The sequence below is a fragment of the Patiria miniata genome, unplaced genomic scaffold, assembly GCF_015706575.1.
Source record: "Patiria miniata isolate m_02_andy unplaced genomic scaffold, ASM1570657v1 HiC_scaffold_13, whole genome shotgun sequence".
Lineage (NCBI taxonomy): Eukaryota > Metazoa > Echinodermata > Asteroidea > Valvatida > Asterinidae > Patiria > Patiria miniata.
This window is the reverse complement of record NW_024037051.1, coordinates 3,059,596-3,115,821: the sequence shown is the minus strand read 5'-3', so window position 1 is coordinate 3,115,821 and position 56,226 is coordinate 3,059,596. Positions and strand designations below refer to the sequence as shown.

Below are 56,226 nucleotides of genomic sequence, written 5' to 3'. Positions count from 1 at the left end.
TTACAACATGGCAACATCATTTGTTATTGTCACAATCAATTAAAAAAATTGGAAACAACCTAATTTAAAGAAGAGGAAAACCTGATTTGATGAACTCCATATATTTTTGCCACTTTTTAATTTTTTTTTTTTTTTAAATATTGTTTAACTACTATAAAGTGTAAATCTGATGAAGAAACTCTAACTTAGGAGTACGACAATTTGTACTAGTTTTTGCAAAACTTGAACATGTTGAAACTTGACAAAAGTAAAAAGTTAAAGGTGGATGTTTCATCTGTTATAGGAATTCGGACCCTAAACTCCACAGCCACCCCTTGGTTTCAGCAATGACCACTAACGATATTTAAATGCAACTTTAATTTTACATTGGACCTCCTTGTAAACCTGATTCGAAAAAAATTTGGAGCAAGAAAATATTGATTTATTTTTTTAAAATTTCAGTCATGGAATATAGATTTGTACATGTAGACCAAAAAATTGAGAGATGGTAGCCAGATATGGATTGGTTTCCCCCCCCCCCATCCCTCTTTGTGATTCTCCTTCCAACCCTGCATGTTTGTGCGTCCCCTACATGTTTGTTTCTTGTTCCTCTGTCATTTACCTCTGAAGAAGGCCTGGCTAAGGCTGAAATGTAATGCCACTTTATTTTTGTTTAATGTCAATAACGTTACATATACTATAGAAGATTGATGAACCATATTTGCCTGATCTATCTTCTGTTAATCTGCCCGCTGTCATCATCGTCATTAGCCTATTTGAGAATATGGCCGACACAATAGAAGGGCGCTGTCACAAACTGAATGTGGTGGGCGAGATGTACTTTTAGGATTCATGGCTCAGTGCGCACACCTCTCTGTGTTTTGTGCCGTGCCATCGTATCGCCCGCATCGGCTACTTTGCTGGGCGATTTACTTGAATATTTTAGTGATTAACAAGTACGACATATTGCCAATATATTAATAGTTTATTGAGATGGCCGTAAACAGCATATAGCGATTAATGGAACACAATTCTCCTCGACTCATGCAAATGCAATTGACATTTAGGAAGGAGACGAGGCAGGCAATTAGACTCTATTTTTGTGTGACCATGGCAGTAGCTCAATTTGTGTTTATCACAGATGAAAGATGGCGAGTCAAAAAGAAAGTGACCGTATGATAAAAACAAAATGGCACGCTCCATTTTGTGAAAAAAATATAATTGGGATAAAGAACATGTTATTGAGTAGTAACTGTGAACATTTCACGTAATTTGCATGCTCTATTCCCAGGTCGTGTCTATTTTAATAAAGAGATCACAAAATTCAGCTGTCCACCACTAATACCAATTTAACGGTCTACGAATTGATGAATATCCATTAATAAATATAATGAAAAACAAAACAAAAACGTTTTCCCGCCTCCACGAATAAAGGAAAAATTGAAAAGGAAAATAGAAAAAAAATCACAAATATTTCTAGGGAAAAAGAGTTGAATTGTTCCCCATATTCAAAATACAAAATCTGACGGTAAAAATAATGTTTCAGTCTTGATTCATAAGATTTAAATCTCAGTTGTATTTGGAATCAATGAGGATGGCTATTAAGCGCTTGTTTCAACAGATCATCCCACAATAAAAACGAGAAATAAGAAGAGGAGCAATGGTTATTGGACTATGCCTCACTCACTAGAAAGTGAAGAGAGACATGTCCATTAGCATCACACTGCAGTCACATTTGCCCTAAACTGATACTTTACTTAACCCTAAAAGGGCCGGGGGCGGAATCCGCCCCCCCCCTCACTTTTTGGCTGGTCTCGACTCGAAACCAGCCAAAATATCGAGACCAAAGGGGACCGAGACCGAAACCAAGACCGAGACCACAGCTCCCGAGACCGAGACCGAGACCGGCAAAAGGTGGTCTGACCGGTTTTGAGACCTACAACACTGCTTTTATCACTACTATCCTTGACATTGGATATGTTTTGATCATGTGGATTTGGAAGGAGGGGCAGGCGCAGATCCAGAGAGTGGGAAGGGGGGGGGGGGTTCAACCTCCCAGCTCTGACTCAAGTTTTTTTTCCATAGAAATACATTACAAATAATGTGACCCCCCCCCCCCCCCTGCTCTGACACCCCAAACAATTTTACTGGTAATAATGTCCGCCTGTGCACAATGCGGACAGAGCCAGCTGGGTTATTTGTACACTATTCTGTAATAAAGATGGTCGGATTTGAGTAGCGCACCCACTGGAAGAATGGTGAGCCCCCCCCCCCCCACCACCACCACCTATTGATTTTACGGAGGCAAAGTTTCCGGAGAATTAAAACCCCGTCTACATTTCAGCATGGATTAGCTGATGACCCCCCCCCCCCGCAGCAATTCCTGGATCCGCCCATGAGGGGGCAATGTGGGCCATGCCCTACGCCTCCCCCCCCCCCCCCACACCCTCCTAATTTCGAGAAGAAAAGTGATAAAGACATCCCTGTACCAGTTTGTTGAATACAAAAAATCGAGCCCCCCCGCCCCCCCCATTTCAACGCGTTTTTTTTTTTTTAATAATTCGCTATATGTTATTTTTGGGATATATGCAAATGATCCTACCCATGTCATCCCAGGCCCCTCTTCCACTATACGGATTAATGAAATGTTCATTTAAAAAAGTGATACCCCGGGCTTTTCAAAATTGGCAACGGCAGCTGGTGGCCGGTCCCCAAACCACGGGGATCTGGACCGGGGCCGTGTCCTATCAAGTCCGACGTATCATAGGTCCGACGACAGGCGTCGGACTTAGGCATACATTCCGCCTCATAGGTCCGACGCCTCATAAGTCCGACAATGGACAAACGCTGTTTCCGACTCATGAGGCGTCAGACATAATGAGGCGTCGGACTTATGCGGCGTCGGAGCAAATACATTTTATGCCTCATAAGTCCGACGCCTCATAAGTCCGAAATTTCGGACTTATGAGGCGTCGGACCTATGAGGCGTCGGACTTAAATATGAGCGGACCCCTCTGGGCCTGTCCTTGAATCGGTTATGTCTAAATGTTTGTCGACTGATGAAGCATTTGGTTTTTGACAATTAAATGCTGCTCACAGCTCACTTACTTCAAATTAGTTTTATTCACACAGCCAAGTATAATTTTAATTAACATTGAAATACATAAACTGTTGGTGTTTATACGGCGCTGTTGTGAACAAGTTTCGTTGAAAGAAACTACAGTTAATTTTACGTCTTCGGACGTGAAAATATGAAATACCGGTGATCATGCTGACCAAAGTTATTGGTTCTATATAATGTTGAATAGGCCTAAATTCATTGATTGAATGAAAAATTTCTTACAATTATAAGCACTTTGAAAGCATTGGTCGTGAGGTAGAGCTAGTAATAAAGCAATTTATACCTTTTCAAAGTGAGTCAGAATGTTATAACACACACAAAGCAAACGCCTCTTTATTTCATAACTTGGTAGCAAGTGCATGTGAATCTGCTGACGCACCTGGACCAATTCCAAGTGGACCGTGAAAGTTAATATTATATCTTAACAACTATATTAATGTTATATCTTAATATTACCTTCTACGTGTCAAAAACAACATGTTCTACTTTTGATCCTTAATAACTTGTTCACCAATAGAATTAAACCAACATTTCAGATCATGTAAACAAGACACGACAAATTTTATGAAGCGAATTTCATCGGCTTTGTGCAAGAGGGCGAGATTTAAACGCCATTTGAAAAAAATAGTCACTTTTTAGAATCTGCCACTTTTGACTTGGCGTCCTCCAATGTCGATACAGCGCTGGGGACGGTTGCAGAAGGCGCGTGCTGCCGCCGAAAGCTTCTAAAGAAATGCAGAATCATCCCTGATGTAATTAAACAACCCCTTGATCGTTTGGCGTAACACATAATATCGTCACCGACACCACGAAGTATCACTCATGTATATACCAGTAAAAACTAGCAATCGGAGAAAACGGCATCTGAAGTTGAACGCCTTCTAAAACAACACTTTGCGTCAAAACTGCACAGTATTTTAGTTGGGTTTCTCGTTGTGGACACTTGATGTATTGATGTCATTAAATTTGCTGTTTTTGACCAGTTTGTGTATTAAAACAACAAGAAATTAGAGAAAAAAGATGAGTGCTAGTTCGTGAAACCAAAAAAGCTGCGAAACTGTACATTTTCGTTTTCACGAAGTAGCACGCTTCATTGTATTACAACACTAGAAGAGTGTTACTTCGTTGAAACGGAGGTCAGCGCGCGCGCGCTCAAACAAGAAGAGTGTTACTTCGTGAAACGTTTTTGCTCGCATTTGAGAAGAGTGCGCACTATGCATTACAATGGTAAATGGAACTTGAGTGTTACTTCGTGAAAACGAAAATTGTCACTTTCGCGCAAAAGTTGCCATGGTAATTAGCGTAATTATTAAAGTAAAGCTCTTGAAGATTTGAAACTTCGTGCAATGGTAGGCCTCGATGAATAAAGTTTAAAAATGAAGAAAAAAAACCTGAAAACCGAAAAAAATATGGTTGTGCGCGTGGAGTGTTACTTCGTGGTGTCGGTGATGGAGGAGGTGTGCAATGACATCAGGGGTGATCCTACATTCCTTTCGAAGCTGTCGGAAGCAGCACGCGCCTTCCGCCAACTTCTCCAGCGCTGCAACTACATTCTGAAAGTTGGTATTTTTTCGTATGGCATTTATATCTTACCCTCTTGTGCTGATGAAACTCGCTCCTTTGTGTCACGCCTTGTTTACATGATGTGAAATGTTGGTTTTATTCCATTGGTAAACAACAGAGTTATTAATTATGATCAATAGTTTGACATGTTTTATCTGACACGTAGTGTTATACAATCAAACATGGGAACTGGGAAAATGCTAAAGATTCGAGAAAAACAAATCCCCGTTGTTCTTTCCCATTTTTGGATATTGCGTTTTTCGATGCTTCGTATATACCATTAACAAGTGCCGGTGTGCTTGTTATTATGAGGGTATAATATCCAGGTAATGCGATGCGTTTATCAAGATGCGGTTCTATATTTAAGAGAAGGGAAAGGGATATGTCCGTCCCCAAATCTTTTCCCCTTCTTAAAAATGGATAAATCAATATCATAACATTATTTGAGATTTTGTTGTATATATAATTAAGTAACAAGTCTTTTGCTTTCAAATTACTATAACGATTTTCACATCTGCGCGTGTTTTACCACTCCCCACCCCCCGAGAATCTAAATGTCAATTAAAGTTTCCGGTCATACAAAACAAAAACCCACATAAACTATAGAGCCATATGTCGTTTTTAGCCCGTCCCTATACCTTCGGGTAGTTTAACTGGAGTAAGCGAAATATCTTTGAAAAGATGAAACTATATACAGTCAGACATTGACAAAGTGCGGCTTCAATTTAAGTGATCTGATGAACCAAACGACTAATGCAATAAAGATACGCAAAGATAACTTTTTTGCATTAGTTTAACCAAAATAAAGGCAATTTCTGCAGAACACCACATGAAACTGTGCGCCGTGCATTAATTTGACAGTGGAGTGCAAAATAGTATAATCGCATGGATGGCTCAATATTGACAGTGCTCTCTCTATAATCAGTTTTGATGAATGATGAAAAGAGTGTTTTATTCAGACATTTCTTACGAAGAGGCAAACATTTCTAAGGAGCTTGCTGGATAAAACAGGTATTTCGATGTTACCATGCATGGCGGATAAATTTGCAAACGGATTACAATAGTCGGAAACTCATAAAGTGAAGACCCACTCCACCTCAGCCAAGCTCACCGTGTAGAGAGTGTCTGCATGAAGTTGCAGAATTCACCGCCTCCTCACGGTTTATACGTCGACTACAGAATAGCTCGCGTAGCCCCTTGCGGAATTGACGGTACTTGAAGGCGTAGATGACCGGATTGACGCAGCAATTAGCGGCCACCATCGCCACGGACAGCAGGTAGTACCACCCGTCGTAGTTGAGCTTCCAGCCGAGATTGAACATGAGAAAGATGGTCTGGTTTGGAGTCCAGCACACCAGGAAGGTGATGAAGACGATCCAGAGCATCTTGAATGTGTTACGTCTAGCTCGGAGTAGGGACTCCATCAAACCTGCTGGTTGGGCGTTGCCGTCCCCGTTGGATGCTCCAGCAGCTGAGCTGATGACGGACGGTGCCGGTCCCACCCTAGCCGCTCCTCTCTTGAGCTCCACGCTGATGCGAATGTACGCGAACAGCATCACTGCCACCGGCACGATGTACTGCAGGACGGTCGTCAGACTCCCGATGACTTTCGAGCGATTCGCAGCATTCGAGACGCACTTACCGTCTTGCACCTTGAAGATGGTGAGACTGTAAGACTTAATAACGGTCCCCAAGATCCAACAAACCGCAATGACCACGCCAACTTTCAGTTTTGGGCGCTTGGCGAAGGCCGCTTGATACCTGAACGGGTGAACGATGGCGAAGTACCGCTCCAGTGTCAACGACAGCAGGTTCAATGTCGAAATAACAAACAGAAGGAAAAGTGAAAAGTTAGAGTACCACACGTTGCACACTATCAACCCGAGAACGCCGTCTGGCATTTGGTCAGGTAGCGGGACCCCACTCTGCAGAAGAATCATCAGTGAACCAAGAAGATCCACCGCAGCTTGGTGGAAGATGAAGGCGTTGGTACGAGTCTGCATCGATGAGACTTTACCGATGACAAGACAGACGAGACCATTGCCCAAGATGCCGACAATACCCACGATGGTCTTGAAGATACGCAGCCACAGGATCTCTTCCATGCTGCCTTATTTTCTGCGCTCTCTTCTAAAATAAATCGTCCGTTTTCTTCGTCTGTCTTCTAGATGCAGCCCAGCATCCTCTTATATAACTGATGATCACGTGATCACCAAATCATAATGCTTTTGTTATTATAATGTGTTGCGCTTGCAATGTAAATTAACGATTGTATGACATTTGAACTTCGTCCTCTCTGCAGCTGGAGTCTGAACATACGTTTAATCCGAACGTCATCTGACACCAGCGAGCGCTGTTGAATATATTGGCTAGGTAAACGAACTCGCACGTAGACAGTAAGTGGCGCTGTTCTATCTTGGCCGTCTTTGATTTTAACGACAGTCACGTGTTTTTGTGGACAAAATTGATTTTGCTGACAAAAAAGGAACGGGGTTTCACACCCAAATCATCCGCCTGATGACTTCCCCCACCCATCCGCACTACAGCACCTGATCAAACTTTGCACGTCAGACGGAGTCAGTCAAGCAATAATTACTGGTTGTGTATTTGCATCCACGAAAGCTTTCCCAATAAAAACCTATTGACGCACAACTCAGGATTTTGACCGAAGTACGACACGATGAACAAGTAACTGGAAGTCACAAGCGAATCGATTGTTAATTATTTTCTGACAATATAACACGTTAAAATCTATTAATATATCATAACATTTTAAACTTTGTTTTATGTACAGTGAGCTTTGCACAATTATGTCTTTTTTTTCATGTGATACCAATGTACCAATTTATCTGAGATCACACATATACGTCTTAAAGTATTATAAGATGTTTACAAAATTAATGTGGGTTAAGTAAGACAGATCTAGGATTTCATCATAGGATTACTTTATAGAAATAAACATTAATTACAAACTCCAGTCTTTAAGTATTTTTTTTATTAAAATATTTAGACTGCGTGAATGAAATACAGATGACACAGTAGGACTGTAACATTAACTGAATTGCACCTAAATGTTTCTTGCATGTACAATTTTAATACTAAATTAATGGCACTGTCACTTAGATTATTGTTCAGTTTAGTTTTAAGTTAAACGTTTTATGAAACAATGCACTCGTCGTATGCATCACACATTGGCTTTGGTTTATCTGTGCCACCCCTCGCAGTCAACGATTGCTCAGCTTTGCTACACCCACAGGCCGAAGCTGCATTTGTAAAGTCCTTGACTTCACAAAGAGTTGCCCTGTCCTCTGTTGGTACGATGAGGATGTTGCACTGTGTGGCCTTTTCCTCGTACTTCATCCTACTTGGGCCACTGGCAGGGGGACCATTTTGTTTTTCACCTGACTCTAATGTTTCTATGTCATGTTTTTTGTCGCTTGGTATCCCGTCTGCAGCCACTTCATATGTTGTTTCTGCACCATCCGGGAGGCCTTCCCGTTCAGGTTTTACATCACAAGACATCACCAAACGTGGACTTCCATCTTCTTCCTCTTTATTGTCGCATCTCTCCTTGTCATTTTGGATTGGTTCTGCATTATTATCTTTTTGCAGCTTACTTCTCTCCACTGTCAAGCAACCTGGAGACTCCATCTGAGGCTCTATGCCCTGAATAGGCACCTGTTGATCAGGCGAGTGTACAGAATGTCTGTTGCCTGTTCCCTTGATATTTGACAAATGAAATGAATGCACATGTGGACACAATTTAATAAAATGTGCACACCAAAACAAAGAACCAAAAAAAATCGTTAATCTCCAGTCTTTTATATAAAACGTCCTTTTACACAAGCATGTATGTAAATGTACACACACATATAGCAGTACGCCTATTGCCACAAATAGCCAAGAAAGTGTATGTGGTCTGCAACCAAAACTGAAAATGACGCTAAGAGGATACAGGAGCCCCACTCCAAACCTATCAGGATCTATATTGGCTTAACCTATGCAGAACTGTGCGTCTCATCAATGGATATGTGATAAGAATAATCAGTCCATTAAGGTATACAACGATCATGTCTGATTTTTCTGTTTTTCAGTGTTTGCTCTTAAGTTTTCTTGACTTTCATTTGTCCAGGCCATAACTATAATCTTTACTGATGTTTACTACTGAATGCTCTTGAGCCCTTCCTGAAATGAACTAAAACGGAATTTAAATACCTAAAGCATGACGACCAAAGAAAATATAACATGTTAAACAGAATGAACCCTGACTCTGCCCTTTTTTATAATCGAGTGACTTGACTTTGACAGTAAAAAGAGAGAGATAAGCCCCTGCCATCACAATTATCATCAGGTGACCAAAGTTCATGCACCTTTGAAGTACACCCACTAGGAACGCCACGTGCTTGTACAGCACAAAGCGAGATGCTGCTCGGCATATTGTACATGTGATTTGTCCACCATAAAAGCAGGTTATTTGTAGTGAAAACGGCGTGTGAAGGACTGCTTCCTGCTCCACAAGTTCAGTCGGCCTATGTTCTCTAAAGGTATGATTTTATTGAAATATCTTACATATAAATTGCAAAGATGTATACAACAAAGACTGGTGTTAATGAACTTGTGAAGTACATGATAGACATCTATAGCAAACATATACGGGTAGATGATGGCATTCATTCTTGTATGGTTGAGAAAAACAATTTTGAGTACAGCCTTTTTTTCAGAGGTCCGTTAGCACAAGCACATACCCGCACTATTTACAAATTAATATAGTAACGGGTTAACTTGGTATTTCACTTGAAACCACAAGTACATATCTCGATAAGGTTCATGATGAGATATTTCATTATATTCTTTTAACGGTCAATAAAATAGGTGCAGTTCCTTTATTATTGACTATGCGATATGTTTGCCATGAGTCAGAAATGGGTGTCAGCCACAGAGCTGTATTAAATTATATAGCTCTATTGTGTCAGCTGAGTTCTGCAACACCGCAAGTAACTTAGTTTAAAACAAAATGACACAAATTACTCATGTCTCACCTCTGTGACTTGGCTACTGAATTTTTCCATTTCAAGCTTGGTGGATAGTTTGGATCCTACAACTTGCCATGTGAATTTGAAAAAAAAGACAAAATGTGACATAATAATCATTGACAACCGCTCTTCATTATTTAAGCAGTAGTCATTCACACACAAACAAAATTCAAATTCGACACAAATATTTAGACTATCAGCCCGGGGGTTTGGTCAGTATCAAATGAGGGGAATAATGCTCATTGTGATTTTTGGCAAGGTATGCACCCCTGTAGTTTGAAAATATGTGAAAGCATTGCAGCGGTGGCAGCTTTTTGGGTGCTTTCACTTTTAAAAAATAAAATGGCGGGCAAGACATGCGTGTTACCACATTATAATTTATCCGAGTCAAGCATATTGGCTGCCATTTTGAAGAAAAAAAATTCAAAGTGATAACACCCAAAAAACTGCCACCGCTCACACTGCAAAGCTATCACACATTTTCAACTCTAGATGTACATACCGTACCTTGCCAAAAATCGCTATGAGCATTGCTCCTTTCGATCATTTGATGCCGGTGGCCCAGTTTTTGGACCGAAGCTGATAGCCTAACTGGCCTTGAATTCAAACGAAGATTTGTGAACGTGAACATCTCCTAGTCAGGGGTGCGGATTCAAAAAAAATTAAAAAGGAAATTATGTGTTTGTGCTCTGTTTGCTTAATTTTTTCACTGATTTTTATTCATTTCGTACATGATCATTGACAACCATTCTTCATCATTCAAGCAGTACGTAGTCATTCACCAGAAAAAAAAATCAAAATGCCACACAAACATTAGACTTGAATTCAAACATAGATTTGTGAACATATACTAGGCAGGGATGCGTATGCCAGAAATTAAAAAGGATATTATCTGTTTGAATGTGCTCTGTTTATTTAATCATTTTCATTGATTTTCATTCATTTCGTACATAATCATTGACAACCATCGTTAATTTTTAAGCAGTAGCCAGTCACACAAAAAAACCCAAATGCCACACACACACATTGGACTTGAACTCAAACAAAGAATTGTGAACATATGACTTTGAGATATACCTGCACGTTATTGGTTCTGCCACTGAGAACATCAACATACGAGTAAGGATTCAAGAAATCATAAAGGAAATTATCTGTTTGTACTCTGTTAGGTATTTTTTCCATTCTGTTGATGTACATATTTTATTAATTGTGTTCATTGTTCATTTTTTTAGGGGGGGGGGGGGAGGGGAGATGAATAAGTCCTTCTGTAAATCCATACCTGTACACAAAAATGTGCTAAATTCAGGGTATTAAAGTACAAATTTAAGCAGATCCGACTTCTTCATGTACACACAGTGACTCATGCTGCCCAGTCTTTTAATTAAGTCGTCAAATAAATGTTAATAAAAAAGGTTTATGTGATGTTAATTAGTACCTGGTTGTGAAATTGAACCCTGTAGAAGTGGGCTCTGTTGACACAAGTCGTTGTCTAACTGCAAAACCTAGATGACAGAGCAATATTAATCAAGTTTTTGTTCCATTGAAAGAAAACAAGGTCTGAAAGCATGCCACAATTTTAACAAGAAGTGCCTTTTGTATTGAAATAGTTTCTTCTAATGATTAATAGGAATCTGATACAAGTGCACCAAAAAATGAATAAACGGGCGGCATTTAACTTAATCCAACGAAATCCAGAACATATAAATATTGAATTCAACCCCCTGACGATTTCAAAATTGAAAATACTTAAATATTAAAAATCCCTTCACCTATACTAAGTCAACATCATTTATTTTTGTGATTATTATCTCATCTCCAATCTCTTATACCATGCTTCCGTCATGAATTTGATCTGATTACATTGGTACAAAAGTGCGTGTGACTCACCTCCTTCAGAACTTGTTCACAAACTTTGCTCATTGCCTTTGCAGGAGCCTTTGTAATTGGTCTACGAAATAAAATGGAGTTTGGTTTGTATTTTTTTTTCAATTCAGCAGAACCACAGAACATTTGTTTCATACATTAAACAGTAAGAGATAGAAACGGAGTACAATTATAGGGTGCATACCCAATACCTATGTTCCCCAATTCCGATGTCCCCCAACCCTAACCCTAACCATCTGACCCTCACCCTAACCCTAACCCTCACCCTAAGGGTTTTGGGGAACATAGGTATTGGGGAACAAAGTATTGGGGAACATCAGGTAGGGTAGACCCCCAATTATAAAAAGATAACTGAAAATAACAGTGGTAATTAGATGTGAACTGACCATTGTAACAAATTTTCATGACTTGAAAACAGTGTCATAATTATACAACTCTTTTTCCCTGCATACTGAATGTCTAGAAAGGAAGCATTTTTTTAGCCAAGTTTGATTCAAGAAAATTCCTAAATTGGTGTGAAGCTTGCATTAACGGAATTAATGTCAACGGTCTAAAGCTGTTCAAATCCTGTAAAGTTGTGGAAAAAAGTAAAAAAAACCATGGAAGCCTGTTCACAGAAGCCACATTACGTCGCTATTGTTGAATAATTATTTGTGGCTATACAGTATGCACATGTATAAAAAAAAAAAAAGCTTTAAGAAATTGTCAGAATGTAAAAATGTTCATGCAATTCTAAGAAATGTTTGATTTTAATTATACTTACCTGTCTTTATTGTCAATCACTGGCTTTTCTCTAAAAGCCTGACCTGTGCAAAGTTCAAAATAAATGAAAAGGAATTTAATGGGATAAAATTCATCAACCTAAAATGCTTGCCCGAGTTTTTTCCCGGTAACAGTGGCCAACTACAAATCAGAACTTTGTAAAACGGTCTCATCACACCTACTTTTATACACATTTATAATATCTAACTTGGCAATTTTGGCAATTTTTTTGGGGTTAAGAACTTCTCTAGCAAGTGACAAGTTATTCAACGCAAATGAAAATTTATATGACAACGGCATTTCTTTGCGACCTTGACTTGTGTTTGAAGTCATTTTGAAGTATGATGTGACTTGTGACAGATTTAAGATTTGACTGAAGCTGAAATGAATGCATACACATTCACAGCCTGATTAATATTCATTAAAGTAAACTGACCCTGGTCATTCTTTTGACTTACCTGATACAAATGCTTTCCACTTGAATGAGTTTGCTTCTGTGCATACACTCCTGACGTCTTCCTTCTTCAAAGAATTCTGCTCTTCTGTGGCTTTTCCTCTGTTCATTGTGTTGGATAAGTCTACAGGACTGGCTGTGCTGGTAGATATTTCAGGACTTGCAGGATTTTCCTGGCTTGTTTTTCTCGAGCTCACTTTAGCTCGTTTGCAGAATGGCGACAAGAAATCTCCCTCCTCTCCACAAATTAAATCGACTTGCTGCACTGTCGACACCGAATCCTCCTGTTGCCTCTGTCCTTGATGAGATTCTTCGTAATGATCACAGACAGTTGTAAGGCTTGAGTCCGATACCCAGTCCTCACTATGACTGGTGTCTGAGATGGGGTGTTTCGTCATCTCATTGTCTCTTGGACCGATGGTATATTGTGTGAGATCAATGGGGCTAGAGTGAAGTCCTCCACTTTGAAATTGCAGTCCTGGTTGGGATGAATGAACTGGCATCTGGTCATGCTGGAGAAATGAAAAGTAGAATGTTTAAAATCATGACAAACCGCAAACAGTTGTTAATATAACCTCAACAAAAATGGCAACATTTTATTTATTTCAAAACAACGCCATGCGTGATGGCAATATAAAATGGTGACTCCCAAATTAAAACATTTAAATCATTAGCACATGTACTAAATTGTATAATACATTGTATTTAGTTGTATTTGGTTGAATCCATGCAACAGAATGTTTCATTAAAGGGAATGTACAACATTGGCTTTTGCTGCAATGTTCAGAAATAAATGGATTGGAGGATTAGTATGTTATATTAAATATTGTTAAACTGACTTGTTTCATGTTTTGGGCTTGTAGATGCTGGAAAAACCAAGAAAATCTATCATGTTCTTGTAGTCTGGTTCCCTGACCCCACTTAAGATGAAACGAAGCAATTAATACACTTTGGGGAATTGTAAGGTCAGAGAATCAGTCTAGCAGGCTTGTACCCCTTCACAGGTATGTGATCAATTGCAAAGAAAAGTCAGAATAACTAAATATGAAAAATTAAGAACAGTTTTTGAAAAAAGCCAGTTCTCTCCAACGCTGGTCGGCCGACCAGCGTTGGAAAAATACAGTTTTTCTTAAAAAATGTCAGCCCACCAGGAGCCATGATTTTAAAGGATTCTTTAGACTGTCAGTCCCTAACAATTAGTAAGGTATTTCGTGATATTTTGATCATTTCGTTTTTTGATGTTTGCAAATGTCGTATTTTCCCTTTAATGAGTGCCCTATCATAGATCATGTTATCAAAAAATGTTTCTAAAGTTTGTGTACAGCTATCAATCTCATAAAAAGGTTCAACAGGTTCAATTTAGCATCATTATTTATATTTAATCTTGAACTTCATCCGATAATAATCGAAGGTCATCCAACTTATTATATGCAGTGGTGTGGTGGGGTTGGCACACTTTGTAAGATGACTATTGCTTTGAAATGCATTGCACTATTAAAATTCAGTACAGCTGCCAAAGCACAACTTCTTTCTCTAAGACACGATCTCTAATTGGTTTCTATTGTCACACAGGGATCACAATGCAAATGTCGTAAATATGCCCAACATGAATATTCAGAACTGAAAATATTCAGGCACAAGGTTGGCGTGCATGAAGTGAAAATGGGCGCTGCATAACCAAGCAAGCACAACACATGACTGGCCGCTAGAAGTTACACAAAATACATTGCGGGAATTTTGAAACTGCAAAATGAGACAGTACTTAGTGAAAAACAATAGAGTACTTTGGCAGTTTTAGGGCTCCACAGGGAGTAATAGGCAGGGCAGCTTGGGCCAGAGGCTGATGGGTTAATCACAATTGGACACCAAATAAATAATTTGTGAAGTGTCATATAAGTGTGAGACATTTTGAAATGACAAATGTTCAGACTTGATTTCCAGTGTCCTGGTGGGTTTGATTTAAGGGCCCATGCAATCCAATTTTGTAATGCTATCCTTGAAAATGAACTTTTCAGTAAAATTAACAAAATGTGAAATAGTTTTCAATGATACATTTAAGAGGAGTAGAAATTTGCACAAAATTTGTTCCTAATAAAAATTCATTGCATGACCCCTTTAAAGCTTTTTTTCTTCTATTTTTGGAAGGGGGTAGCATTTTGTTTCAGCCATATCTCAAATACATATACTTTATAGCCTTTTTTGAAACATGGCTGAAACAATAGGGGGCGTTAAGAGTTTAACCACTCTTAATAGAGCCTTTCTATCTCAAAAGGCTGATTGATACACACATGAATCTTTGGGCTGGAAGGAGGGCAGTAGTGCTTTACCTCAAAAGTCGGTTGGGAATCAGGACTGAGCATGATGAGGGATGATGCTGCACTTGATTCAGATGGGATAGATGACAGTGGGCTGTAGTCAAATCTGATGGTAAAGCCGACAAAAATATGTTACAAAGAGATTAGATGTCTTATTTAGAATACTTTTATGAAATGAACAAATTTAATATTTATCTGTGGGAAAAAGTATAGTGTCATCCTTTTCAACCTTGATTTCTCTAATGATCATTAATTTCAAGAAGACATTTTGAAAACCTTGCACATCCATTTTGCGACTTTTGAGAGAGTAGTGTTGCATACTCAAGAAAACTAAGTGAGATTTCTAGTTTTTAAATGGTGTAGAATATATTTGCTGCAATAATTGACTGAATAACTATTGTGTCTTTTCTGGTGTTTACGAGAGAAAAATATGCTAGTGTTACAGTGCAACAGATGTTACACTGATAAACCCCCAACAGTTTCTAATGATCACTGCCAGAGAGCTTCGATTTACTCTGAGGTCATGTGAACATCCATGTGCACAGCCCACATGCAGATGCATAAATCAGACCTCAGGAGGCTAGAACTTTAGTTTTAAATGGGAACTCAAATGGGACAAAGGGAGGGGGAAAGGGGCTAAGTCGGCTAAAACGGGGTGTAGGCCGGGGGGTGGCTTCATAGGGTGGCCCCCCCCCCACCCTAGTCCCCCCAATCCTGCCCCCACCCTCCCACCCCCCCCCCCCCCCAACAGAAAAACAAAACCCTTGGTCCTCTAATGTTGTATTATGTTAGGAGCTGTGCTTTCCAGTATTAAAATGTACACTTACTCTTCACTGAGCTGTTCATCACTGATGACAGACAGATCATCAGGTACTTCTTTCTTGATGGTGAGGGTATCGTTCGGTATGCAGCTGAAGAACAAATCCTCAAAGTGTTTGCCTTGGTGTTGCTGTGGTACTGGTGCTTGTGGGAATTCCTCTACCACAGGGGTGCTGTGAAACTGGCTTGATGACTGAATGCTTGGATAACTCTGACAATCACTATACTCCGTCTGTAAATAATACCTTTTTATAGTACTTCTCCAGAAATTTCTTGTCAGATGAGTTTTACACTGGATGCAATTGTCAACATATTTTGCAAAAGAGTTTAAATCGATGTGCAATGTTCATTTTGGATGTTTGCAGTCCTTTTTAAATTGTCTTTTAATACACTGTGTAAGGCCCCCCCAAAAAATACTCGGTCTCTGGTCAGCGCGCGCGTCGATTTTAATCATGTGCGTCAACCTTTTTTTTTCTTCAAATTAACACAGAAGCTACAACAGCGCCCTCTATTGCCGCGCCTCCTCAAATTTTTGTACCAAGGAGCACCAAGGAATGGGGAAATTGAACCAAGGCAAATGATAAAGGGCACCAAGGCAAATTATGGAGGACACCAATGTATAATGAGGACACAAAAAAGCAAAATAGTACCCACCTTGTCTGTACAATACAAGCTTGAAAAAAAAAAAGCAAAAAAAAATTCGTCGTCGCATCAATTCCGGAACTTCGGTCTGACCAGAGACCGATTATTTTTTTTTTTGGCCTAATACATGCACATGTAGATTTCAAATATACATTAATTCGGTACATTTTGTGATCAGCTCCATTCATTATTACACCTCCTTGCTGTTTTCTTTTCAATAAAAACAACAAATCCATGAGTTTGGCTCTAAATGTATCTATTCATTTATTGGGATCTCGAAAATTGATGTTGCAAAATTGCAACACTCAGTGCAAAAAACACAGAAACTGCTGAATACCTTTGGGGCCTCTCCAGTTTTCATTCCATATGTGTCATACTCCAGTTGTTCTGATGGTGTTGTGAAAGATGAGTAAGCTGTTTGCATGTGCTCCTTAGAGTGTGGATAATCAGTATTTCTGTGAAAAAAAACCCCTCAATTTTGGTATTTCAGCCTTTACAATTCAAATGAGATAAACAAATCTCTCGGAGCACTCCATCCATTTAATTAAGGCATATAAATGTATTGCAGGCAATATATACTATACAAATAACGGTGAATCTGGATCTAAAGAGAAATGACCTATCATGCACCACAACAGTAATCTGCGAATCAAAATTGTCACGAAAACTTTCCTGTTCTGAAGAGAGATTCACCTTGTTTGAATTTATTAATAGCATCATAAGCATGAAGATATCATAATTTCTCTAAATAAAAAAAAGTCTGCATGACAAATTATTAACCACCCTCAGTATACAAATGATTTTTGACCCTATTTATATGGGTGCTCATTCAATAGGATTGAGAAGCCTTTGGTTTTCACTACACAACTTTATTCAGCTCAATGCACACACATGCTCAGGTGCCCATTTCTTACAAGCTCTGCTTCTTTATGGGTCCCTCCACAGTATCTTTCGTAGTTATTGTTTTTTTTATCTTCAACTTTACTCAAAATGTTTTTCTGCTATTCTCTATAATTCACATTGTCGTTGTCATTAATATTTTGTGGTGCTGTGAGAAATAAAGTGAACTGAACTACTGCCTGCAAGTCTCTTTCAAAACTGCCTTTAATTTAAGTTTCGACAACTCCTTTTAAAAAAATATTTGGGCACATTTGGGAAGTAACAGTAAATATACTGTCCACTTCTGAGTGCCAAGAAGACCAAGGCCATGGCATTCAATGAAACTCTGGGTGGAAGAGACCTAGAAATTGCCTAGGACACTAAATATCTAGGAGCCTGGATTACCGGCAGTGAGAAGGATTTAACATCAGAAAGGCACATGAAGGCCTGTAACGCCATGGTTAAAATCTGGAAGAGTAAATTGCCGAGAGACCTTAAGATTAAGCTGTTTACTGTCACCGTGGAACCAGTTCTAACATATGGCGCAGTAACTTGGACACTAACATCAAAGCTGAAAAAGGCCCTACTAGTGGATGGTTGCTACACCAGCCTACTTCGGAAAGCACTCAATGTTCCATGGCAAGCACATCACACTATTGATATGATTTGGGTGTTTTGCTTGGAAAAGAAGGAGGTGAAGACCTTGGGTCGTAATGTGGAACACCTGTTGTGAGAGTGGTAGTATGGGTGCTCAGGGACAGTACAAATTTTGGTCTTACACTACCACTTGAGTCCCACCTTCAGAGTAGCCATCAGCTAATAAGCCCGTAAAGATACCTTTGATCAGGATCTTGCAGTTGTAGTTTGGAGGGAGCGCCAGGTGACATGGAAAGCTCCAACTCTTCACAGCGATGATGAAGTGGGAAAAGACCTCTACTTCTGTCCAGTTCCACCTTCTTCACTTGAGTCTTAGTACTTTTCACGCTATCTAAATACATTACAAATGATTGCATCAGTTTGATGGTCTAGTAGATAAAAAAAAGTTAATCCCATTTGTGACCCAAAGTGGAAAGATTAACACTTCTGATTTTGAAATGAAAATTGCTTCACTTAAGGTAAAAAAAATATATATATTTCTGCTTCCGATTACATGGCATTTAAAAATAGGGTAGGAAGGTAATGAATTTTTTTTTGTACGATCATATACAGGTGTTTGCGTGTAGTAAAGGGGAAAAGGTAGAATTTGATGATTATGGTTTTTTTCCCCTCATTTTGCCCCAAAACAATTAGGGTAGGGGCTGTCAAAAATAGGGTAGGTAGGGTAACCGGAAGCAGAACTATTATTTGTTTTGGCCTAAGCACTTGCATAAAGTTGTGAACAAGTGTGCTAAAATAATGTATAAAAAAATCCCAGTCTCACAGGAAACAAAAGGTGCAAATGCTATGAAAAACTTGTTTGTGGATTATATATGAATTATGATTTGCAAAAAAACAAAACATGTACAACTGGGCCCATCAAATAATTCCTCTCTTTCCAAAACTGAATGTAGAAACACACAAATTTATACATGTTTTAAGATTTTCAAGTAAGGTACAGAGCTTGCATGGAGCGTCCTCACTATGGGCAGGTCTTTGTTCGTCTATGCTAGGCATGAATCAACACTTTGTACTTTCATTTAAAACAAAACTTGTCAACACTCGTGCAAACGAACTCTCTATTTAAGTATTACTATTAGGCCCAACACACCACTTTTCCTGAACTTCTCCGCACTGAAGTCTGCAGCTTGTAGCGAAAGAAGGTCCAGGCTTGCTCCAAGACTTCCTTCCTTTCCGGAGCTGGATCTTTTCAATTTCTTCACTCTACTTCCGTATTTCATTTTCTCAAAAAAATCCTGTGTGAAAGACAGAAGCATTTATTCAGTCATACTCTTTTTAACATTCCATCAAACTAATGTCCGCTTTAATTGTGTGTGTTTAACAGTTTTAAAAAGGCATAAAATACTGAGATGATGGGCCTATATTTGCGTGATTAGTAGACCTACTAACCTTTTGTCGTTGTTTCTCATCTTTTGTTTTTAGTCTGTTTCTGTAAAAAAAGAATCAAACTTATTATTGTACAATTAGGCCTAGTAAAATGGTTAGAGTTAGCAGGTTAGGCCTACTATAAAATGACAATGATAGGTTCCTCCCTCGCACTGGTTCAGTGTTTTCCAAATATCAACTTTGTTTTTCGAAGAGGGAAAGTATTTATACAGAGGAGGCCATGATCCCTGCAGTGGCGCACCCAGGGGGGGGGGGGGGGGGGGGGGGGGGGGGTCCCTCGGTGGGCTTGAGCCCCCCCCCCCCCCCCCCCCCCCCCCGGAGGTTGTCAATTTTTTTTTTTGTAATTATTTTTTAGTCCCACAATTTGACCTTGGTGATATGTATGTTGCCTTTTGATAATAGGGGTGAAAGTGGCACCACCAACGTCAAAATAGTCCCCCCCCCCAAAAAAAAGATTTCTGCGGCCAACAATTTTTGACCAATTTTTTTTTACAATTTCCTAGGCCTAACCGAGGCTAACGTTAAACTTCTACAAAAATTGAAAACAAAATTGTGATAATAGTAATAGTGGATATTTATAAAGCGCACGTATCCACCAGGACTGGTGCTCAAGGCGCTACATCATTATTACCCCTGCTCATTGGGCACATGAAACATTCCAAATACCATCTCATTTCCCTGGGGAGTATACAGCTCAATGCAGCCTGTTAGTGTTAGGCGCAAGGAAGCTAATTCAATCACAATAACCATCTCTGCCCTCACAGGTACCCATTTACTCCTGGGTGGAGAGAAGCAATGAGTGACAAAGTGCCTTGCCCAAGGGCACACGCACCATGACCCCGCCAGGACTCGAACCCACAACCTGCAGCTTTACCCGCAGACCACGAATCAGTGCCCTAAGCCTAACCTTGTCCTTGTGAGTCCCCAAAGTTTTTCTTGGTTTTTCCAGCATTTTCGAACACAAAACTTCAAACTTGTCAATTGTCATGTCAGTGCTGTAGGCTAATAATACTAAAACCCCTAAAATAGTTCATTTCTGAAACGCAGTGGCTATTGTTACGGCAGCCGTAATGCATTTCCCATTTTCTATCGTTACGGTAGACTGCAACCTGGCAACTTTTATAAAAAAACATGACAAGAAAATATAAAATTAGAAGGAAAAAAGTGAATTTGAACTTTATGAAATTCGGACTTTATTTCCCTTTTAAAAAAAATCCTCCAAAGCCTCAGGTTAGAAAAGGAAAAAAATTCGAGTGCAAAACTGAGATCCGAACCCGCAACCTCGCGGTGCAAAATCCTACCCTCTATCGGCTGAGCTGGCGCACTGCTCGATAAAACGTGTGGAAACAAATAATTATATACCTGCGTGCGTACCAAAAAAATATCGTAGAGGGCGCTAAACAACGAGTGCCGTAACGATAGCCACTTCGTTTCTGAAAATTACAGCAAAAGCCAATGATGTACATTCCCTTTAAATTAATACCGTTTGACCCAGCAACCAACAGTTTTAAGTTACGTGACTCGACCATGATCATGACCATGTCAACCATGACCATGTCAACCATGACATGTCAACTGGAGTTTCCCATCGCCATGTTCAATTCGCCATCCAATTCACCTACCTGACCCCACCAACCCAGTTCATCTCGACAGGCTTGAAGTTGAAACACAATCAGGTCCAGACCACAAACTTCTTCAATTAAAGTGTTGTTGAATTATTTTTAAAAGTTTCTTGGACTTATAAGTTATAGGATAGGCCTATCTCGTCATGGCCCTGGCATTTATTACATGTATTATTTTCAAGCCAAAAACAACTGAGCAGACGACAAGAAGCAAAAATGCGCGTTGCCGATTCGTCAAAAGTTTGGTTGGAAAAAAAAAAGACAGGTCACCCTATTGAGTCACATTTATTAGACAGTTGAGAGACGTCAGGAGGCCAGTTCGTACGCCGGCAAAAAAACCTCTCCAAGTTTTGACAATGGTGGCGCTGCCGACCAATTTTGGATCAGGCCATATAGGCAGGCGCCTAACAGAGCTTGTTAAATCACGTATCTTTTTCGCATGGTAACACGAGATACCACTCAAAATTTTTTAATACATAGAGGCAGGAAAAATTTTCCTTGTGTTTATAAATTTTGTCTTGGGAAGCTGTTTTGGGTAATATTATACTTTTGTGTTCACTTTCCTTTTTGTGAGTATGTTAACGATCGTAAAGATTTTGCAATACATGAATAAATAATAAATAATCGAATTTCGAAAGGCACATATCGCCCTAACCAAGCCCCGGCCCCCAGCCCCGGCCTCGCGCACCCGACGCAGGCCCCGCGTATTGCCGCGCTGCGCTGGTATAGTCGTGTTCCCTAACGTGGCGCACTTCGAAGCTTACCCAAATTTCCTCGTGTAGTGTTGCCAAACCTCTTTGTTGACAAACTTCAAATTCATGCAGTGAAATACTGGTACTTTTACCTTATTAATGCTTGCTGTTTAACCTCTGTGAACAATTTCGGTTTCATAAAATTTAAGCCGAAATTAAAAAACGGTGGCGTCCGGAAATTGGGCACAATTTGGCGGAGTGTTCCCTAACGTGGCGCACTTAAATAAATCTCGGAAAATTCCAAATTAACATTTAAGAATTTCTGTAAACTCGATAAATTCTGATAAATCATTATTACCTCTACCTACATACCCAGCCAGATGTTTGTCACAAAATTATTTTCTTATTTCTCGGGGCATTTTCAAAGGGTTCACTTTGCACTTGAAAATAAAATCGGAAAATCACGCCAAAATAACTTTTTCTTTTAACTTTGTAGCGGGTAAATAAACTCGCGATTTATGAACGGGAGTGTTTATAACTTGATGAAATTTCACTTTCTGTGAAATTTCAGTTAAAACTTTTGCTCTAGCTAGGCGCTACAGGCGAAAAATCAAAGTGCGCCACGTTAGGGGCTGCGCCACATTAGGGTACATCAACAATACAAGACTATGGAGAGTTAAGAAAATTTTCTAATTTCCTAACAAAATTGGAAATGTTTCTCAGTCCCAGATTCATATCATCATTTTTTTGCTATGATGAATGACCTTCGAATCATTCATTCATGCATTTCCTTTCTCTCTGAGTCACTTTTAATAACTGTTGCAGACCAATCGACAATGACTTGCGTGCGTAACAAGTTTTACCAATTTTACTTTACTTAGCCAGCATAGCCAGTTGCTTTATTTTATCTCCGCGCAGGGCAGAGAAAAGCAATTTCTACTTAAAAATTATTATGATTCATAAAGATAAAAATAACATAGCAATAACACTGCCAAGCGATGCAGGAGACCCACAAAAAGCACAGCTTGTCGTGTGTGAGTCCCCATGAATAACAAAAGAAGATACAGGAAAAGGGAACGATAATAAATATCAACAAGCACCCTCAATCCTGTAGTTTACTTGAAGTTGAAGTGTTTTAGACAGTTAATTCTACATTTTATAACTGACAATTTTGTGAAGAGATGTTTGATTGGTATTTATTTGTCTGAGATTCAGACAAGATATTTGTCTGATATTTTCAGTTCCATTTTTTTACAGGTCTGGATAGATGCAGCTGGAAATGTGTGCCTGTTGCCTTGTGAATGAACTTGTATTTTGTAATGCTTGCATTACTAGGAAAATGTTCTTGCCAACTTCAGTGCAAATACATGAACCAGTGTGCAACGTCAGTGTCTTTCAAAACAAATCTGGACTCATTTATTCCTGACACTGATGACTACTGTGTAAGCTGAAGAGAAAAAAAAACACAAACAAGTGCTAAACTTCCTTCTGCAAATTACGTCTTTCATAAAAGCCAAAGATGTCTCGACTTCTGCAACTCAAGGACTCTCTTAGGAACCTGAAATCGTCCAACTTTAAACACCCGAAGCTCCTAGCTGGTGTGGCCCTCTCTGTCGTAGTGGCCTATGGTGCCAAAGACCATGTGCAATACGCGTGCTCGGTAGTTAAAAGCATCTTTGATGACATCACCTCCAAGCATAGCGACGAGTCCAAAAAAGCGCTCGCCATGAAGCGGAGCAGTGTCGTCATCATGGACACCGTCAAGGACGAGGCTGGTTCGTCCCACGCTGTCAGTTCAGAACTGAACCGCAAACTGATCCGCCTGATCAAGATCATCATGCCGGGGATCCTGACCAAAGAGTTTGGACTCCTCTTCCTCCACACCATGTCTCTGATCTGCCGGACTTTCCTGTCGATCTACGTGGCTCATCTGGAAGGGAACATGGTGAAGGCGATCGTCAACAAGAACATGATGCAGTTCCTCCTGCACATCCTCAAGTGGCTCTTGATCGCCGTTCCCGCGACGTTCGTCAACAGCACAATCCGCTTCCTGGAGAGCACCCTGTCTCTGGCCTTCCGCTCCCGTTTGGTCAACCACTGCTACGAGATGTACTTTAAGAACCAGACCTACTACCGCGTTGGCAACATGGACACGCGGCTGGTCAACCCGGACCAGAACCTGACAGAAGACATCAGCACCTTCTGCGAGTCCGTGGCCCACCTGTACTCACAGCTCAGCAAGCCCATGCTGGACATCATGCTGATGTGTTACACCCTCGTTGGTCTGGCTACCAAGAATAACTCGGGGACCAGCTTCTCCACCTTGATTGGCAGCCTGACGTTCATCGCCACGGCTAAGATTCTGAGGGCTGCCTCGCCCAGGTTCGGCCGACTGGTGGCCGATGAGGCTGATAAGAAGGGAAACCTCCGCTTTGTGCATTCCAGAGTGATTGCTAATGCTGAAGAGATCGCTTTCTATGATGGACATGAGGTATTAATATTAAGCTTTCTTATTCTCCCCCTCCCCCCTCACAGGTCATGGCCTGAATAACATATAAATGTGAATTTGGAATTTTCCAATCCAAAAGAAAGTGTGGATGTTACTCAAGTATTAATATTAGTTACGTTTCACTCCTAAGCTAGGAGCTTCGTCAGACTGGCAACCATGTCCAAAGCTCAACTACCTTTATTCTCTTTCTTGGTCGTCATAGAGGGCGTCGAGGGGGGGGGGGGGTTTGGACTAGTTGGTCATAGATGTTATGGAGCTTGTATGCCCCATTGTCTTTATTGGATTGGAAAAAAAATGACCTCCTAATTCATGTTTTACAAACAACCCAGATGAACTTATTTAAAGAAATGATTTATAAATCAGGCAAGCAACTTTTCCTCGGATCAGCTGATTTCCTCTTTTTTCACTTCCAATGTGTGCCATTGAAAATAGAAAAACACTGTACAAAGTCTTGGAAAGATTTGAATTTCCTCTTTTTTGTGTGACTTCCCAGTTGCATGCCTGATAAATGGTTTGAACACCGTACATGTGCATGTATTGAGTTCGCAAAATGACCGAGAAAATGTGTGTGAAAATGAAGTGACAAGTGAATAGTCAGTAACCTTCAGTTCAGTTACAGGATATTTTTGCATTACTTGGTTCCGCATTTTTTTTTTTCTGTATTCCTGTTTCCCTGGTTTTTCGTTTAAGTTGAGGTTACCTTTGTGGACTTTAAATGTCTCATTTCTGTTGCAGTTGACTCGAGACTTATAATGACTCAAGTAGTAAATTTGTTACTTTGCATATTTTAGTGTTCTAAATATGTGCATCACTGTAATCATTTATGTCCAAGGTGTTTGAATGTCAGGCTTACATGTCCATTCAATAGACCAAGGACTCCAAAAGATTGAAAGTAGGAATGATCAGTTTCATTCTCATCATTTCATAATTCAGGTCGAGCATTCGCAGCTGAAGCGTAGCTACGAAGCCTTGAAGAAGCAGATGAGTCTCATCTATCGTCAGCGTCTGTGGTACGTCATGCTGGAGCAGTTCCTTCTCAAGTACACCTGGAGTGCTAACGGTCTCGCCATGGTTGCCGTCCCCATTATCACTGCCAAGACTCGGCCAATTGGGCCTGGTAAGTAGAGCGAACAGACAGTGCTTTGTGACCACTTTCAAAAGTCCTAGTGGGAGGGACAAATGGCACGCGCGTACTGTTTCGTGCACGTGTAGGACAAAGGTATGCACAACTGAAGGCCTTTTCACGCTAGACAAATCTCAGAGTTGATGCTGGGTTGAAAACATTTGGCGTTCCACACTTGAACATTTGAAACCTTGCATCAACTCTGCGTCAACTCTGCGTCAACCCTGCGATTGATTTCGCCCAGGGTTGAAACTCTCACAAGGGTTCAAAAAGGTAGTAACTGAGTGAAATAAGCTTGGTTTGCACTTAAAAAGTTTGAAACGATGTGGGGTTGAATGCGGGGTTCGAAAATAAAAACACTCAACCCGAGGCAGCACTGGGTTTGCCTAAGGTTGAGTTCAACCCGGATTGAGAGGATCTAGCATGTCTAGTGCGAAAATAGTAGTCCATCATTTGTAATTAGTGCATTTTGTTCGTTTGAAGCAACAAACGTTCTCAAAATGTAAAGAAGGGTGATAAACAACTAACCTCATGCAATTTCAGCTCAGCTTCAGCTGTATTTGTCGAGGAAAACAGCATTCTAGGATCTCGATTTCAAATCAAAAGTTGCTGAATCATGTTTTGAATTTGGCCTGAATTCAGCGTCCAAGACACATTCTCACTGAGCCAAATGCAGCTACGCGATGTCGCACACTGATCCGACGAATTACAGAGGGTGCGTGCGCATTGTGCGTCTTGTCAACGCTTGCGCGCGCTTCGCCGTATTAAAAAACAAACTACTAACTACGGCCTCCCTTTCATTGATTTCTTCAAAACGACAACATGCCAGAAAGAATCATTTCACAGGGAGTTTAGTCCCCTTACTATCTTCCAACCAAGTATGTTTTTCAACAATAATTACGTCAGTCACTGTTTGGATAGCTGCAAATGATGGACTGTAGCTTTAAGTTTAATCCAAGTGTGCACGATCCAAATTATGTTCTTTCGTGTGGAGTTCGACAGTCAGATGTGATGCATAATAAGTAATTGTATTGAGCCGAGTTGTAGTCAAGGTACTAATTGTGTTGTATCAAAAGTCCAATCACAAGTCACTCACTAGTCTTACCATCCCAAGTAAACTCACAAGCTTTCACACAAAATGTGGCAAAGGCCTTGTAACTTGTGATGCACTACATGTGATTCATCATGGTGACCTCGACTACAACACTGGTAATTTGATGATAACTTTATTTTGTTCAGATGGGAAGCCAGCCACCGAGACCGAGTCTGTCAGTCTTCGCACCCAGAACTTCATCACGGCCAAGAGCTTGCTGCTTAGCCTGGCTGATGCCATGGAGAGGGTCATGTCATCATACAAAGAGGTGAGAGTGGTCCAGGCAAAGTACCCAAGGCTAGACCTCGAACCTTAGAGCAGGACTACTCAAAGACCATTAGATGACTACACACAGTGACTGTTTTGAGGCACGTGTTGCACCTGCACAGCGATGCAAAGGCATCCAGGTGAACAGTGGTCAAATATCATCCAAAAAGTTATCAATCCAGTTTATCTCTTGTTTATTACAGGGGCATACCGGTAGGTAGGGGAGAGGTGGGCATGGGGCGCACCTCCCCCCTCTCCCCCATAAAGAACCGCCCCCCATAAAGAACCCCCCTCCCCCCATAAAAAAAATTGTCACGTTGCCCCAGTCACCCTAGTCGCAAAAAAAAAACTGGACTGGCGAGACTTGCGCCCTTTATGGGGCTGACTTCCCCCCTCCCACTCCCTCTCTCCCCATCCCCCGAAAAAGAATTGATACCATTATTATCTTCTTTTTTTCATTTCTTAGGTGACAGCCCTTGCTGGGTACACGTCCCGAGTGTCAGACCTTCTTGAAGTGTTTGAGGATGTGAGCAACGGCCACTACGTCAGGGCACGGGTTGTCAAAGGTGGCCATAAGACCCCTCACGCTAAGAGCGTGGCACATGTAGAAGGTCCCTTAGTGGTTGCAGGTATGTGGGTGTACTGCTGAGTTGTATGTGGACCTTGAATAATAGAGGACAATAGGGTTCCCGATTGGGTGGAGGTCCTCAGTTGGAAATTGTGTACAAAAAACTAGGGGGTTCATAAGACCCCTCCTGCTAAAGTGTGACACACGTAGAAGGTCCCCATATGGATTCCTTTGGGGAACTAATCCAACGGGCAGGTTTTCATGTGCAACCTCTATGAGAGAACACGGCGAAAACAGGCCCTTTTTTGCATCTATCGCCACCACTCCATTATTCGACAGAGTTTACCTTAGTTCTTACTACAGTATGACCCTAACAATATATTCTTTCAGAAAATGAAAGAAACACTGAATAAAACACTGATTTTCCCACGCCAAAATTATGTTGAACACTGCATTTTTAGTCAAAAATCGCCTAGTTTTGTGTGTAAACCAATAACTGGTCCATTTATATCATCACAACGTTCAATAGCGCCACCTGGGAGCTTAGTTCTCTCGAGTCATTTTTCTTCGTCTCGTCAACTTTCTAACAATATAACCCTTATTGTGATTGGTCGAGGTTTAGGCTCGCCTGTATTCAGACTGTGTGTGTGTTAGCAGTGGCTGCAATTTGGAGGGTTTTTTATTATAGGGAAATTGGGATCAAGTTAGTTGCTTTTGGAACTTTCTACTGCCAATCACAAGTTGTCCGGTCCTAAATCAACTCACAAGTTATTCAACTGAGTTGTGACAAAAGCATTCTTTTCTTATTTGCGCTTAGCTAGTTACTTACGACTTGACTTGCAACTTGACTTGTGAAGTTCTTGTGATCCATCACAGGCACTTTGACTATAAGGCCCCCCCAAAAAATATTCGGTCTCTGGTCAGACCAAAGTTCCGGAATTGACGCGGGGACGCGGCTTTTTTTTTTTTTTTTTTTTTTGGTTTTTTTTTTTTTCTTCAAGCTTGGATTGTACAGACAAGGTGGGGTACTATTTTGCTTTTTTTGGTGTCCTCATGTACACTGGTGTCCTCCATAATTTGCCTTGCTGCTCTCGATCATTTGCCTTGGTGCAATTTCCCATTCCTTGGTGCTCTTTGGTAAAAAAATTGAGGAGGTGCGGCAATAGAGGGCGCTGTTGGAGCTACCGCGGAACATTTTTGAAAAAAAAAGATTGACGCGCATGATTAAAATCGACGCGCGCGCTGACCAGAGACCGACTTATTTTTTTTTTGGGCCTAACACTGCTTTTTAATGACACCTATCTGCATGTGGTTGTAATGATCCTTTTTTTGACAGGGGAGGTCACAGAGACAGACTCCGCCCTCATTATTGCCAAAGATTTGCCAATCATCACCCCAAACAGAGATGTTGTCGTCAGCAAACTCTCCTTGAAAGTAAGTGTGCTGATATATGAATATACCCTTGGCAAAAGCAATTGACTAGCGCCTCTTGAATAAAGACATTCCCTCACAGACGGCCAGTGTAGAACTGGACAGCTCACTCGGCAGAAAGCATTGTTTCATTGCTGCGGAGGTCCGTCTCCAGTCAATCTCTTCTTTCATCCTAGTGTTTTTTTTCTGTTTTTCTGTTTTGCTTAGCGCGGCTGTTTATTTTGCTGGACATCTCAATTGAATTCAATAGTGGTTTTTGCCCATCACCGATGTATTTTTATAAACACTTTATACTCCAGAAAAATCACTCGGATGGGACACGAACCTGAGGTTGCTGAAGTATTAATAAGATGGAATTTGCGGCGGGATCATGAACATGCAATATCTGCCTTTTGCCCTTCACCAACGTATTTTTATAAACAGTGTATAGTCAGTGTTGTTCCGAGTGATTGTGACAAAAATCGCTCAGGTGGGACTCGAACCCACGAGCTCCTGTTGTAGTTGAGTCCATTAAAATTCCCAACAAGTCCCTGCAAGTCCATCACAAGTCCATCACAAGTCCATCACAGGTCCATCACAAGTCCATCACAAGTCCATCACAAGTCCATCAAAAGTCCATCACAAGTCCATCACAAGTCCATCACAAGTCCATCACAAGTCCATCACAAGTCCATCACAACTCCATCACAGGTCCATCACAAGTCCATCACAAGTCCATCACAAGTCCATCACAAGTCCATCACAAGTCCATCACAAGTCCATCACAAGTCCATCACAAGTCCATCTCAAGTCCATCACAAGTCCATCACAAGTCCATCACAGGTCCATCTCAAGTCAATCACAAGTTCATCACAAGTCCATCACAAGTCCATCACTGGTCCATCACAAGTCCATCACAAGTCCATCACAGGTCCATCTCAAGTCAATCACAAGTCCATCACAGGTCCATCTCAAGTCAATCACAAGTTCATCACAAGTCCATCACAAGTCCATCACAGGTCCATCACAGGTCCATCACAGGTCCATCACAGGTCCATCACAAGTCCATCACAAGTCCATCACAAGTCCATCACAAGTCCATCACAAGTCCATCACAAGTCCATCACAAGTCCATCACAAGTCCCTGCAAGTCCATCATTAGTCCATCACAAGTCCATCACAAGTCCATCACAAGTCCATCACAAGTCTTTCAGTCTCAAGTCAAGTCACTAGCTATTCCAATGAACTGTAACGAAAACATTCCTTTGTCATTTTGTTCATCCCGTTACTTGTTACTTGGCTTATGAAAGGACTTGTGATGGACACGACTACAACACTGGGACCACTAATCTCTATATAAAGACTGGATAGTGGATAAAGAGCCGCACAATGAATGAATTTGACGCCATATTGGTGAGACCGGTGAGACCGGCTGGTGATCTACAAAGGACAAGTTGCCATCTTTATAGACAGCATGATTTCTTTTGTAACTTCGCGGTTCACTTGACTTATATTTTGACCACCGCCACTGACCAAGGTTTACAATTTTTCTAACGTCGTGGTTATACTTTTTTGATGCCGCAGTTCACTTTTTCGGCGTTTTGGAAATAATAATCACTACGGAAATGTGTCCTTTTTAGAACATCATAATATGTGTACGTGACCAAAATGCGCGTCAACTGTTGATACAACGCGCTCTGTATATACGCGTAGAACGTTCGTATTATATGCGGCCATCTTCGTGAGACCGGGGGCAAATTGGTCAATTTGCAAAGTCTACTGTGTGAATGGTGTATGGATATCCGCTATCCAGTCTTTATATAGAGATCAGTGGCTGGTACAGACATTTCACCACTTGACCACCGAGCTTGCCGGGGTCAGCTGGCTAGTTCGAATCTGATATAGCAGCGGGTACCGCAACCAAACTCTCTGCCTTATTTTAAAAAAAAATTATGTTTGACTTGTTTTCAATCAGGTTACAGAAGGCATGCATCTGTTGATCACTGGGCCCAATGGATGCGGCAAGAGTTCCCTGTTCAGAATCCTGTGTGGTCTCTGGCCGGCCTACAGCGGAGAACTCATCAAGCCTAACCCAAAGGAGATGCTCTTCATTCCACAAAGGTAGGCAGACAAGTTGAGAAATTGTTAATTTTTGTTCAAATGAAACTGATCAGGTTTCCCTTTGTTGTTCCTTTGAAAATTTGCAACAAAAAGCCGTATCCTCTCTGAGTGATCCCCGTTTGCTATTTCCCAGGTCTGTATCGTGACTTTGGGCGTAATTCCTGGCTGCATGGTATATACAAGTTTATGGCTTCTGACTAGCGCCTCTTGAACAAAGATATTGACAAACTGGGGTGCTGCCAACATAGGGCTGGATAGCTCAGTTGGTAGAGCACCGGAACGGCAATCCGGAGGTCGCAGGTTCAAGCCCCGCTCCAGTCAATTTCTTTGCTTAACTTTTCAATGAAAAGGTTTTTTGTTACAATTCTGGTGGGTTTTTTTTTGGGGGGGGGGGATGGGATTTGAACAAAAAATATGACAAGCAATAGAGATAGGTCTTTGATAACTATATCATTTTGCAATGTTCGTTAATCTTCTCTTCAATTTTATTTTGCTTTGGTAAAACTCAGTTGGTACAACACTTTGAAAGGATTCCTGAGGTCTCGAGTTGAATTTAACATTCATTAAAGTTGTTTCTTTTTGACCTGTAAATTGAAAAAAAATTGAGTTAATATTTTTTATGCTGTTGTTTCTTCGCTTCTTTTTTTCCACCTGTAGTTTCATCACTGCCTGGAGACATTTTTATCCCATTCTTTGAAAGATGCTAATTAGTTGCTTACATAACAAGTGACTTTTTTTCCTGAACACTGTTACCATTGAACACTGAATTCCGTTGTGCGCTTGTGTTCACACAAAAATTCCCTACATTATTTGTGGTAGTTGGCAAAGCTTCATAATCCTAAACTTTAAGAACATAATCTGAACGTCTGGTTTCAGACCTTACATGTCCCTAGGCACGCTGCGGGACCAGGTGATCTACCCGGACCGTCACGCTGACATGCTCAGGAAGGGTATGACAGACAAGGACCTAGAAGGAATCCTAGACGTTGTCAACCTCCAGCAGATTGTCACCAGAGAAGGGGGTACGAATATGTGTTTAATTAAGGGAATAAATGTGTGCTCCGGAGGTTTTTATCACTCGTTTAATACCGCTTAGAGTCTGGGTGCTGATAATTACCCGAGCCGGAGGCGAGGGTAATTATCAGCACCCAGACCCTAAGCGGTATTAAACAGAGTGATAAATACCGACCGAGCACATATTTATTCCCATTCATAAATACCTTATCCATAAAAAAAAATCAAATAATTCGTTCAAAAAATCCCGATTTTGTTCAACAAGTTCACTTCATGCTTTTTGAAACATCCCTCTAGCAAAATAATGGAGTGTTCAGCTGGCGAGTAAGATGTAAACAACCCTTTTATGGAGATTGACGCGTGCGTAGCATGTTCTGCGCGATGTCATGCAGAACGCACCTGGGACGTTGCGTTTTGAATTTAGAAATATAAAATTCTGTCTCGCTTGTAGTGTTGCGCATGCCCACGTGAGGATTGTGAACGTTCAACCAATGAAACGGTAAGAGGCACTGGATTTTTAGGAGTCCACATTTTATTGTGACACTGGAAAAGTGTTTAAGACCAGCTAGCCATGTCTTTATCATCCGTTTAAGACCGGCCACGTGACGGGCTCTCGACCAATAGGAATAGCTAAACTGTCTGAGGTATTTATGAATTAAGATTCATAAATACCTGAGACAGTTTACCCATTCCTATTGGTCAATAGCTCGTTGCATTGGTGGTTTTAAACGGTTGATACAACACCGGCTGGCTGGTCTTAAACACTTTTCCAATGTCACACGAAATTCGGACTCCTATAAAATCTGGTCCCTTTAACCCTTTTATTGGTTGAACGTTCACAATCTTCACTTAGGCATGCACAATACTAGTACCAGTGAGTCTGTATTTCAGAGAGTCCTAGATTCACATTTCACCGGCACTGCTGCATTCTGCGCCACATCATGCCACGTGGCACGCCAATCTCCATGTAAGAAGATTTGTAGTACTACTTGCAAGAGGCACAACCCATAACATAGCTAGATGGTGTTCAAAAAAACATGAAGTAAAATTGTTGAACAAAATCGTTGGCGATTTACAATTTTCGACTTGTTTTGACATTTTTTACCCAAAGGTATTTGTGAATGGGAATAAATATGTAATTGTTATACCTCTGTCTTGAATACTGTATTTTCATTGGCCTAGAACGATCACGTGTTAAGTTCATAAAAAGTCATGGCACACTCCCCGTGGGATATCACGTACCGGTACAGGAGGCAGGAGTGTGCTATTACTTTGTACGTACGGTACGTATACGGTGTGAAACGCTTGTATCGTTGGTACCCACGCTATTTTCACCACGTTTTCGCACATGAGTGGCGGCAGCAAACTAGCAGATGATCAGCTGTTTCAAGCACGCATCATGCATGTGACTTGCCGTTTGATTGTCATGTTTGTTGTGTTTTTATCCCTATTTGTTTTCGTTATTTTTACATCAAAATCCAAAGAATCCAAGACAGAGGTATAACAAAACAATTGTTGACTGCTGTGATGTGGAATATGACTTTTTAACCCCCTCGGGGCGCATATCACCCTCGGCTTTCGGCCTCAGGTGCTATGGAAAAAATTGAAGTTTTGGGGGCATTTTGTAAAAAACCTAAAATTGTTCTTTTCTCACTGGATACTGAATGTAATGAGTTGAACTCTTCGGGGAATTCAATTCTGGCCTCTAGGCACCTCGTGTGATCTTTTGAGGAAATTCGGTGAAGTTGGATTTTTGGGTCAAAAACTGACTTTTTTGATGATGCCGGCTATGGAAAACGTTGAAGTTTTGGGGGCATTTTGTAAAAAACCTAAAATTGTGCGTTTCTCACTGGATACTGAATGTAATGAGTTGAACTCTTCAGGGAATTCAATTCTGGCCTCTAGGCACCTCGTTTGAACTTTTGAGGAAATTTTGTGAAGTTGGATTTTTGGGTCAAAAACTGACTTTTTTGATGATGTCGGCTATGGAAACGTTGAAGTTTTGGGGGCATTTTGTAAAAACCTAAAATTGTTCTTTTCTCACTGGATACTGAATGTAATGAGTTGAACTCTTCAGGAAATTCAATTCTGGCCTCTAGGCACCTCATGTGATCTTTTGAGGAAATTCGGTGAATTTGGATTTTTGGGTGAAAAACTGTTTTTTTCGATGATGCCGGCTTTGGAAAACGTTGAAGTTTTGGGGGCATTTTATAAAAAACTTAAAATTGTGCGTTTCTCACTGGATACTGAATGTAATGAGTTGAACTCTTCGGGGAATTCAATTCTGGCCTCTGGGCACCTCCTGTGAACTTTTGAGGAAATTTTGTGAAGTTGGATTTTTGGGTCAAAAACTGACTTTTTTTGATGATGCCGGCTATGGAAACGTTGAAGTTTTGGGGCATTTTGTAAAAACCTAAAATTGTTCTTTTCTCACTGGATACTGAATGTAATGAGTTGAACTCTTCAGGGAATTCAATTCTGGCCTCTAGGCATCTCGTGTGAACTTTTGAGGAAATTTGGTGAAGTTGGATTTTTGGGTGAAAAACTGACTTTTTCGATGATGCCGGCTATGGAAAACGTTGAAGTTTTGGGGGCATTTTGTAAAAAACCTAAAATTGTTCTTTTCTCACTGGATACTGAATGTAATGAGTTGAACTCTTCAGGGAATTCAATTCTGGCCTCTCAGCACCTCGTGCGTACTTTTGAGGAAATTTGGTGAAGTTGGATTTTTGGGTCAAAATCTGACTTTTTCGATGATGCCGGCTATGGAAAACGTTGAAGTTTTCGGGGCATTTTGTAAAAACCTAAAATTGTTCTTTTCTCACTGGATACTGAATGTAATGAGTTGAACTCTTCAGGGAATTCAATTCTGGCCTCTCGGCACCTCGTGTGAACTTTTGAGGAAATTTGGTGAAGTTGGATTTTTGGGTGAAAAACTGACTTTTTCGATGATGCCGGCTATGGAAAACGTTGAAGTTTTGGGGGCATTTTGTAAAAAACCTAAAATTGTTCTTTTCTCACTGGATACTGAATGTAATGAGTTGAACTCTTCTGGGAATTCAATTCTGGCCTCTAGGCACCTCGTGCGTACTTTCGAGGAAATTTTATGAAGTTGGATTTTTGGGTCAAAATCTGACTTTTTCGATGATGCCGGCTATGGAAAACGTTGAAGTTTTGGGGGCATTTTGTAAAAAACCTAAAATTGTGCGTTTCTCACTGGATACTGAATGTAATGAGTTGAACTCTTCAGGGAATTCAATTCTGGCCTCTAGGCACCTCGTGTGAACTTTTGAGGAAATTTGGTGAAGTTGGATTTTTGGGTCAAAAACTGACTTTTTTGATGATGCCGGCTATGGAAAACGTTGAAGTTTTGGGGGCATTTGGTAAAAACCTAAAAATTGTGCGTTTCTCACTGGATACTGAATGTAATGAGTTGAACTCTTCAGGGAATTCAATTCTGGCCTCTAGGCACCTCGTGTGAACTTTTGAGGAAATTTGGTAAAGTTGGATTTTTGGGTGAAAAACTGACTTTTTCGATGATGCCGGCAATGGAAAACGTTGAAGTTTTGGGGGCATTTTGTAAAAACCTAAAATTGTTCTTTTCTCACTGGATACTGAATGTAATGAGTTGAACTCTTCAGGGAATTCAATTCTGGCCTCTCGGCACCTCGTGTGAACTTTTGAGGAAATTTGGTGAAGTTGGATTTTTGGGTGAAAAACTGACTTTTTCGATGATGCCGGCTATGGAAAACGTTGAAGTTTTGGGGGCATTTTGTAAAAAACCTAAAATTGTTCTTTTCTCACTGGATACTGAATGTAATGAGTTGAACTCTTCTGGGAATTCAATTCTGGCCTCTAGGCACCTCGTGCGTACTTTCGAGGAAATTTTATGAAGTTGGATTTTTGGTTGAAAAACTGACTTTTTCGATGATGCCGGCTATGGAAAACGTTGAAGTTTTGTGGGCATTTTGTAAAAAACATAAAATTGTGCGTTTCTCACTGGATACTGAATGTAATGAGTTGAACTCTTCAGGGAATTCAATTCTGGCCTCTCGGCACCTCGTGTGAACTTTTGAGGAAATTTGGTGAAGTTGGATTTTTGGGTGAAAAACTGACTTTTTCGATGATGCCGGCTATGGAAAACGTTGAAGTTTTGGGGGCATTTTGTAAAAAACCTAAAATTGTTCTTTTCTCACTGGATACTGAATGTAATGAGTTGAACTCTTCTGGGAATTCAATTCTGGCCTCTAGGCACCTCGTGCGTACTTTCGAGGAAATTTTATGAAGTTGGATTTTTGGGTCAAAATCTGACTTTTTCGATGATGCCGGCTATGGAAAACGTTGAAGTTTTGGGGGCATTTTGTAAAAAACCTAAAATTGTTCTTTTCTCACTGGATACTGAATGTAATGAGTTGAACTCTTCAGGGAATTCAATTCTGGCCTCTAGGCACCTCGTGTGAACTTTTGAGGAAATTTGGTAAAGTTGGATTTTTGGGTGAAAAACTGACTTTTTCGATGATGCCGGCTATGGAAAACGTTGAAGTTTTGGGGGCATTTTGTAAAAACCTAAAATTGTTCTTTTCTCACTGGATACTGAATGTAATGAGTTGAACTCTTCAGGGAATTCAATTCTGGCCTCTCGGCACCTCGTGTGAACTTTTGAGGAAATTTGGTGAAGTTGGATTTTTGGGTGAAAAACTGACTTTTTCGATGATGCCGGCTATGGAAAACGTTGAAGTTTTGGGGGCATTTTGTAAAAAACCTAAAATTGTTCTTTTCTCACTGGATACTGAATGTAATGAGTTGAACTCTTCTGGGAATTCAATTCTGGCCTCTAGGCACCTCGTGCGTACTTTCGAGGAAATTTTATGAAGTTGGATTTTTGGTTGAAAAACTGACTTTTTCGATGATGCCGGCTATGGAAAACGTTGAAGTTTTGTGGGCATTTTGTAAAAAACATAAAATTGTGCGTTTCTCACTGGATACTGAATGTAATGAGTTGAACTCTTCAGGGAATTCAATTCTGGCCTCTAGGCACCTCGTGTGAACTTTTGAGGAAATTTGGTGAAGTTGGATTTTTGGGTCAAAAACTGACTTTTTTGATGATGCCGGCTATGGAAAACGTTGAAGTTTTGGGGGCATTTTGTAAAAAACCTGAAATTGTTCTTTTCTCACTGGATACTGAATGTAATGAGTTGAACTCTTCAGGGAATTCAATTCTGGCCTCTCGGTACTTCGTGTGAACTTTTGAGGAAATTTGGTGAAGTTGGATTTTTGGGTGAAAAACTGACTTTTTCGATGATGCCGGCTATGGAAAACGTTGAAGTTTTGGGGGCATTTTGTAAAAAACCTAAAATTGTGCGTTTCTCACTGGATACTGAATGTAATGAGTTGAACTCTTCAGGGAATTCAATTCTGGCCTCTAGGCACCTCGTGTGAACTTTTGAGGAAATTTGGTGAAGTTGGATTTTTGGGTGAAAAACTGACTTTTTCGATGATGCCGGCTATGGAAAACGTTGAAGTTTTGGGGGCATTTTGTAAAAAACCTAAAATTGTTCTTTTCTCACCGGATACTGAATGTAATGACTTGAACTCTTCGGGGAATTCAATTCTGGCCTCTAGGCACCTTGTGCGTACTTTTGAGGAAATTTTATGAAGTTGGATTTTTGGGTCAAAATCTGACTTTTTCGATGATGCCGGCTATGGAAAATGTTGAAGTTTTGGGGGCATTTTGTAAAAAACCTAAAATTGTGCGTTTCTCACTGGATACTGAATGTAATGAGTTGAACTCTTCAGGGAATTCAATTCTGGCCTCTAGGCACCTCGTGTGAACTTTTGAGGAAATTTGGTGAAGTTGGATTTTTGGGTCAAAAACTGACTTTTTTGATGATGCCGGCTATGGAAAACGTTGAAGTTTTGGGGGCATTTTGTAAAAAACCTGAAATTGTTCTTTTCTCACTGGATACTGAATGTAATGAGTTGAACTCTTCAGGGAATTCAATTCTGGCCTCTCGGCACCTCGTGTGAACTTTTGAGGAAATTTGGTGAAGTTGGATTTTTGGGTGAAAAACTGACTTTTTCGATGATGCCGGCTATGGAAAACGTTGAAGTTTTGGGGGCATTTTGTAAAAAACCTAAAATTGTTCTTTTCTCACTGGATACTGAATGTAATGACTTGAACTCTTTGGGGAATTCAATTCTGGCCTCTAGGCACCTCTTGCGTACTTTTGAGGAAATTTTATGAAGTTGGATTTTTGGGTCAAAATCTGACTTTTTCGATGATGCCGGCTATGGAAAATGTTGAAGTTTTGGGGGCATTTTGTAAAAAACCTAAAATTGTGCGTTTCTCACTGGATACTGAATGTAATGAGTTGAACTCTTCATGGAATTCAATTCTGGACTCTTGGCAACTCGTGTGAACTTTTGAGGAAATTTGGTGAAGTTGGATTTTTGGGTGAAAAACTGACTTTTTCGATGATGCCGGCTATGGAAAATGTTGAAGTTTTGTGGGCATTTTGTAAAAACCTGTAATTGTTCTTTTCTCACTGGATACTGAATGTAATGAGTTGAACTCTTCAGGGAATTCAATTCTGGCCTCTCGGCACCTCGTGTGAACTTTTGAGGAAATTTGGTGAAGTTGGATTTTTGGGTGAAAAACTGACTTTTTCGATGATGCCGGCTATGGAAAACGTTGAAGTTTTGGGGGCATTTTGTAAAAAACCTAAAATTGTTCTTTTCTCACTGGATACTGAATGTAATGAGTTGAACTCTTCGGGGAATTCAATTCTGGCCTCTAGGCACCTTGTGCGTTCTTTCAAGGAAATTTTATGAAGTTGGATTTTTGGGTCAAAATCTGACTTTTTCGATGATGCCGGCTATGGAAAACGTTGAAGTTTTGGGGGCATTTTGTAAAAAACCTAAAATTGTGCGTTTCTCACTGGATACTGAATGTAATGAGTTGAACTCTTCATGGAATTCAATTCTGGACTCTTGGCAACTCGTGTGAACTTTTGAGGAAATTTGGTGAAGTTGGATTTTTGGGTGAAAAACTGACTTTTTCGATGATGCCGGCTATGGAAAATGTTGAAGTTTTGTGGGCATTTTGTAAAAACCTAAAATTGTTCTTTTCTCACTGGATACTGAATGTAATGAGTTGAACTCTTCAGGGAATTCAATTCTGGCCTCTCGGCACCTCGTGTGAACTTTTGAGGAAATTTGGTGAAGTTGGATTTTTGGGTGAAAAACTGACTTTTTCGATGATGCCGGCTATGGAAAACGTTGAAGTTTTGGGGGCATTTTGTAAAAAACCTAAAATTGTTCTTTTCTCACTGGATACTGAATGTAATGAGTTGAACTCTTCGGGGAATTCAATTCTGGCCTCTAGGCACCTTGTGCGTTCTTTCAAGGAAATTTTATGAAGTTGGATTTTTGGGTCAAAATCTGACTTTTTCGATGATGCCGGCTATGGAAAACGTTGAAGTTTTGGGGGCATTTTGTAAAAACCTAAAATTGTTCTTTTCTCACTGGATACTGAATGTAATGAGTTGAACTCTTCAGGGAATTCAATTCTGGCCTCTCGGCACCTCGTGTGAACTTTTGAGGAAATTTGGTGAAGTTGGATTTTTGGGTGAAAAACTGACTTTTTCGATGATGCCGGCTATGGAAAACGTTGAAGTTTTGGGGGCATTTTGTAAAAAACCTAAAATTGTTCTTTTCTCACTGGATACTGAATGTAATGAGTTGAACTCTTCGGGAATTCAATTCTGGCCTCTAGGCACCTCGTGCGTACTTTTGAGGAAATTTAATGAAGTTGGATTTTTTGGTCAAAATCTGACTTTTTCGATGATGCCGGCTATGGAAAACGTTGAAGTTTTGGGGGCATTTTGTAAAAACCTAAAATTGTTCTTTTCTCACTGGATACTGAATGTAATGAGTTGAACTCTTCAGGGAATTCAATTCTGGCCTCTCGGCACCTCGTGTGAACTTTTGAGGAAATTTGGTGAAGTTGGATTTTTGGGTGAAAACTGACTTTTTCGATGATCCGGCTATGGAAAACGTTGAAGTTTTGGGGGCATTTTGTAAAAAACCTAAAATTGTTCGTTTCTCACTGGATACTGAATGTAATGAGTTGAACTCTTCAGGGAATTCAATTCTGGCCTCTAGGCACCTCGTGTGAACTTTTGAGGAAATTTGGTGAAGTTGGATTTTTGGGTGAAAAACTGACTTTTTTGATGATGCCGGCTATGGAAAACGTTGAAGTTTTGGGGGCATTTTGTAAAAAACCTAAAATTGTTCTTTTCTCACTGGATACTGAATGTAATGAGTTGAACTCTTCGGGGAATTCAATTCTGGCCTCTAGGCACCTCGTGTGTACTTTTGAGGAAATTTTATGAAGTTGGATTTTTGGGTCAAAAACTGACTTTTTCGATGATGCCGGCTATGGAAAACGTTGAAGTTTTGGGGGCATTTTGTAAAAAACCTAAAATTGTTCTTTTCTCACTGGATACTGAATGTAATGAGTTGAACTCTTCAGGGAATTCAATTCTGGCCTCTAGGCACCTCGTGTGAACTTTTGAGGAAATTTGGTGAAGTTGGATTTTTGGGTCAAAAACTGACTTTTTGATGATGCCGGCTATGGAAAACGTTGAAGTTTTGGGGGCATTTTGTAAAAAACCTAAAATTGTTCTTTTCTCACTGGATACTGAATGTAATGAGTTGAACTCTTCAGGGAATTCAATTCTGGCCTCTCGGCACCTCGTGTGAACTTTTGAGGAAATTTGGTGAAGTTGGATTTTTGGGTGAAAAACTGACTTTTTCGATGATGCCGGCTATGGAAAACGTTGAAGTTTTGGGGGCATTTTGTAAAAAACCTAAAATTGTTCTTTTCTCACTGGATACTGAATGTAATGAGTTGAACTCTTCGGGAATTCAATTCTGGCCTCTAGGCACCTCGTGTGTACTTTTGAGGAAATTTGGTGAAGTTGGATTTTTGGGTCAAAAACTGACTTTTTCGATGATGCCGGCTATGGAAAACGTTGAAGTTTTGGGGGCATTTTGTAAAAAACCTAAAATTGTTCTTTTCTCACTGGATACTGAATGTAATGAGTTGAACTCTTCAGGGAATTCAATTCTGGCCTCTTGGCACCTCGTGTGAACTTTTGAGGAAATTTGGTGAAGTTGGATTTTTGGGTGAAAAACTGACTTTTTCGATGATGCCGGCTATGGAAAACGTTGAAGTTTTGGGGGCATTTTGTAAAAACCTAAAATTGTTCTTTTCTCACTGGATACTGAATGTAATGAGTTGAACTCTTCAGGGAATTCAATTCTGGCCTCTAGGCACCTCGTGTGAACTTTTGAGGAAATTTGGTGAAGTTGGATTTTTGGGTGAAAAACTGACTTTTTCGATGATGCCGGCTATGGAAAACGTTGAAGTTTTGGGGGCATTTTGTAAAAAACCTAAAATTGTTCTTTTCTCACTGGATACTGAATGTAATGAGTTGAACTCTTCGGGAATTCAATTCTGGCCTCTAGGCACCTCGTGTGAACTTTTGAGGAAATTTGGTGAAGTTGGATTTTTGGGTGAAAACTGACTTTTTCGATGATGCCGGCTATGGAAAACGTTGAAGTTTTGGGGGCATTTTGTAAAAACCTAAAATTGTTCTTTTCTCACTGGATACTGAATGTAATGAGTTGAACTCTTCAGGGAATTCAATTCTGGCCTCTCGGCACCTCGTGTGAACTTTTGAGGAAATTTGGTGAAGTTGGATTTTTGGGTGAAAAACTGACTTTTTCGATGATGCCGGCTATGGAAAACGTTGAAGTTTTGGGGGCATTTTGTAAAAAACCTAAAATTGTTCTTTTCTCACTGGATACTGAATGTAATGAGTTGAACTCTTCAGGGAATTCAATTCTGGCCTCTAGGCACCTCGTGTGTACTTTTGAGGAAATTTGGTGAAGTTGGATTTTTGGGTCAAAAACTGACTTTTTCGATGATGCCGGCTATGGAAAACGTTGAAGTTTTGGGGGCATTTTGTAAAAACCTAAAATTGTTCTTTTCTCACTGGATACTGAATGTAATGAGTTGAACTCTTCAGGGAATTCAATTCTGGCCTCTCGGCACCTCGTGTGAACTTTTGAGGAAATTTGGTGAAGTTGGATTTTTGGGTCAAAAACTGACTTTTTCGATGATGCCGGCTATGGAAAACGTTGAAGTTTTGGGGGCATTTTGTAAAAACCTAAAATTGTTCTTTTCTCACTGGATACTGAATGTAATGAGTTGAACTCTTCAGGGAATTCAATTCTGGCCTCTAGGCACCTCGTGTGAACTTTTGAGGAAATTTGGTGAAGTTGGATTTTTGGGTGAAAAACTGACTTTTTTGATGATGCCGGCTATGGAAAACGTTGAAGTTTTGGGGGCATTTTGTAAAAAACCTAAAATTGTTCTTTTCTCACTGGATACTGAATGTAATGAGTTGAACTCTTCAGGGAATTCAATTCTGGCCTCTAGGCACCTCGTGTGAACTTTTGAGGAAATTTGGTGAAGTTGGATTTTTGGGTGAAAAACTGACTTTTTCGATGATGCCGGCTATGGAAAACGTTGAAGTTTTGGGGGCATTTTGTAAAAAACCTAAAATTGTTCTTTTCTCACTGGATACTGAATGTAATGAGTTGAACTCTTCAGGGAATTCAATTCTGGCCTCTAGGCACCTCGTGTGAACTTTTGAGGAAATTTGGTGAAGTTGGATTTTTGGGTGAAAAACTGACTTTTTCGATGATGCCGGCTATGGAAAACGTTGAAGTTTTGGGGGCATTTTGTAAAAAACCTAAAATTGTTCTTTTCTCACTGGATACTGAATGTAATGAGTTGAACTCTTCAGGGAATTCAATTCTGGCCTCTAGGCACCTCGTGTGAACTTTTGAGGAAATTTTGTGAAGTTGGATTTTTGGGTCAAAAACTGACTTTTTCGATGATGCCGGCTATGGAAAACGTTGAAGTTTTGGGGGCATTTTGTAAAAACCTAAAATTGTTCTTTTCTCACTGGATACTGAATGTAATGAGTTGAACTCTTCAGGGAATTCAATTCTGGCCTCTCGGCACCTCGTGTGAACTTTTGAGGAAATTTGGTGAAGTTGGATTTTTGGGTGAAAAACTGACTTTTTCGATGATGCCGGCTATGGAAAACGTTGAAGTTTTGGGGGCATTTTGTAAAAAACCTAAAATTGTTCTTTTCTCACTGGATACTGAATGTAATGAGTTGAACTCTTCAGGGAATTCAATTCTGGCCTCTAGGCACCTCGTGTGTACTTTTGAGGAAATTTGGTGAAGTTGGATTTTTGGGTCAAAATCTGACTTTTTCGATGATGCCGGCTATGGAAAACGTTGAAGTTTTGGGGGCATTTTGTAAAAACCTAAAATTGTTCTTTTCTCACTGGATACTGAATGTAATGAGTTGAACTCTTCAGGGAATTCAATTCTGGCCTCTGGCACCTCGTGTGAACTTTTGAGGAAATTTGGTGAAGTTGGATTTTTGGGTGAAAAACTGACTTTTTCGATGATGCCGGCTATGGAAAACGTTGAAGTTTTGGGGGCATTTTGTAAAAACCTAAAATTGTTCTTTTCTCACTGGATACTGAATGTAATGAGTTGAACTCTTCAGGGAATTCAATTCTGGCCTCTCGGCACCTGTGTGAACTTTTGAGGAAATTTGGTGAAGTTGGATTTTTGGGTGAAAAACTGACTTTTTCGATGATGCCGGCTATGGAAAACGTTGAAGTTTTGGGGGCATTTTGTAAAAAACCTAAAATTGTTCTTTTCTCACTGGATACTGAATGTAATGAGTTGAACTCTTCAGGGAATTCAATTCTGGCCTCTAGGCACCTCGTGCGTTCTTTGAGGAAATTTGGTGAAGTTGGATTTTTGGGTCAAAAACTGACTTTTTCGATGATGCCGGCTATGGAAAACGTTGAAGTTTTGGGGGCATTTTGTAAAAACCTAAAATTGTTCTTTTCTCACTGGATACTGAATGTAATGAGTTGAACTCTTCAGGGAATTCAATTCTGGCCTCTCGGCACCTCGTGTGAACTTTTGAGGAAATTTGGTGAAGTTGGATTTTTGGGTGAAAAACTGACTTTTTCGATGATGCCGGCTATGGAAAACGTTGAAGTTTTGGGGGCATTTTGTAAAAAACCTAAAATTGTTCTTTTCTCACTGGATACTGAATGTAATGAGTTGAACTCTTCGGGAATTCAATTCTGGCCTCTAGGCACCTCGTGTGTACTTTTGAGGAAATTTGGTGAAGTTGGATTTTTGGGTGAAAAACTGACTTTTTCGATGATGCCGGCTATGGAAAACGTTGAAGTTTTGGGGGCATTTTGTAAAAACCTAAAATTGTTCTTTTCTCACTGGATACTGAATGTAATGAGTTGAACTCTTCAGGGAATTCAATTCTGGCCTCTAGGCACCTCGTGTGTACTTTTGAGGAAATTTGGTGAAGTTGGATTTTTGGGTCAAAAACTGACTTTTTCGATGATGCCGGCTATGGAAAACGTTGAAGTTTTGGGGGCATTTTGTAAAAAACCTAAAATTGTGCTTTTCTCACTGGATACTGAATGTAATGAGTTGAACTCTTCAGGGAATTCAATTCTGGCCTCTAGGCACCTCGTGTGAACTTTTGAGGAAATTTGGTGAAGTTGGATTTTTGGGTCAAAAACTGACTTTTTCGATGATGCCGGCTATGGAAAACGTTGAAGTTTTGGGGGCATTTTGTAAAAAACCTAAAATTGTTCTTTTCTCACTGGATACTGAATGTAATGAGTTGAACTCTTCAGGGAATTCAATTCTGGCCTCTCGGCACCTCGTGTGAACTTTTGAGGAAATTTGGTGAAGTTGGATTTTTGGGTGAAAAACTGACTTTTTCGATGATGCCGGCTATGGAAAACGTTGAAGTTTTGGGGGCATTTTGTAAAAAACCTAAAATTGTTCTTTTCTCACTGGATACTGAATGTAATGAGTTGAACTCTTCGGGGAATTCAATTCTGGCCTCTAGGCACCTCGTGTGAACTTTTGAGGAAATTTTATGAAGTTGGATTTTTGGGTCAAAAACTGACTTTTTCGATGATGCCGGCTATGGAAAACGTTGAAGTTTTGGGGGCATTTTGTAAAAAACCTAAAATTGTGCGTTTCTCACTGGATACTGAATGTAATGAGTTGAACTCTTCAGGGAATTCAATTCTGGCCTCTAGGCACCTCGTGTGAACTTTTGAGGAAATTTGGTGAAGTTGGATTTTTGGGTGAAAAACTGACTTTTTCGATGATGCCGGCTATGGAAAACGTTGAAGTTTTGGGGGCATTTTGTAAAAACCTAAAATTGTTCTTTTCTCACTGGATACTGAATGTAATGAGTTGAACTCTTCAGGGAATTCAATTCTGGCCTCTCGGCACCTCGTGTGAACTTTTGAGGAAATTTGGTGAAGTTGGATTTTTGGGTGAAAAACTGACTTTTTCGATGATGCCGGCTATGGAAAACGTTGAAGTTTTGGGGGCATTTTGTAAAAAACCTAAAATTGTTCTTTTCTCACTGGATACTGAATGTAATGAGTTGAACTCTTCAGGGAATTCAATTCTGGCCTCTAGGCACCTCGTGTGAACTTTTGAGGAAATTTGGTGAAGTTGGATTTTTGGGTCAAAACTGACTTTTTCGATGATGCCGGCTATGGAAAACGTTGAAGTTTTGGGGGCATTTTGTAAAAACCTAAAATTGTTCTTTTCTCACTGGATACTGAATGTAATGAGTTGAACTCTTCAGGGAATTCAATTCTGGCCTCTCGGCACCTCGTGTGAACTTTTGAGGAAATTTGGTGAAGTTGGATTTTTGGGTGAAAAACTGACTTTTTCGATGATGCCGGCTATGGAAAACGTTGAAGTTTTGGGGCATTTTGTAAAAAACCTAAAATTGTTCTTTTCTCACTGGATACTGAATGTAATGAGTTGAACTCTTCAGGGAATTCAATTCTGGCCTCTAGGCACCTTGTGTGTACTTTTGAGGAAATTTTATGAAGTTGGATTTTTGGGTCAAAATCTGACTTTTTCGATGATGCCGGCTATGGAAAACGTTGAAGTTTTGGGGGCATTTTGTAAAAACCTAAAATTGTTCTTTTCTCACTGGATACTGAATGTAATGAGTTGAACTCTTCAGGGAATTCAATTCTGGCCTCTCGGCACCTCGTGTGAACTTTTGAGGAAATTTGGTGAAGTTGGATTTTTGGGTCAAAAACTGACTTTTTCGATGATGCCGGCTATGGAAAACGTTGAAGTTTTGGGGGCATTTTGTAAAAACCTAAAATTGTTCTTTTCTCACTGGATACTGAATGTAATGAGTTGAACTCTTCAGGGAATTCAATTCTGGCCTCTGGCACCTCGTGTGAACTTTTGAGGAAATTTGGTGAAGTTGGATTTTTGGGTGAAAAACTGACTTTTTCGATGATGCCGGCTATGGAAAACGTTGAAGTTTTGGGGCATTTTGTAAAAACCTAAAATTGTTCTTTTCTCACTGGATACTGAATGTAATGAGTTGAACTCTTCGGGGAATTCAATTCTGGCCTCTAGGCACCTCGTGTGAACTTTTGAGGAAATTTGGTGAAGTTGGATTTTTGGGTGAAAAACTGACTTTTTCGATGATGCCGGCTATGGAAAACGTTGAAGTTTTGGGGGCATTTTGTAAAAACCTAAAATTGTTCTTTTCTCACTGGATACTGAATGTAATGAGTTGAACTCTTCAGGGAATTCAATTCTGGCCTCTAGGCACCTCGTGTGAACTTTTGAGGAAATTTGGTGAAGTTGGATTTTTGGGTGAAAAACTGACTTTTTGATGATGCCGGCTATGGAAAACGTTGAAGTTTTGGGGCATTTTGTAAAAACCTAAAATTGTTCTTTTCTCACTGGATACTGAATGTAATGAGTTGAACTCTTCAGGGAATTCAATTCTGGCCTCTAGGCACCTCGTGTGAACTTTTGAGGAAATTTGTGAAGTTGGATTTTTGGGTCAAAAATCTGACTTTTTCGATGATGCCGGCTATGGAAAACGTTGAAGTTTTGGGGCATTTTGTAAAAAACCTAAAATTGTTCGTTTCTCACTGGATACTGAATGTAATGAGTTGAACTCTTCAGGGAATTCAATTCTGGCCTCTAGGCACCTCGTGTGAACTTTTGAGGAAATTTGGTGAAGTTGGATTTTTGGGTGAAAAACTGACTTTTTCGATGATGCCGGCTATGGAAAACGTTGAAGTTTTGTGGGCATTTTGTAAAAACCTAAAATTGTTCTTTTCTCACTGGATACTGAATGTAATGAGTTGAACTCTTCAGGGAATTCAATTCTGGCCTCTAGGCACCTCGTGTGAACTTTTGAGGAAATTTGGTGAAGTTGGATTTTTGGGTGAAAAACTGACTTTTTCGATGATGCCGGCTATGGAAAACGTTGAAGTTTTGGGGGCATTTTGTAAAAACCTAAAATTGTTCTTTTCTCACTGGATACTGAATGTAATGAGTTGAACTCTTCAGGGAATTCAATTCTGGCCTCTAGGCACCTCGTGTGTACTTTTGAGGAAATTTTATGAAGTTGGATTTTTGGGTCAAAATCTGACTTTTTCGATGATGCCGGCTATGGAAAACGTTGAAGTTTTGGGGGCATTTTGTAAAAACCTAAAATTGTTCTTTTCTCACTGGATACTGAATGTAATGAGTTGAACTCTTCAGGGAATTCAATTCTGGCCTCTCGGCACCTCGTGTGAACTTTTGAGGAAATTTGGTGAAGTTGGATTTTTGGGTGAAAAACTGACTTTTTCGATGATGCCGGCTATGGAAAACGTTGAAGTTTTGGGGCATTTTGTAAAAACCTAAAATTGTTCTTTTCTCACTGGATACTGAATGTAATGAGTTGAACTCTTCGGGGAATTCAATTCTGGCCTCTAGGCACCTCGTGCGTACTTTTGAGGAAATTTTATGAAGTTGGATTTTTGGGTCAAAAATCTGACTTTTTCGATGATGCCGGCTATGGAAAACGTTGAAGTTTTGGGGGCATTTTGTAAAAACCTAAAATTGTTCTTTTCTCACTGGATACTGAATGTAATGAGTTGAACTCTTCAGGGAATTCAATTCTGGCCTCTCGGCACCTCGTGTGAACTTTTGAGGAAATTTGGTGAAGTTGGATTTTGGGTCAAAAACTGACTTTTTCGATGATGCCGGCTATGGAAAACGTTGAAGTTTTGGGGGCATTTTGTAAAAACCTAAAATTGTTCTTTTCTCACTGGATACTGAATGTAATGAGTTGAACTCTTCAGGGAATTCAATTCTGGCCTCTAGGCACCTCGTGTGAACTTTTGAGGAAATTTGGTGAAGTTGGATTTTTGGGTGAAAAACTGACTTTTTCGATGATGCCGGCTATGGAAAACGTTGAAGTTTTGGGGGCATTTTGTAAAAACCTAAAATTGTTCTTTTCTCACTGGATACTGAATGTAATGAGTTGAACTCTTCAGGGAATTCAATTCTGGCCTCTCGGCACCTCGTGTGAACTTTTGAGGAAATTTGGTGAAGTTGGATTTTTGGGTGAAAAACTGACTTTTTCGATGATGCCGGCTATGGAAAACGTTGAAGTTTTGTGGGCATTTTGTAAAAACCTAAAATTGTTCTTTTCTCACTGGATACTGAATGTAATGAGTTGAACTCTTCAGGGAATTCAATTCTGGCCTCTAGGCACCTCGTGTGAACTTTTGAGGAAATTTGGTGAAGTTGGATTTTTGGGTGAAAAACTGACTTTTTCGATGATGCCGGCTATGGAAAACGTTGAAGTTTTGGGGGCATTTTGTAAAAACCTAAAATTGTTCTTTTCTCACTGGATACTGAATGTAATGAGTTGAACTCTTCAGGGAATTCAATTCTGGCCTCTAGGCACCTCGTGTGAACTTTTGAGGAAATTTGGTGAAGTTGGATTTTTGGGTGAAAAACTGACTTTTTCGATGATGCCGGCTATGGAAAACGTTGAAGTTTGGGGGCATTTTGTAAAAAACCTAAAATTGTTCTTTTCTCACTGGATACTGAATGTAATGAGTTGAACTCTTCAGGGAATTCAATTCTGGCCTCTAGGCACCTCGTGTGAACTTTTGAGGAAATTTGGTGAAGTTGGATTTTTGGGTCAAAAACTGACTTTTTCGATGATGCCGGCTATGGAAAACGTTGAAGTTTTGGGGGCATTTTGTAAAAACCTAAAATTGTTCTTTTCTCACTGGATACTGAATGTAATGAGTTGAACTCTTCAGGGAATTCAATTCTGGCCTCTAGGCACCTCGTGTGAACTTTTGAGGAAATTTGGTGAAGTTGGATTTTTGGGTCAAAAACTGACTTTTTCGATGATGCCGGCTATGGAAAACGTTGAAGTTTTGGGGGCATTTTGTAAAAACCTAAAATTTTTTTTTCTCACTGGATACTGAATGTAATGAGTTGAACTCTTCAGGGAATTCAATTCTGGCCTCTAGGCACCTCGTGTGAACTTTTGAGGAAATTTGGTGAAGTTGGATTTTGGGTGAAAAACTGACTTTTTCGATGATGCCGGCTATGGAAAACGTTGAAGTTTTGGGGGCATTTTGTAAAAACTAAAATTGTTCTTTTCTCACTGGATACTGAATGTAATGAGTTGAACTCTTCAGGGAATTCAATTCTGGCCTCTAGGCACCTCGTGTGAACTTTTGAGGAAATTTGGTGAAGTTGGATTTTTGGGTGAAAAACTGACTTTTTCGATGATGCCGGCTATGGAAAACGTTGAAGTTTTGGGGCATTTTGTAAAAAACCTAAAATTGTTCTTTCTCACTGGATACTGAATGTAATGAGTTGAACTCTTCGGGGAATTCAATTCTGGCCTCTAGGCACCTCGTGCGTACTTTTGAGGAAATTTATGAAGTTGGATTTTTGGGTCAAAATCTGACTTTTTCGATGATGCCGGCTATGGAAAACGTTGAAGTTTTGGGGGCATTTTGTAAAAAACCTAAAATTGTGCGTTTCTCACTGGATACTGAATGTAATGAGTTGAACTCTTCAGGGAATTCAATTCTGGCCTCTTGGCACCTCGTGTGAACTTTTGAGGAAATTTGGTGAAGTTGGATTTTTTGGGTGAAAAACTGACTTTTTCGATGATGCCGGCTATGGAAAACGTTGAAGTTTTGGGGGCATTTTGTAAAAACCTAAAATTGTTCTTTTCTCACTGGATACTGAATGTAATGAGTTGAACTCTTCAGGGAATTCAATTCTGGCCTCTAGGCACCTCGTGTGAACTTTTGAGGAAATTGGTGAAGTTGGATTTTTGGGTGAAAAACTGACTTTTTCGATGATGCCGGCTATGGAAAACGTTGAAGTTTTGGGGGCATTTTGTAAAAAACCTAAAATTGTTCTTTTCTCACTGGATACTGAATGTAATGAGTTGAACTCTTCAGGGAATTCAATTCTGGCCTCTAGGCACCTCGTGTGAACTTTGAGGAAATTTGGTGAAGTTGGATTTTTGGGTCAAAAACTGACTTTTTCGATGATGCCGGCTATGGAAAACGTTGAAGTTTTGGGGGCATTTTGTAAAAACCTAAAATTGTTCTTTTCTCACTGGATACTGAATGTAATGAGTTGAACTCTTCAGGGAATTCAATTCTGGCCTCTAGGCACCTCGTGTGAACTTTTGAGGAATTTGGTGAAGTTGGATTTTTGGGTGAAAAACTGACTTTTTCGATGATGCCGGCTATGGAAAACGTTGAAGTTTTGGGGGCATTTGTAAAAAACCTAAAATTGTTCTTTCTCACTGGATACTGAATGTAATGAGTTGAACTCTTCGGGAATTCAATTCTGGCCTCTAGGCACCTCGTGCGTACTTTTGAGGAAATTTAATGAAGTTGGATTTTTGGGTCAAAAATCTGACTTTTTCGATGATGCCGGCTATGGAAAACGTTGAAGTTTTGGGGGCATTTTGTAAAAAACCTAAAATTGTTCTTTTCTCACTGGATACTGAATGTAATGAGTTGAACTCTTCAGGGAATTCAATTCTGGCCTCTCGGCACCTCGTGTGAACTTTTGAGGAAATTTGGTGAAGTTGGATTTTTGGGTGAAAAACTGACTTTTTCGATGATGCCGGCTATGGAAAACGTTGAAGTTTTGGGGGCATTTTGTAAAAACCTAAAATTGTTCTTTTCTCACTGGATACTGAATGTAATGAGTTGAACTCTTCGGGGAATTCAATTCTGGCCTCTAGGCACCTTGTGCGTACTTTTGAGGAAATTTGGTGAAGTTGGATTTTTGGGTCAAAATCTGACTTTTCGATGATGCCGGCTATGGAAAACGTTGAAGTTTTGGGGGCATTTTGTAAAAACCTAAAATTGTTCTTTTCTCACTGGATACTGAATGTAATGAGTTGAACTCTTCAGGGAATTCAATTCTGGCCTCTAGGCACCTCATGTGAACTTTTGAGGAAATTTGGTGAAGTTGGATTTTTGGGTCAAAATCTGACTTTTTCGATGATGCCGGCTATGGAAAACGTTGAAGTTTTGGGGGCATTTTGTAAAAACCTAAAATTGTTCTTTTCTCACTGGATACTGAATGTAATGAGTTGAACTCTTCAGGGAATTCAATTCTGGACTCTTGGCACCTCGTGTGAACTTTTGAGGAAATTTGGTGAAGTTGGATTTTTGGGTGAAAAACTGACTTTTTGATGATGCCGGCTATGGAAAACGTTGAAGTTTTGGGCATTTGTAAAAAACTAAAATTGTTCTTTTCTCACTGGATACTGAATGTAATGAGTTGAACTCTTCAGGGAATTCAATTCTGGCCTCTAGGCACCTCGTGTGAACTTTTGAGGAAATTTGGTGAAGTTGGATTTTTGGGTGAAAAACTGACTTTTTGATGATGCCGGCTATGGAAAAACGTTGAAGTTTTGGGGCATTTTGTAAAAACCTAAAATTGTTCTTTTCTCACTGGATACTGAATGTAATGAGTTGAACTCTTCAGGGAATTCAATTCTGGCCTCTGGCACCTCGTGTGAACTTTTGAAGAAATTTGGTGAAGTTGGATTTTTGGGTGAAAAACTGACTTTTTGATGATGCCGGCTATGGAAAACGTTGAAGTTTTGGGGGCATTTTGTAAAAAACTAAAATTGTTCTTTTCTCACTGGATACTGAATGTAATGAGTTGAACTCTTCGGGGAATTCAATTCTGGCCTCTAGGCACCTCGTGTGTACTTTTGAGGAAATTTTATGAAGTTGGATTTTTGGTGTCAAAAATCTGACTTTTTCGATGATGCCGGCTATGGAAAACGTTGAAGTTTTGGGGCATTTTGTAAAAAACCTAAAATTTGCGTTTCTCACTGGATACTGAATGTAATGAGTTGAACTCTTCAGGGAATTCAATTCTGGCCTCTAGGCACCTCGTGTGAACTTTTGAGGAAATTTGGTGAAGTTGGATTTTGGGTGAAAAACTGACTTTTTCGATGATGCCGGCTATGGAAAACGTTGAAGTTTTGGGGGCATTTTGTAAAAACCTAAAATTGTTCTTTTCTCACTGGATACTGAATGTAATGAGTTGAACTCTTCAGGGAATTCAATTCTGGCCTCTAGGCACCTCGTGTGAACTTTGAGGAAATTTGGTGAAGTTGGATTTTTGGGTGAAAAACTGACTTTTCGATGATGCCGGCTATGGAAAACGTTGAAGTTTTGGGGGCATTTTGTAAAAAACCTAAAATTGTTCTTTTCTCACTGGATACTGAATGTAATGAGTTGAACTCTTCGGGGAATTCAATTCTGGCCTCTAGGCACCTCGTGCGTTCTTTTGAGGAAATTTTATGAAGTTGGATTTTGGGTCAAAAATCTGACTTTTTCGATGATGCCGGCTATGGAAAACGTTGAAGTTTTGGGGGCATTTTGTAAAAACCTAAAATTGTTCTTTTCTCACTGGATACTGAATGTAATGAGTTGAACTCTTCAGGGAATTCAATTCTGGCCTCTCGGCACCTCGTGTGAACTTTTGAGGAAATTTGGTGAAGTTGGATTTTTGGGTGAAAAAACTGACTTTTTCGATGATGCCGGCTATGGAAAACGTTGAAGTTTTGGGGGCATTTTGTAAAAACCTAAAATTGTTCTTTTCTCACTGGATACTGAATGTAATGAGTTGAACTCTTCGGGAATTCAATTCTGGCCTCTAGGCACCTCGTGCGTACTTTTGAGGAAATTTGGTGAAGTTGGATTTTTGGGTCAAAAACTGACTTTTTCGATGATGCCGGCTATGGAAAACGTTGAAGTTTTGGGGGCATTTTGTAAAAACCTAAAATTGTCTTTTCTCACTGGATACTGAATGTAATGAGTTGAACTCTCAGGGAATTCAATTCTGGCCTCTAGGCACCTCGTGTGAACTTTTGAGGAAATTTGGTGAAGTTGGATTTTTGGGTGAAAAACTGACTTTTTCGATGATGCCGGCTATGGAAAACGTTGAAGTTTTGGGGCATTTTGTAAAAAACCTAAAATTGTTCTTTTCTCACTGGATACTGAATGTAATGAGTTGAACTCTTCAGGGAATTCAATTCTGGCCTCTAGGCACCTCGTGTGAACTTTTGAGGAATTTGGTGAAGTTGGATTTTTGGGTGAAAAACTGACTTTTTCGATGATGCCGGCTATGGAAAACGTTGAAGTTTTGGGGGCATTTTGTAAAAACCTAAAATTGTTCTTTTCTCACTGGATACTGAATGTAATGAGTTGAACTCTTCAGGGAATTCAATTCTGGCCTCTCGGCACCTCATGTGAACTTTTGAGGAAATTTGGTGAAGTTGGATTTTTGGGTCAAAAATCTGACTTTTTCGATGATGCCGGCTATGGAAAACGTTGAAGTTTGGGGGCATTTTGTAAAAAACCTAAAATTGTTTTTTCTCACTGGATACTGAATGTAATGAGTTGAACTCTTCAGGGAATTCAATTCTGGCCTCTGGCACCTCGTGTGAACTTTTGAGGAAATTTGGTGAAGTTGGATTTTTGGGTGAAAAACTGACTTTTTGATGATGCCGGCTATGGAAAACGTTGAAGTTTTGGGGGCATTTTGTAAAAAACCTAAAATTGTTCTTTTCTCACTGGATACTGAATGTAATGAGTTGAACTCTTCGGGGAATTCAATTCTGGCCTCTAGGCACCTCGTGCGTACTTTTGAGGAAATTTATGAAGTTGGATTTTTGGGTCAAAATCTGACTTTTTCGATGATGCCGGCTATGGAAAACGTTGAAGTTTTGGGGCATTTTGTAAAAAACCTAAAATTGTTCGTTTCTCACTGGATACTGAATGTAATGAGTTGAACTCTTCAGGGAATTCAATTCTGGCCTCTTGCACCTCGTGTGAACTTTTGAGGAAATTTGGTGAAGTTGGATTTTGGGTGAAAAAACTGACTTTTTCGATGATGCCGGCTATGGAAAACGTTGAAGTTTTGGGGGCATTTTGTAAAAAACCTAAAATTGTTCTTTTCTCACTGGATACTGAATGTAATGAGTTGAACTCTTCAGGGAATTCAATTCTGGCCTCTAGGCACCTCGTGTGAACTTTTGAGGAAATTTGGTGAAGTTGGATTTTTGGGTGAAAACTGACTTTTTCGATGATGCCGGCTATGGAAAACGTTGAAGTTTTGGGGGCATTTTGTAAAAAACCTAAAATTGTTCTTTTCTCACTGGATACTGAATGTAATGAGTTGAACTCTTCAGGGAATTCAATTCTGGCCTCTAGGCACCTCGTGTGAACTTTTGAGGAAATTTGGTGAAGTTGGATTTTTGGGTCAAAAACTGACTTTTTCGATGATGCGGCTATGGAAAACGTTGAAGTTTTGGGGGCATTTTGTAAAAACCTAAAATTGTTCTTTTCTCACTGGATACTGAATGTAATGAGTTGAACTCTTCAGGGAATTCAATTCTGGCTCGGCACCTCGTGTGAACTTTTGAGGAAATTTGGTGAAGTTGGATTTTGGGTGAAAAACTGACTTTTTTGATGATGCCGGCTATGGAAAACGTTGAAGTTTGTGGGGCATTTTGTAAAAACCTAAAATTGTTCTTTTCTCACTGGATACTGAATGTAATGAGTTGAACTCTTCGGGGAATTCAATTCTGGCCTCTAGGCACCTCGTGTGCGTACTTTTGAGGAAATTTGGTGAAGTTGGATTTTTGGGTCAAAATCTGACTTTTTCGATGATGCCGGCTATGGAAAACGTTGAAGTTTTGGGGGCATTTTGTAAAAACCTAAAAGTTCTTTTCTCACTGGATACTGAATGTAATGAGTTGAACTCTTCAGGGAATTCAATTCTGGCCTCTCGGCACCTCGTGTGAACTTTTGAGGAAATTTGGTGAAGTTGGATTTTTGGGTGAAAAACTGACTTTTCGATGATGCCGGCTATGGAAAACGTTGAAGTTTTGGGGGCATTTTGTAAAAAACCTAAAATTGTTCTTTTCTCACTGGATACTGAATGTATGAGTTGAACTCTTCGGGAATTCAATTCTGGCCTCTAGGCACTCGTGCGTACTTTTGAGGAAATTTTATGAAGTTGGATTTTTGGGTCAAAACTGACTTTTTCGATGATGCCGGCTATGGAAAACGTTGAAGTTTTGGGGGCATTTTGTAAAAAACCTAAAATTGTTCTTTTCTCACTGGATACTGAATGTAATGAGTTGAACTCTTCAGGGAATTCAATTCTGGCCTCTCGGCACCTCGTGTGAACTTTTGAGGAAATTTGGTGAAGTTGGATTTTTGGGTCAAACTGACTTTTTCGATGATGCCGGCTATGGAAAACGTTGAAGTTTTGGGGCATTTTGTAAAAAACCTAAAATTGTTTTTTCTCACTGGATACTGAATGTAATGAGTTGAACTCTTCAGGGAATTCAATTCTGGCCTCTTGCACCTCGTGTGAACTTTTGAGGAAATTTGGTGAAGTTGGATTTTGGGGTGAAAAACTGACTTTTTCGATGATGCCGGCTATGGAAAACGTTGAAGTTTGTGGGCATTTTGTAAAAACCTAAAAATGTTCTTTTCTCACTGGATACTGAATGTAATGAGTTGAACTCTTCGGGGAATTCAATTCTGGCCTCTCGGCACCTCGTGTGAACTTTTGAGGAAATTTGGTGAAGTTGGATTTTGGGTGAAAAACTGACTTTTTTGATGATGCCGGCTATGGAAAACGTTGAAGTTTTGGGGGCATTTTGTAAAAAACCTAAAATTGTTCTTTTCTCACTGGATACTGAATGTAATGAGTTGAACTCTTCAGGGAATTCAATTCTGG

General features: G+C 40.0%; 4 protein-coding genes and 1 non-coding gene across 6 annotated transcripts; 2 read left to right on the top strand and 3 right to left on the bottom strand.

The window, feature by feature from the left end:
* Positions 1-5,705: 5,705 nt before the first annotated feature.
* Positions 5,706-6,768, bottom strand: LOC119719297 (trissin receptor-like). Its single transcript, XM_038188707.1, has one exon. The coding sequence runs from the start codon at positions 6,766-6,768 to the stop codon at positions 5,761-5,763; it is 1,008 nt and encodes a 335-aa protein (XP_038044635.1). The 3' UTR covers positions 5,706-5,760.
* A 548-nt stretch (positions 6,769-7,316) lies between these two features.
* Positions 7,317-11,634, bottom strand: LOC119719900. Of its 2 annotated transcripts, none has more exons than XM_038189372.1 (4): positions 11,584-11,634; positions 11,132-11,198; positions 9,703-9,764; positions 7,317-8,383 (listed from the first exon to the last, which is right to left on the bottom strand). In XM_038189372.1, exons 1-4 carry the CDS (start codon positions 11,614-11,616, stop codon positions 7,820-7,822), a joined length of 726 nt encoding a protein of 241 aa, XP_038045300.1. In that variant the 5' UTR covers positions 11,617-11,634; the 3' UTR covers positions 7,317-7,819. The 2 variants fall into 2 exon arrangements, with proteins under 2 accessions (XP_038045300.1, XP_038045308.1); XM_038189380.1 differs by having other exon boundaries at positions 9,703-9,758.
* Positions 11,635-12,140: 506 nt separating this feature from the next.
* Positions 12,141-21,139, bottom strand: LOC119721497. The gene is made up of 10 exons (XM_038191574.1): positions 21,117-21,139; positions 19,498-19,537; positions 19,199-19,343; positions 18,289-18,439; positions 16,910-17,027; positions 15,939-16,162; positions 15,124-15,217; positions 12,801-13,308; positions 12,344-12,386; positions 12,141-12,147 (listed from the first exon to the last, which is right to left on the bottom strand). Exons 1-10 carry the CDS (start codon positions 21,137-21,139, stop codon positions 12,141-12,143), a joined length of 1,353 nt encoding a protein of 450 aa, XP_038047502.1.
* A 440-nt stretch (positions 21,140-21,579) lies between these two features.
* Positions 21,580-32,924, top strand: LOC119721496 (ATP-binding cassette sub-family D member 1-like). Its single transcript, XM_038191573.1, has 9 exons — positions 21,580-21,651; positions 23,066-24,299; positions 25,251-25,434; positions 26,680-26,801; positions 27,267-27,429; positions 28,705-28,802; positions 30,754-30,899; positions 31,776-31,921; positions 32,767-32,924. Exons 2-9 carry the CDS (start codon positions 23,328-23,330, stop codon positions 32,922-32,924), a joined length of 1,989 nt encoding a protein of 662 aa, XP_038047501.1. The 5' UTR covers positions 21,580-21,651; positions 23,066-23,327.
* On the top strand, positions 31,148-31,220 carry Trnaa-ggc. The gene has a single exon. It is a non-coding gene; the product is annotated as a tRNA-Ala (tRNA).
* Positions 32,925-56,226: the final 23,302 nt, after the last annotated feature.

Bases quoted from the DNA above. Each gene is read 5' to 3' on its own strand.
- LOC119719297 (XM_038188707.1), bottom strand. From the start codon at position 6,768: ATGGAAGAGATCCTGTGGCTGCGTATCTTCAAGACCATCGTGGGTATT.
- LOC119719900 (XM_038189372.1), bottom strand. From the start codon at position 11,616: ATGAGCAAAGTTTGTGAACAAGTTCTGAAGGAG. The intron at 9,765-11,131 runs GTACTAATTAAC...TCACATGGCAAG, and splicing joins GGGTTCAATTTCACAACCAG to TTGTAGGATCCAAACTATCC. The intron at 8,384-9,702 runs GTGAGACATGAG...TCAAATATCAAG, and splicing joins TCAGTAGCCAAGTCACAGAG to GGAACAGGCAACAGACATTC.
- LOC119721497 (XM_038191574.1), bottom strand. From the start codon at position 21,139: ATGAACTGGGTTGGTGGGGTCAG. The intron at 19,538-21,116 runs GTAGGTGAATTG...CTTTTTTTACAG, and splicing joins AACTGGGTTGGTGGGGTCAG to AAACAGACTAAAAACAAAAG. The intron at 18,440-19,198 runs GTGTGTTGGGCC...TAATGTATTTAG, and splicing joins GGAGAAGTTCAGGAAAAGTG to ATAGCGTGAAAAGTACTAAG.
- LOC119721496 (XM_038191573.1), top strand. From the start codon at position 23,328: ATGTCTCGACTTCTGCAACTCAAGGACTCTCTTAGGAACCTGAAATCG. The intron at 28,803-30,753 runs GTAAGTGTGCTG...GTTTTCAATCAG, and splicing joins TCAGCAAACTCTCCTTGAAA to GTTACAGAAGGCATGCATCT. The intron at 31,922-32,766 runs GTACGAATATGT...ATCTTCACTTAG, and splicing joins GATTGTCACCAGAGAAGGGG to GCATGCACAATACTAGTACC.